This window comes from Nerophis ophidion, linkage group LG04 (assembly GCF_033978795.1).
Source record: "Nerophis ophidion isolate RoL-2023_Sa linkage group LG04, RoL_Noph_v1.0, whole genome shotgun sequence".
In the NCBI taxonomy this organism is placed as follows: Eukaryota; Metazoa; Chordata; class Actinopteri; order Syngnathiformes; family Syngnathidae; genus Nerophis; species Nerophis ophidion.
This window is the reverse complement of record NC_084614.1, coordinates 885365-957453: the sequence shown is the minus strand read 5'-3', so window position 1 is coordinate 957453 and position 72089 is coordinate 885365. Positions and strand designations below refer to the sequence as shown.

The following is a 72089-nucleotide window of genomic DNA, read 5'->3' as shown; positions in this document are numbered from 1 at the left end:
GATGTTGTGACAGTGTGAATGCATGATGTTGTGACAGTGTGAATGCATGATGTTGACAGTGTGAATGCATGATGTGACAGTGTGAATGCATGATGTTGTGACAGTGTGAATGCATGATGTTGACAGTGTGAATGCATGATGTTGACAGTGTGAATGCATGATGTTGTGACAGTGTGAATGCATGATGTGACAGTGTGAATGCATGATGTGACAGTGTGAATGCATGATGTTGACAGTGTGAATGCATGATGTTGTGACAGTGCGAATGCATGATGTTGTGACAGTGCGAATGCATGATGTTGTGACAGTGCGAATGCATGATGTTGTTACAGTGTGAATGCATGATGTTGACAGTGTGAATGCATGATGTTGTGACAGTGTGAATGCATGATGTTGTGACAGTGTGAATGCATGATGTTGTTACAGTGTGAATGCATGTTGACAGTGTGAATGCATGATGTTGTGACAGTGTGAATGCATGATGTTGACAGTGTGAATGCATGATGTTGTGACAGTGTGGATGCATGATGTTGTGACAGTGTGGATGCATGATGTTGTGACAGTGTGAATGCATGATGTTGACAGTGTGAATGCATGATGTTGTGACAGTGTGAATGCATGATGTTGTGACAGTGTGAATGCATGATGTTGTGACAGTGTGAATGCATGATGTTGACAGTGTGAATGCATGATGTTGTGACAGTGTGAATGCATGATGTGACAGTGTGAATGCATGATGTTGACAGTGTGAATGCATGATGTTGTGACAGTGTGAATGCATGATGTTGTGACAGTGTGAATGCATGATGTTGTGACAGTGTGAATGCATGATGTTGTGACAGTGTGAATGCATGATGTGACAGTGTGAATGCATGATGTTGTGACAGTGTGGATGCATGATGTTGTGACAGTGTGAATGCATGATGTTGTGACAGTGTGAATGCATGATGTTGTGACAGTGTGAATGCATGATGTTGACAGTGTGAATGCATGATGTTGACAGTGTGAATGCATGATGTTGTGACAGTGTGAATGCATGATGTTGTGACAGTGTGAATGCATGATGTTGACAGTGTGAATGCATGATGTTGTGACAGTGTGAATGCATGATGTGACAGTGTGAATGCATGATGTTGACAGTGTGAATGCATGAAGTTGACAGTGTGAATGCATGATGTTGTGACAGTGTGAATGCATGATGTGACAGTGTGAATGCATGATGTTGACAGTGTGAATGCATGATGTTGTGACAGTGTGAATGCATGATGTTGTGACAGTGCGAATGCATGATGTTGTGACAGTGCGAATGCATGATGTTGTTACAGTGTGAATGCATGATGTTGACAGTGTGAATGCATGATGTTGTGACAGTGTGAATGCATGATGTTGTGACAGTGTGAATGCATGATGTTGTTACAGTGTGAATGCATGTTGACAGTGTGAATGCATGATGTTGTGACAGTGTGAATGCATGATGTTGACAGTGTGAATGCATGATGTTGTGACAGTGTGGATGCATGATGTTGTGACAGTGTGAATGCATGATGTTGTGACAGTGTGAATGCATGATGTTGTGACAGTGTGAATGCATGATGTTGACAGTGTGAATGCATGATGTGACAGTGTGAATGCATGATGTTGTGACAGTGTGAATGCATGATGTTGTGACAGTGTGAATGCATGATGTTGACAGTGTGAATGCATGATGTTGACAGTGTGAATGCATGATGTTGACAGTGTGAATGCATGATGTTGTGACAGTGTGAATGCATGATGTTACAGTGTGAATGCATGATGTTGTGACAGTGTGAATGCATGATGTTGTGACAGTGTGAATGCATGATGTTGTGACAGTGTGAATGCATGATGTTGTGACAGTGTGGATGCATGATGTTGTGACAGTGTGAATGCATGATGTTGTGACAGTGTGAATGCATGATGTTGTGACAGTGTGAATGCATGATGTTGACAGTGTGAATGCATGATGTTGACAGTGTGAATGCATGATGTTGACAGTGTGAATGCATGATGTTGTGACAGTGTGAATGCATGATGTGACAGTGTGAATGCATGATGTTGACAGTGTGAATGCATGCTGTTGTGACAGTGTGAATGCATGATGTGACAGTGTGAATGCATGATGTTGTGACAGTGTGAATGCATGATGTTGTGACAGTGTGAATGCATGATGTTGACAGTGTGAATGCATGATATTGTGACAGTGTGAATGCATGATGTTGACAGTGTGAATGCATGATGTTGTGACAGTGTGAATGCATGATGTTGTGACAGTGTGAATGCATGATGTTGACAGTGTGAATGCATGATGTGACAGTGTGAATGCATGATGTTGACAGTGTGAATGCATGATGTTGTGACAGTGTGAATGCATGATGTTGTGACAGTGTGAATGCATGATGTTGTGACAGTGTGGATGCATGATGTTGTGACAGTGTGGATGCATGATGTGACAGTGTGGATGCATGATGTTGTGACAGTGTGAATGCATGATGTTGTGACAGTGTGGATGCATGATGTTGTGACAGTGTGGATGCATGATGTTGTGACAGTGTGAATGCATGATGTTGTGACAGTGTGGATGCATGATGTTGTGACAGTGTGGATGCATGATGTTGTGACAGTGTGAATGCATGATGTTGACAGTGTGAATGCATGATGTTGTGACAGTGTGGATGCATGATGTTGTGACAGTGTGAATGCATGATGTTGTGACAGTGTGAATGCATGATGTTGTGACAGTGTGGATGCATGATGTTGTGACAGTGTGAATGCATGATGTTGTGACAGTGTGAATGCATGATGTTGTGACAGTGTGGATGCATGATGTTGTGACAGTGTGAATGCATGATGTTGTGACAGTGTGAATGCATGATGTTGTGACAGTGTGGATGCATGATGTTGTGACAGTGTGGATGCATGATGTTGTGACAGTGTGGATGCATGATGTTGTGACAGTGTGGATGCATGATGTTGTGACAGTGTGGATGCATGATGTGACAGTGTGGATGCATGATGTTGTGACAGTGTGAATGCATGATGTTGTGACAGTGTGAATGCATGATGTTGTGACAGTGTGAATGCATGATGTTGTGACAGTGTGGATGCATGATGTTGTGACAGTGTGAATGCATGATGTTGTGACAGTGTGGATGCATGATGTTGTGACAGTGTGGATGCATGATGTTGTGACAGTGTGGATGCATGATGTTGTGACAGTGTGGATGCATGATGTTGTGACAGTGTGGATGCATGATGTGACAGTGTGGATGCATGATGTTGTGACAGTGTGAATGCATGATGTGACAGTGTGAATGCATGATGTGACAGTGTGGATGCATGATGTTGTGACAGTGTGAATGCATGATGTTGTGACAGTGTGAATGCATGATGTTGTGACAGTGTGGATGCATGATGTTGTGACAGTGTGAATGCATGATGTTGTGACAGTGTAGATGCATGATGTTGTGACAGTGTGGATGCATGATGTTGTGACAGTGTGGATGCATGATGTTGTGACAGTGTGATGGCATGATGTTGTGACAGTGTGGATGCATGATGTGACAGTGTGGATGCATGATGTTGTGACAGTGTGGATGCATGATGTTGTGACAGTGTGAATGCATGATGTTGTGACAGTGTGGATGCATGATGTTGTGACAGTGTGAATGCATGATGTTGACAGTGTGAATGCATGCTGTTGTGACAGTGTGAATGCATGATGTGACAGTGTGAATGCATGATGTGACAGTGTGAATGCATGATGTTGTGACAGTGTGAATGCATGATGTTGACAGTGTGAATGCATGATATTGTGACAGTGTGAATGCATGATGTTGACAGTGTGAATGCATGATGTTGTGACAGTGTGAATGCATGATGTTGTGACAGTGTGAATGCATGATGTTGACAGTGTGAATGCATGATGTGACAGTGTGAATGCATGATGTTGACAGTGTGAATGCATGATGTTGTGACAGTGTGAATGCATGATGTTGTGACAGTGTGAATGCATGATGTTGTGACAGTGTGGATGCATGATGTTGTGACAGTGTGGATGCATGATGTTGTGACAGTGTGAATGCATGATGTTGTGACAGTGTGGATGCATGATGTTGTGACAGTGTGAATGCATGATGTTGTGACAGTGTGGATGCATGATGTTGTGACAGTGTGGATGCATGATGTTGTGACAGTGTGAATGCATGATGTTGTGACAGTGTGGATGCATGATGTTGTGACAGTGTGGATGCATGATGTTGTGACAGTGTGAATGCATGATGTTGACAGTGTGAATGCATGATGTTGTGACAGTGTGGATGCATGATGTTGTGACAGTGTGAATGCATGATGTTGTGACAGTGTGAATGCATGATGTTGTGACAGTGTGGATGCATGATGTTGTGACAGTGTGAATGCATGATGTTGTGACAGTGTGAATGCATGATGTTGTGACAGTGTGGATGCATGATGTTGTGACAGTGTGAATGCATGATGTTGTGACAGTGTGAATGCATGATGTTGTGACAGTGTGGATGCATGATGTTGTGACAGTGTGGATGCATGATGTTGTGACAGTGTGGATGCATGATGTTGTGACAGTGTGGATGCATGATGTGACAGTGTGGATGCATGATGTTGTGACAGTGTGAATGCATGATGTTGTGACAGTGTGAATGCATGATGTTGTGACAGTGTGAATGCATGATGTTGTGACAGTGTGGATGCATGATGTTGTGACAGTGTGAATGCATGATGTTGTGACAGTGTGGATGCATGATGTTGTGACAGTGTGGATGCATGATGTTGTGACAGTGTGGATGCATGATGTTGTGACAGTGTGGATGCATGATGTTGTGACAGTGTGAATGCATGATGTTGTGACAGTGTGAATGCATGATGTTGTGACAGTGTGGATGCATGATGTTGTGACAGTGTGAATGCATGATGTTGTGACAGTGTGAATGCATGATGTTGTGACAGTGTGGATGCATGATGTTGTGACAGTGTGGATGCATGATGTTGTGACAGTGTGGATGCATGATGTTGTGACAGTGTGGATGCATGATGTGACAGTGTGGATGCATGATGTTGTGACAGTGTGAATGCATGATGTTGTGACAGTGTGAATGCATGATGTTGTGACAGTGTGAATGCATGATGTTGTGACAGTGTGGATGCATGATGTTCTGACAGTGTGAATGCATGATGTTGTGACAGTGTGGATGCATGATGTTGTGACAGTGTGGATGCATGATGTTGTGACAGTGTGGATGCATGATGTGACAGTGTGGATGCATGATGTTGTGACAGTGTGGATGCATGATGTTGTGACAGTGTGGATGCATGATGTGACAGTGTGGATGCATGATGTTGTGACAGTGTGAATGCATGATGTGACAGTGTGAATGCATGATGTGACAGTGTGGATGCATGATGTTGTGACAGTGTGAATGCATGATGTTGTGACAGTGTGAATGCATGATGTTGTGACAGTGTGAATGCATGATGTTGTGACAGTGTGGATGCATGATGTTGTGACAGTGTGAATGCATGATGTTGTGACAGTGTAGATGCATGATGTTGTGACAGTGTGGATGCATGATGTTGTGACAGTGTGAATGCATGATGTTGTGACAGTGTGGATGCATGATGTGACAGTGTGGATGCATGATGTTGTGACAGTGTGAATGCATGATGTTGACAGTGTGAATGCATGATGTTGTGACAGTGTGGATGCATGATGTTGTGACAGTGTGGATGCATGATGTTGTGACAGTGTGAATGCATGATGTTGACAGTGTGAATGCATGATGTTGTGACAGTGTGGATGCATGATGTTGTGACAGTGTGGATGCATGATGTTGTGACAGTGTGAATGCATGATGTTGACAGTGTGAATGCATGATGTTGTGACAGTGTGGATGCATGATGTTGTGACAGTGTGGATGCATGATGTTGTGACAGTGTGGATGCATGATGTTGTGACAGTGTGGATGCATGATGTTGTGACAGTGTGAATGCATGATGTTGTGACAGTGTGAATGCATGAAGTTGTGCACCCTTTAAGGCTCCTGGCGTGAAATGAAGAATGAAATCATTGCAGAAAGTCCTCGGTGCTAAAGGAAGTAGTTTAGTACTTTCACTTCTCCAGCAGTCAACTTATTCCAACTCTTCTGTCACGTTGATGAGGTGACATGAAGTCCGAGTAAGAAGTAAACTGACCTTTAAGTTGATGTTTGTTGAGAAGAGCGTCCAGTAGTTGATGTTTGTTGAGAAGAGCGTCCAGTAGTTGATGTTTGTTGAGAAGAGCGTCCAGTAGTTGATGTTTCTCCTGTCTGCTTCGAGAAAGTTCCGCCTCGTATTCTGCGATAGTTCTTTGGAACACTACAAATATTTCTTCAATAGCAGCATTTAGTCGCTGTTTGACCAACACTCTCAACATTTGTAGTTGACACATGTTGAAGACTTGAAAAAAGTCACACTTAATCTCACTTTAGCGATGACTTTGGTAGCAGCTAACACGCTAAGCTAACTAGCGAGCTAAGCTAAGCTAAACTAGCCTCCAGAGTTGACAGAGACGAGTCCAGTTTGTCCTCCCAGCAAACAACAACAACAAGTATACAAGTGTGTTAGAGCACTTGGCACAAAGGTGCAAATAACAGACTTAAAGAGCAAGTGTGTACTTAAAGAGGACTTCTGCGGCCGATCAAAGGATCTTCTCATGCGTCCAAGGATCTTCTTCTTCTTCTTTAGTTTTTTTAATGCTGTTGTCAAGCAACCTTGTGTTGTGCATTAGCGCCACCTGCTGTAATGGAGTGTGGGCCGAATATATTCTTTTATTTAAGCCAGTGTTTTTTAAATATGTGTTTATTGCTTTATATCCTATGTTTTCTGAATGCATTCCTAATATATCTTCCACTCTTAAACTAATATTTTCTTTTGCTAACTTACTTTCCAGTATTTTGTCTTTCTTTTTTGTATTTCCTACATTGTATTAAAACATGGTCAACATTTTCCATCTGATGGCAAGAACCACACAGTCTTGTAGTATGTTTGCCTATCAATTTTAGTGAACTATTTAGACATGTATGTCCTGATGTCATTCTCTTCTTCCTTCCTATTTCTATTCCTCCTCTCATGACACCTCCTCTCCTCTGGACTTTGTAAAACTCTCTACCTTTTCTTTCCTTATTCCAATGATCCTGCCACTTGTTATTGTGTTCTATCTTAATGATGCTCTTCACTTCTTCTTCACTGTGCTTCATAAATGGGTTATAATAAATGGGTTGTACTTGTATAGCGCTTTTCTACCTTCAAGGTACTCAAAGCGCTTTGACACTACTTCCACATTCACACACACATTCACACACTGATGGAGGGAGCTGCCATGCAAGGCGCCAACCAGCACCCATCAGGAGCAAGGGTGAAGTGTCTTGCTCAGGACACAACGGACGTGACGAGGTTGGTACTAGGTGGGATTTGAACCAGGGCTCCTCGGGTTGCGCACGGCCACTCTCCCACTGCGCCACGCCATGTTTACTTCTGTTTTAGTGCTTGCTTGTTTTGCGTATCTATCAGCTAACTCATTTCCCACAACTCCTACATGAGCAGGAACCCAGACAAATGTTAGCACACCTCCTGCTTTATTTATCCTGCAGATTGCCTGAACTATTTCATAAACTATATCTTGTTTTGTTTCTGATGCTATGTTTTTTATGCTCATCAAAGCACTGCTGGAGTCCGAGCACACGACTACTTTCCTTGCTTTGTTTTCCTCTATCCAGTTAACTGCCATATAAATTGCTACCAATTCCCCCGTAAAAACAGATAGTTTATCACTGATTCTTTTATTCAACACTATATTTCCTTGTGGGATAACTGCAGCAGCTCCTACTTTACTATTTATAGTTTTTGATGCATCTGTGAATATCATGATGTTATCAAAAAATATTTCCTCAATCCAATGTTCTATCTGGTAACTATTTAAATGTCTATTCTTCAGTAACTGCATGTTTACCTTTGGGTTGTCATACATCCACGGTGGTATTGCAGGAATTGGTACTGTAGGGCTCACTTTAATATTGTCAATTTGTGCTTTGTTACATATATCTCCTATTATCCACCCAAAACTATTCTTTTTTTCTTCTCTTTTTCTTGGCAGTTTATTAGCACTTGACGGGTTGGATGTCCTTGCTTGGATCCTTTGAAGTTTGCCCAATAAACTGCTGAGAGTTGATCTCTCCTCATGTCCACCTAGAACCAACCTCGTCACGTCCGTTGTGTCCTGAGCAAGACACTTCACCCTTGCTCCTGATGGGTGCCTCCATCAGTGTGTGAATGTGTGTGTGAATGGATAAATGTGGAAGTAGTGTCAAAGCGCTTTGAGTACCTTGAAGGTAGAAAAGCGCTATACAAGTACAACCCATTTATCATTTATGTTCAAAGGTTTTTCATTCATTTCTACTTGTAATGCTGCCACTGGAGTAGATTTAGTAGCTCCACAACATAACCTTAAAGCCTGCGACTGGATCCGGTCTATTTTCCCAAGTAGTGTTTTTGAAGCAGATTGATAAATAATGCATCCGTAGTCGATAACAGATGGAATTAAAGTGATATATATTGTTTTCAATGTCAACCTATCAGCCCCCCAATCTTTACCCCTCAAAGCCCTCATTATATTTAACACCTTTTTACTTTTCTCCACTATCTTGCTGATGTGGGTTGACCAGTTCATATTTTTATCAAACCACATTCCTAAATATTTAAATACTTGTACCTCTTCTATGTTTTCTCCATAGAGTTTTATTTGGAGCTAGTTTTGTACTTTCCTTTTTGTAAAATGTATGACTTTTGTCTTTCCAACAGAGAATCTTAAACCCCAAGCCGTCCCCCAGTCTTGAACATTATTTACCGCTTTTTGAATCTTCTTTTCCATATGATGTGTATTTCTACCTCTCTTCCACATCACTCCATCATCAGCAAACAATGCCACCTCCACTAACCCTTCCACTTCACTAAAAACTTCATTTATCATGATGGAAAATAGTACTGGACTTATTATACTCCCTTGTGGGGTCCCATTTTCCACTTTGTATTCTCTGCTATATTCATTCTCTATTTTTACTAATAATGTTCTACTTGTTAAAAAGTCTTTTATCCATCTGTACATTCTTCTTCTAATCCCAATCTTATTTAGTTTCATCAGCAACCCCTGTTTCCACAACATATCATACGCTTTCTCTATGTCAAAAAATACCGCAATTATACTTTCTTTATTTATTTGTCCCTTTCTAATTTCCTCTTCCAGCTGCACTGCTGGGTCATTTGTGCTTCTTGCTTTGCGAAAACCACTTTGGTAGTTTTTTATCATTTCTTTTGACTCTAAATAATATATTAATCTTTCATTAATCATTTTTTCCATGACTTTGCCCAAATTTGAGGTCAATGCTATCGGCCTAAAATTTCCTGCCTCTTCCGGATCTTTCCCTGGCTTGCATATTGGAATTATTACAGCTGTTTTCCACTCAGCTGCTCATTTTCCTTCTTCATATATCCTATTCGGGCGGCATAGCTCGGTTGATAAGTGGCCGTGCCAGCAACTCGAAGGTTGCAGGTTCGATTCCCGCTTCTGCCATCCTAGTCACTGCCATTGTGTCCTTGGGCAAGACACTTGACCCACCTGCTCCCAGTGCCACCCACACTGGTTTAGATGTAACTTAGATATTGGGTTTCACTATGTAAAGCGCTTTGAGTCACTCGAGAAAAGCGCTATATAAATATAATTCACTGTTATATCATTTCAAGACCACTTCTTTGCCGATGCTACCTAAGTTTTTGATCATTTAATAACTCACCAGCTCTTTCCCTGGCGTCGTATTTTTAACCTTTTTTAAAATTGGAAGCATTTCATCCAAAGAAAATGTCATATCCATAGTGTTGGTAAAACTATTATCGTTGTCTTCCTTCATTTCCTCAATATTTAAACTAATTGTTTCTTCTCTCTTTTGTTTTTCTACATTTCTCAAATGATCATTACTGTGCACTTTAACAAAGGTTTTTGCTAAAAGTTCTGCTTTTTCTTCATTTTCTACCACAAACTGTGTTCCATCTTTCATCACAAGATATTTATGTTGACTTCTGAGCCCTGACATTCTCTTGATCATTCCCCACACTTGGCTTAAAGGAGTAGTTCTATTTAGTGTTTCACAAAAAGTTCTCCAATGGTGTTTTCTTGTTTTTTTAATAACATACCTTACTCTAGCTTGATGCCTTTTATATTGGATCATGTCTTGGAAATGATGTGTTCTTCTCAATATTCTAAATGCTCTATTCCGTTCTTGTATTGCATCTGTGCACTCTTGTGTCCACCACGGCACTATCTTCCTTCTTCTCCCTATACTATTCCTTGGTATGCTCTGTTCGGCTGCTTCTATTATGCACCCCGTAATATCTGTATTTAATTGTTCAATATCTTGATTTATATCTACTTCCTTTAAAGTTATGTCGGTAATTTCCCCAAATTTCCCCCAGTCACCACGATTATACTTCCATCTTCCTTCTATCCTAGTGCTTTCTGTCCTATGATTTATGTTTATGTGAATGAAGATTGGATAGTGATCACTTCCCATTGTGCTGTATTTATTTACTTCCCACTCCACCTTTCCTGCTAACCCTTGTGACACTAGTGTTAAATCTATTGCTGTTTCTTTACCCGTGACGACATCTAACCTTGTTCCCCACCCATCATTCACACACACCACTTCTTTTTCCTCCAAAAGTGCTTCCAATGTATCCCCATTCCAGTCATCCCTTTCACCCCACATTGTGCTATGTGCATTAAAGTCACCACACCAAATAATATTGCCACTCCAGTGCTCCATTATTGTTTCTAGTTGGTGAATTTCTCATTTCTTGCATGGATTATAGAAGTTTAGTACTTTGTATCTTTCTTTATTATTCCATACTTCTACTCCTACTATCTCTAGTTCTTGTTTTACTTTTAATATTGAATAATGCATATCTTCCTTAATAAATATGGCACATCCTCCTCCTTGCCCATCATTCCTATCTTTACGTATCGTTATATATCCTTTTATTATAAAGTTTAATCTTGTCTTCAGCCATGTTTCTTGAATACATATTATATGTGGTTTATTTTTCATAATATATCCCTTTAATTCCTGTCCATTGGCTATCAAACTTCTGGCATTCCACTGAACAATGAACATGGCGTTGGATTGTGGTCACATGACTCGGTCTGGTCTACTCTCTGTAGCTCACCTTGCACCTGTTCCCAGGATACTTCTTTTAAATGTAAAAACTTTGCTGCTGCTTTGACAATTATTTTGATCTTCTCAGTCTTGTTTCTAGCCTGTTCTGTACAGTTTATCACGTAAGCTAGGAATACAACTAGTTTGTCCATGGAAATTCCTGGATTTGCTGCCTCTTGTTTTTTATTTCTTGAACTATTTTCACTTCTGTCCTGTCCTTCACTTTCTTGATTTCTTATTTTAACTGCCTCTGCGCATGTAATATTTCTTTCAACTCTGATTTGCTGCACTTGTGTTGCCTGTTTTCTTCTGATGCAGCCCCCATACACTGCTGTGTGATTCCCGCCACAATTACAACACTTGACCTGTTCATTTTCTCCACATCGTCCATATTCATGCTCTCCTCCACACCTTCCACATCTCATCTTAGCATGACACACACTACTATGTGCCCATAGCGTTGGCACTTGAAACAACGTACTGGAGGTGGCACGTAAGCTCTAACATGGAAGCTTAAATACCCAATCATGATTCTTTCTGGGAGGACTTCCTCTGCAAACTGCACTAGCAAAGATTCGCTCTCAGTCTTTTCACCGTTCATTAATACACATATTTAAAACACACTGGCTTAAATAAAAGTATTTAAATCAGAACACACAGGTTATAAAGCATTAGTACACATATTTAAAACACACTGGGCTAAATAAAAGTATATAAATCAGAACACACAGATTATAATGTATTGATTGTTTGATTGATACTTTTATTAGTAGATTGCACAGTACAGTACATATTCCCTACAATTGACCACTAAATGGTAACACCCCAATAAGTTTTTTCAACTTGTTTAAGTCGGGGTCCACCTTCATCAATTCATGGTAAATCATTACACATTTTAAACACACTGGGCTAAATAAAAGTATTTAAATCAGAACACACAGGTTATAAAGCATTATTACACATATTTCAAACACACTGGGCTAAATAAAAGTATTTAAATCAGAACACACAGGTTATAAAGCATTAATACACATATTTAAAACACACTGGGCTAAATAAAAGTATTTAAATCAGAACACACAGGTTATAAAGCATTAATACACATATTTAAAACACACTGGACTAAATAAAAGTATTTAAATCAGAACACACAGGTTATAATGTATTGATTGATTGATTGATTGATACTTTTATTAGTAGATTGCACAGTACAGTACATATTCCGTACAATTGACCACTAAATGGTAACACCCCAATAAGTTTTTCAACTTGATTAAGTCGGGGTCCACCTTCATCAATTCATGGTAAATTATTACACATTTTAAACACACTGGGCTAAATAAAAGTATTTTAATTAGAACACACAGGTTATAAAGCATTAATACACATTTTAAACACACTGGGCTAAATAAAAGTATTTAAATCAAATAACACAGGTTATAAAGCATTATTACACATATTTCAAACACACTGGGCTAAATAAAAGAATATAGAGTAGAGTACGGCTCCACCACGTCCACCCTCCATGTCAGAGGGTGGCGCTAATGCTGGTCTATCGCCATTAAACCAAAGAAGAAGAAAAGAAGAAGAAGAAGAAAAAAAGCAACATGGCGTTTGACGGAACATTCCTAGACGTCTGCCTTCTAGTTGGTGCTTTTTAATGATTGCACACACACACACACACACACACACATATGTATATATATATATACATACTGGATATTCAGTCTTTAGTAGATTAATAAGTGTTTGTATTCCTGCTACATTAGTCTGAGCGCGCTGCGACGCGCTAGCTTAGCTTGTTGGTTAGCTTAGCTTGTTAGCTGCTAACAAAGACGCGGAAGTGATCAACACATCATTAAAAGCGCAGATGGAGACCAAGTAGACATCAAATGTGAGTGTCAACTCTTGTCTTGTCATTGTGTGAGTGTCAACTCTTGTCTTGTCATTGTGTGAGTGTCAACTCTTGTCTTGTCATTGTGTGAGTGTCAACTCTTGTCTTGTCATTGTTGTCATTGTGTGAGTGTCAACTCTTGTCTTGTCATTGTGTGAGTGTCAACTCTTGTCTTGTCATTGTGTGAGTGTCAACTCTTGTCTTGTCATTGTGTGAGTGTCAACTCTTGTCTTGTCATTGTGTGAGTGTCAACTCTTGTCTTGTCATTGTGTGAGTGTCAACTCTTGTCTTGTCATTGTCTACTGTTGTGTTGTCATTGTTGTCATTGTGTGAGTGTCAACTCTTGTCTTGTCATTGTCTACTGTTGTGTTGTCATTGTTGTCATTGTGTGAGTGTCAACTCTTGTCTTGTCATTGTCTACTGTTGTGTTGTCATTGTTTTCATTGTGTGAGTGTCAACTCTTGTCTTGTCATTGTGTGAGTGTCAACTCTTGTCTTGTCATTGTGTGAGTGTCAACTCTTGTCTTGTCATTGTGTGAGTGTCAACTCTTGTCTTGTCATTGTCTACTGTTGTGTTGTCATTGTTGTCATTGTGTGAGTGTCAACTCTTGTCTTGTCATTGTCTACTGTTGTGTTGTCATTGTTGTCATTGTGTGAGTGTCAACTCTTGTCTTGTCATTGTCTACTGTTGTGTTGTCATTGTTGTCATTGTGTGAGTGTCAACTGTTGTCTTGTCATTGTCTACTCTTGTGTTGTCATTGTTGTCATTGTGTGAGTGTCAACTGTTGTGTTGTCATTGTTGTCATTGTGTGAGTGTCAACTGTTGTGTTGTCATTGTCTACTGTTGTGTTGTCATTGTCAACTGTTGTGTTGTCATTGTTGTCATTGTGTGAGTGTCAACTCTTGTCTTGTCATTGTCTACTGTTGTGTTGTCATTGTTGTCATTGTGTGAGTGTCAACTGTTGTGTTGTCATTGTGTGAGTGTCAACTGTTGTGTTGTCATTGTCTACTGTTGTCATTGTCTACTGTTGTGTTGTCATTGTCTACTGTTGTGTTGTCATTGTTTTCATTGTGTGAGTGTCAACTCTTGTCTTGTCATTGTGTGAGTGTCAACTCTTGTCTTGTCATTGTGTGAGTGTCAACTCTTGTCTTGTCATTGTGTGAGTGTCAACTCTTGTCTTGTCATTGTCTACTGTTGTGTTGTCATTGTTGTCATTGTGTGAGTGTCAACTGTTGTCTTGTCATTGTCTACTCTTGTGTTGTCATTGTTGTCATTGTGTGAGTGTCAACTGTTGTGTTGTCACTGTGTGAGTGTCAACTCTTGTCTTGTCATTGTGTGAGTGTCAACTCTTGTCTTGTCATTGTGTGAGTGTCAACTCTTGTCTTGTCATTGTCTACTGTTGTGTTGTCATTGTTGTCATTGTGTGAGTGTCAACTCTTGTCTTGTCATTGTCTACTGTTGTGTTGTCATTGTTGTCATTGTGTGAGTGTCAACTCTTGTCTTGTCATTGTCTACTGTTGTGTTGTCATTGTTGTCATTGTGTGAGTGTCAACTGTTGTCTTGTCATTGTCTACTCTTGTGTTGTCATTGTTGTCATTGTGTGAGTGTCAACTGTTGTGTTGTCATTGTTGTCATTGTGTGAGTGTCAACTGTTGTGTTGTCATTGTCTACTGTTGTGTTGTCATTGTCAACTGTTGTGTTGTCATTGTTGTCATTGTGTGAGTGTCAACTCTTGTCTTGTCATTGTCTACTGTTGTGTTGTCATTGTTGTCATTGTGTGAGTGTCAACTGTTGTGTTGTCATTGTGTGAGTGTCAACTGTTGTGTTGTCATTGTCTACTGTTGTCATTGTCTACTGTTGTGTTGTCATTGTCTACTGTTGTGTTGTCATTGTTTTCATTGTGTGAGTGTCAACTCTTGTCTTGTCATTGTGTGAGTGTCAACTCTTGTCTTGTCATTGTGTGAGTGTCAACTCTTGTCTTGTCATTGTGTGAGTGTCAACTCTTGTCTTGTCATTGTGTGAGTGTCAACTCTTGTCTTGTCATTGTGTGAGTGTCAACTCTTGTCTTGTCATTGTCTACTGTTGTGTTGTCATTGTTGTCATTGTGTGAGTGTCAACTGTTGTCTTGTCATTGTCTACTCTTGTGTTGTCATTGTTGTCATTGTGTGAGTGTCAACTGTTGTGTTGTCACTGTGTGAGTGTCAACTCTTGTCTTGTCATTGTGTGAGTGTCAACTCTTGTCTTGTCATTGTGTGAGTGTCAACTCTTGTCTTGTCATTGTCTACTGTTGTGTTGTCATTGTTGTCATTGTGTGAGTGTCAACTGTTGTCTTGTCATTGTCTACTCTTGTGTTGTCATTGTGTGAGTGTCAACTGTTGTGTTGTCATTGTTGTCATTGTGTGAGTGTCAACTGTTGTGTTGTCATTGTCTACTGTTGTGTTGTCATTGTCTACTGTTGTGTTGTCATTGTTGTCATTGTGTGAGTGTCAACTCTTGTCTTGTCATTGTCTACTGTTGTGTTGTCATTGTTGTCATTGTGTGAGTGTCAACTGTTGTGTTGTCATTGTGTGAGTGTCAACTGTTGTGTTGTCATTGTCTACTGTTGTCATTGTCTACTGTTGTGTTGTCATTGTCTACTGTTGTGTTGTCATTGTTTTCATTGTGTGAGTGTCAACTCTTGTCTTGTCATTGTGTGAGTGTCAACTCTTGTCTTGTCATTGTGTGAGTGTCAACTCTTGTCTTGTCATTGTGTGAGTGTCAACTCTTGTCTTGTCATTGTCTACTGTTGTGTTGTCATTGTTGTCATTGTGTGAGTGTCAACTGTTGTCTTGTCATTGTCTACTCTTGTGTTGTCATTGTTGTCATTGTGTGAGTGTCAACTGTTGTGTTGTCATTGTGTGAGTGTCAACTCTTGTCTTGTCATTGTGTGAGTGTCAACTCTTGTCTTGTCATTGTCTACTGTTGTGTTGTCATTGTTGTCATTGTGTGAGTGTCAACTGTTGTCTTGTCATTGTCTACTCTTGTGTTGTCATTGTTGTCATTGTGTGAGTGTCAACTGTTGTGTTGTCATTGTTGTCATTGTGTGAGTGTCAACTGTTGTGTTGTCATTGTCTACTGTTGTGTTGTCATTGTCAACTGTTGTGTTGTCATTGTTGTCATTGTGTGAGTGTCAACTCTTGTCTTGTCATTGTCTACTGTTGTGTTGTCATTGTTGTCATTGTGTGAGTGTCAACTGTTGTCTTGTCATTGTCTACTCTTGTGTTGTCATTGTTGTCATTGTGTGAGTGTCAACTGTTGTGTTGTCATTGTTGTCATTGTGTGAGTGTCAACTGTTGTGTTGTCATTGTCAACTGTTGTGTTGTCATTGTTGTCATTGTGTGAGTGTCAACTCTTGTCTTGTCATTGTCTACTGTTGTGTTGTCATTGTTGTCATTGTGTGAGTGTCAACTGTTGTGTTGTCATTGTGTGAGTGTCAACTGTTGTGTTGTCATTGTCTACTGTTGTCATTGTCTACTGTTGTGTTGTCATTGTCTACTGTTGTGTTGTCATTGTTTTCATTGTGTGAGTGTCAACTCTTGTCTTGTCATTGTGTGAGTGTCAACTCTTGTCTTGTCATTGTGTGAGTGTCAACTCTTGTCTTGTCATTGTGTGAGTGTCAACTCTTGTCTTGTCATTGTCTACTGTTGTGTTGTCATTGTTGTCATTGTGTGAGTGTCAACTGTTGTCTTGTCATTGTCTACTCTTGTGTTGTCATTGTTGTCATTGTGTGAGTGTCAACTGTTGTGTTGTCACTGTGTGAGTGTCAACTCTTGTCTTGTCATTGTGTGAGTGTCAACTCTTGTCTTGTCATTGTGTGAGTGTCAACTCTTGTCTTGTCATTGTCTACTGTTGTGTTGTCATTGTTGTCATTGTGTGAGTGTCAACTGTTGTCTTGTCATTGTCTACTCTTGTGTTGTCATTGTGTGAGTGTCAACTGTTGTGTTGTCATTGTTGTCATTGTGTGAGTGTCAACTGTTGTGTTGTCATTGTCTACTGTTGTGTTGTCATTGTCTACTGTTGTGTTGTCATTGTTGTCATTGTGTGAGTGTCAACTCTTGTCTTGTCATTGTCTACTGTTGTGTTGTCATTGTTGTCATTGTGTGGGTGTCAACTGTTGTGTTGTCATTGTGTGAGTGTCAACTGTTGTGTTGTCATTGTCTACTGTTGTCATTGTCTACTGTTGTGTTGTCATTGTCTACTGTTGTGTTGTCATTGTTTTCATTGTGTGAGTGTCAACTCTTGTCTTGTCATTGTGTGAGTGTCAACTCTTGTCTTGTCATTGTCTACTGTTGTGTTGTCATTGTTGTCATTGTGTGAGTGTCAACTGTTGTCTTGTCATTGTCTACTCTTGTGTTGTCATTGTTGTCATTGTGTGAGTGTCAACTGTTGTGTTGTCATTGTGTGAGTGTCAACTCTTGTCTTGTCATTGTGTGAGTGTCAACTCTTGTCTTGTCATTGTCTACTGTTGTGTTGTCATTGTTGTCATTGTGTGAGTGTCAACTGTTGTCTTGTCATTGTCTACTCTTGTGTTGTCATTGTTGTCATTGTGTGAGTGTCAACTGTTGTGTTGTCATTGTTGTCATTGTGTGAGTGTCAACTGTTGTGTTGTCATTGTCTACTGTTGTGTTGTCATTGTCAACTGTTGTGTTGTCATTGTTGTCATTGTGTGAGTGTCAACTCTTGTCTTGTCATTGTCTACTGTTGTGTTGTCATTGTTGTCATTGTGTGAGTGTCAACTGTTGTGTTGTCATTGTGTGAGTGTCAACTGTTGTGTTGTCATTGTCTACTGTTGTCATTGTCTACTGTTGTGTTGTCATTGTCTACTGTTGTGTTGTCATTGTTTTCATTGTGTGAGTGTCAACTCTTGTCTTGTCATTGTGTGAGTGTCAACTCTTGTCTTGTCATTGTGTGAGTGTCAACTCTTGTCTTGTCATTGTCTACTGTTGTGTTGTCATTGTTGTCATTGTGTGAGTGTCAACTCTTGTCTTGTCATTGTGTGAGTGTCAACTCTTGTCTTGTCATTGTCTACTGTTGTGTTGTCATTGTTGTCATTGTGTGAGTGTCAACTGTTGTCTTGTCATTGTCTACTCTTGTGTTGTCATTGTTGTCATTGTGTGAGTGTCAACTGTTGTGTTGTCACTGTGTGAGTGTCAACTCTTGTCTTGTCATTGTGTGAGTGTCAACTCTTGTCTTGTCATTGTGTGAGTGTCAACTCTTGTCTTGTCATTGTGTGAGTGTCAACTCTTGTCTTGTCATTGTGTGAGTGTCAACTCTTGTCTTGTCATTGTGTGAGTGTCAACTCTTGTCTTGTCATTGTGTGAGTGTCAACTCTTGTCTTGTCATTGTCTACTGTTGTGTTGTCATTGTTGTCATTGTGTGAGTGTCAACTGTTGTCTTGTCATTGTCTACTCTTGTGTTGTCATTGTGTGAGTGTCAACTGTTGTGTTGTCATTGTTGTCATTGTGTGAGTGTCAACTGTTGTGTTGTCATTGTCTACTGTTGTGTTGTCATTGTCTACTGTTGTGTTGTCATTGTTGTCATTGTGTGAGTGTCAACTCTTGTCTTGTCATTGTCTACTGTTGTGTTGTCATTGTTGTCATTGTGTGAGTGTCAACTGTTGTGTTGTCATTGTGTGAGTGTCAACTGTTGTGTTGTCATTGTCTACTGTTGTCATTGTCTACTGTTGTGTTGTCATTGTCTACTGTTGTGTTGTCATTGTTTTCATTGTGTGAGTGTCAACTCTTGTCTTGTCATTGTCTACTGTTGTGTTGTCATTGTTGTCATTGTGTGAGTGTCAACTGTTGTGTTGTCATTGTCAACTCTTGTCTTGTCATTGTCTACTGTTGTCTTGTCATTGTTGTCATTGTGTGAGTGTCAACTCTTGTCTTGTCATTGTTGTCATTGTGTGAGTGTCAACTCGTGTCTTGTCATTGTCAACTGTTGTCTTGTCATTGTCAACTGTTGTGTTGTCATTGTGTGAGTGTCAACTCTTGTCTTGTCATTGTGTGAGTGTCAACTCTTGTCTTGTCATTGTGTGAGTGTCAACTCTTGTCTTGTCATTGTGTGAGTGTCAACTCTTGTCTTGTCATTGTTGTCATTGTGTGAGTGTCAACTCTTGTCTTGTCATTGTGTGAGTGTCAACTCTTGTCTTGTCATTGTGTGAGTGTCAACTCTTGTCTTGTCATTGTGTGAGTGTCAACTCTTGTCTTGTCATTGTGTGAGTGTCAACTCTTGTCTTGTCATTGTGTGAGTGTCAACTCTTGTCTTGTCATTGTCTACTGTTGTGTTGTCATTGTTGTCATTGTGTGAGTGTCAACTCTTGTCTTGTCATTGTCTACTGTTGTGTTGTCATTGTTGTCATTGTGTGAGTGTCAACTCTTGTCTTGTCATTGTCTACTGTTGTGTTGTCATTGTTGTCATTGTGTGAGTGTCAACTGTTGTCTTGTCATTGTCTACTCTTGTGTTGTCATTGTTGTCATTGTGTGAGTGTCAACTGTTGTGTTGTCATTGTTGTCATTGTGTGAGTGTCAACTGTTGTGTTGTCATTGTCTACTGTTGTGTTGTCATTGTCAACTGTTGTGTTGTCATTGTTGTCATTGTGTGAGTGTCAACTCTTGTCTTGTCATTGTCTACTGTTGTGTTGTCATTGTTGTCATTGTGTGAGTGTCAACTGTTGTGTTGTCATTGTGTGAGTGTCAACTGTTGTGTTGTCATTGTCTACTGTTGTCATTGTCTACTGTTGTGTTGTCATTGTCTACTGTTGTGTTGTCATTGTTTTCATTGTGTGAGTGTCAACTCTTGTCTTGTCATTGTGTGAGTGTCAACTCTTGTCTTGTCATTGTGTGAGTGTCAACTCTTGTCTTGTCATTGTGTGAGTGTCAACTCTTGTCTTGTCATTGTCTACTGTTGTGTTGTCATTGTTGTCATTGTGTGAGTGTCAACTGTTGTCTTGTCATTGTCTACTCTTGTGTTGTCATTGTTGTCATTGTGTGAGTGTCAACTGTTGTGTTGTCACTGTGTGAGTGTCAACTCTTGTCTTGTCATTGTGTGAGTGTCAACTCTTGTCTTGTCATTGTGTGAGTGTCAACTCTTGTCTTGTCATTGTCTACTGTTGTGTTGTCATTGTTGTCATTGTGTGAGTGTCAACTCTTGTCTTGTCATTGTCTACTGTTGTGTTGTCATTGTTGTCATTGTGTGAGTGTCAACTCTTGTCTTGTCATTGTCTACTGTTGTGTTGTCATTGTTGTCATTGTGTGAGTGTCAACTGTTGTCTTGTCATTGTCTACTCTTGTGTTGTCATTGTTGTCATTGTGTGAGTGTCAACTGTTGTGTTGTCATTGTTGTCATTGTGTGAGTGTCAACTGTTGTGTTGTCATTGTCTACTGTTGTGTTGTCATTGTCAACTGTTGTGTTGTCATTGTTGTCATTGTGTGAGTGTCAACTCTTGTCTTGTCATTGTCTACTGTTGTGTTGTCATTGTTGTCATTGTGTGAGTGTCAACTGTTGTGTTGTCATTGTGTGAGTGTCAACTGTTGTGTTGTCATTGTCTACTGTTGTCATTGTCTACTGTTGTGTTGTCATTGTCTACTGTTGTGTTGTCATTGTTTTCATTGTGTGAGTGTCAACTCTTGTCTTGTCATTGTGTGAGTGTCAACTCTTGTCTTGTCATTGTGTGAGTGTCAACTCTTGTCTTGTCATTGTGTGAGTGTCAACTCTTGTCTTGTCATTGTGTGAGTGTCAACTCTTGTCTTGTCATTGTGTGAGTGTCAACTCTTGTCTTGTCATTGTCTACTGTTGTGTTGTCATTGTTGTCATTGTGTGAGTGTCAACTGTTGTCTTGTCATTGTCTACTCTTGTGTTGTCATTGTTGTCATTGTGTGAGTGTCAACTGTTGTGTTGTCACTGTGTGAGTGTCAACTCTTGTCTTGTCATTGTGTGAGTGTCAACTCTTGTCTTGTCATTGTGTGAGTGTCAACTCTTGTCTTGTCATTGTCTACTGTTGTGTTGTCATTGTTGTCATTGTGTGAGTGTCAACTGTTGTCTTGTCATTGTCTACTCTTGTGTTGTCATTGTGTGAGTGTCAACTGTTGTGTTGTCATTGTTGTCATTGTGTGAGTGTCAACTGTTGTGTTGTCATTGTCTACTGTTGTGTTGTCATTGTCTACTGTTGTGTTGTCATTGTTGTCATTGTGTGAGTGTCAACTCTTGTCTTGTCATTGTCTACTGTTGTGTTGTCATTGTTGTCATTGTGTGAGTGTCAACTGTTGTGTTGTCATTGTGTGAGTGTCAACTGTTGTGTTGTCATTGTCTACTGTTGTCATTGTCTACTGTTGTGTTGTCATTGTCTACTGTTGTGTTGTCATTGTTTTCATTGTGTGAGTGTCAACTCTTGTCTTGTCATTGTGTGAGTGTCAACTCTTGTCTTGTCATTGTGTGAGTGTCAACTCTTGTCTTGTCATTGTGTGAGTGTCAACTCTTGTCTTGTCATTGTCTACTGTTGTGTTGTCATTGTTGTCATTGTGTGAGTGTCAACTGTTGTCTTGTCATTGTCTACTCTTGTGTTGTCATTGTTGTCATTGTGTGAGTGTCAACTGTTGTGTTGTCATTGTGTGAGTGTCAACTCTTGTCTTGTCATTGTGTGAGTGTCAACTCTTGTCTTGTCATTGTCTACTGTTGTGTTGTCATTGTTGTCATTGTGTGAGTGTCAACTGTTGTCTTGTCATTGTCTACTCTTGTGTTGTCATTGTTGTCATTGTGTGAGTGTCAACTGTTGTGTTGTCATTGTTGTCATTGTGTGAGTGTCAACTGTTGTGTTGTCATTGTCTACTGTTGTGTTGTCATTGTCAACTGTTGTGTTGTCATTGTTGTCATTGTGTGAGTGTCAACTCTTGTCTTGTCATTGTCTACTGTTGTGTTGTCATTGTTGTCATTGTGTGAGTGTCAACTGTTGTCTTGTCATTGTCTACTCTTGTGTTGTCATTGTTGTCATTGTGTGAGTGTCAACTGTTGTGTTGTCATTGTTGTCATTGTGTGAGTGTCAACTGTTGTGTTGTCATTGTCAACTGTTGTGTTGTCATTGTTGTCATTGTGTGAGTGTCAACTCTTGTCTTGTCATTGTCTACTGTTGTGTTGTCATTGTTGTCATTGTGTGAGTGTCAACTGTTGTGTTGTCATTGTGTGAGTGTCAACTGTTGTGTTGTCATTGTCTACTGTTGTCATTGTCTACTGTTGTGTTGTCATTGTCTACTGTTGTGTTGTCATTGTTTTCATTGTGTGAGTGTCAACTCTTGTCTTGTCATTGTGTGAGTGTCAACTCTTGTCTTGTCATTGTGTGAGTGTCAACTCTTGTCTTGTCATTGTGTGAGTGTCAACTCTTGTCTTGTCATTGTCTACTGTTGTGTTGTCATTGTTGTCATTGTGTGAGTGTCAACTGTTGTCTTGTCATTGTCTACTCTTGTGTTGTCATTGTTGTCATTGTGTGAGTGTCAACTGTTGTGTTGTCACTGTGTGAGTGTCAACTCTTGTCTTGTCATTGTGTGAGTGTCAACTCTTGTCTTGTCATTGTGTGAGTGTCAACTCTTGTCTTGTCATTGTCTACTGTTGTGTTGTCATTGTTGTCATTGTGTGAGTGTCAACTGTTGTCTTGTCATTGTCTACTCTTGTGTTGTCATTGTGTGAGTGTCAACTGTTGTGTTGTCATTGTTGTCATTGTGTGAGTGTCAACTGTTGTGTTGTCATTGTCTACTGTTGTGTTGTCATTGTCTACTGTTGTGTTGTCATTGTTGTCATTGTGTGAGTGTCAACTCTTGTCTTGTCATTGTCTACTGTTGTGTTGTCATTGTTGTCATTGTGTGGGTGTCAACTGTTGTGTTGTCATTGTGTGAGTGTCAACTGTTGTGTTGTCATTGTCTACTGTTGTCATTGTCTACTGTTGTGTTGTCATTGTCTACTGTTGTGTTGTCATTGTTTTCATTGTGTGAGTGTCAACTCTTGTCTTGTCATTGTGTGAGTGTCAACTCTTGTCTTGTCATTGTCTACTGTTGTGTTGTCATTGTTGTCATTGTGTGAGTGTCAACTGTTGTCTTGTCATTGTCTACTCTTGTGTTGTCATTGTTGTCATTGTGTGAGTGTCAACTGTTGTGTTGTCATTGTGTGAGTGTCAACTCTTGTCTTGTCATTGTGTGAGTGTCAACTCTTGTCTTGTCATTGTGTGAGTGTCAACTCTTGTCTTGTCATTGTCTACTGTTGTGTTGTCATTGTTGTCATTGTGTGAGTGTCAACTGTTGTCTTGTCATTGTCTACTCTTGTGTTGTCATTGTTGTCATTGTGTGAGTGTCAACTGTTGTGTTGTCATTGTTGTCATTGTGTGAGTGTCAACTGTTGTGTTGTCATTGTCTACTGTTGTGTTGTCATTGTCAACTGTTGTGTTGTCATTGTTGTCATTGTGTGAGTGTCAACTCTTGTCTTGTCATTGTCTACTGTTGTGTTGTCATTGTTGTCATTGTGTGAGTGTCAACTGTTGTGTTGTCATTGTGTGAGTGTCAACTGTTGTGTTGTCATTGTCTACTGTTGTCATTGTCTACTGTTGTGTTGTCATTGTCTACTGTTGTGTTGTCATTGTTTTCATTGTGTGAGTGTCAACTCTTGTCTTGTCATTGTGTGAGTGTCAACTCTTGTCTTGTCATTGTGTGAGTGTCAACTCTTGTCTTGTCATTGTCTACTGTTGTGTTGTCATTGTTGTCATTGTGTGAGTGTCAACTCTTGTCTTGTCATTGTGTGAGTGTCAACTCTTGTCTTGTCATTGTCTACTGTTGTGTTGTCATTGTTGTCATTGTGTGAGTGTCAACTGTTGTCTTGTCATTGTCTACTCTTGTGTTGTCATTGTTGTCATTGTGTGAGTGTCAACTGTTGTGTTGTCACTGTGTGAGTGTCAACTCTTGTCTTGTCATTGTGTGAGTGTCAACTCTTGTCTTGTCATTGTGTGAGTGTCAACTCTTGTCTTGTCATTGTGTGAGTGTCAACTCTTGTCTTGTCATTGTGTGAGTGTCAACTCTTGTCTTGTCATTGTGTGAGTGTCAACTCTTGTCTTGTCATTGTGTGAGTGTCAACTCTTGTCTTGTCATTGTCTACTGTTGTGTTGTCATTGTTGTCATTGTGTGAGTGTCAACTGTTGTCTTGTCATTGTCTACTCTTGTGTTGTCATTGTGTGAGTGTCAACTGTTGTGTTGTCATTGTTGTCATTGTGTGAGTGTCAACTGTTGTGTTGTCATTGTCTACTGTTGTGTTGTCATTGTCTACTGTTGTGTTGTCATTGTTGTCATTGTGTGAGTGTCAACTCTTGTCTTGTCATTGTCTACTGTTGTGTTGTCATTGTTGTCATTGTGTGAGTGTCAACTGTTGTGTTGTCATTGTGTGAGTGTCAACTGTTGTGTTGTCATTGTCTACTGTTGTCATTGTCTACTGTTGTGTTGTCATTGTCTACTGTTGTGTTGTCATTGTTTTCATTGTGTGAGTGTCAACTCTTGTCTTGTCATTGTCTACTGTTGTGTTGTCATTGTTGTCATTGTGTGAGTGTCAACTGTTGTGTTGTCATTGTCAACTCTTGTCTTGTCATTGTCTACTGTTGTCTTGTCATTGTTGTCATTGTGTGAGTGTCAACTCTTGTCTTGTCATTGTTGTCATTGTGTGAGTGTCAACTCGTGTCTTGTCATTGTCAACTGTTGTCTTGTCATTGTCAACTGTTGTGTTGTCATTGTGTGAGTGTCAACTGTTGTCTTGTCATTGTCAACTGTTGTCTTATCATTGTCTACTGTTGTGTTGTCATTGTTGTCATTGTGTGAGTGTCAACTGTTGTCTTGTCATTGTCTACTGTTGTGTTGTCATTGTCAACTGTTGTGTTGTCATTGTGTGAGTGTTAACTGTTGTGTTGTCATTGTCAACTCTTGTGGTGTCATTGTCTACTGTTGTGTTGTCATTGTCAACTGTTGTGTTGTCATTGTCAACTGTTGTGTTGTCATTGTGTGAGTGTCAACTGTTGTGTTGTCATTGTCAACTGTTGTGTTGTCATTGTCAACTGTTGTGTTGTCATTGTCAACTGTTGTGTTGTCATTGTCAACTGTTTTGTTGTCATTGTTGTCATTGTGTGAGTGTCAACTGTTGTGTTGTCATTGTCTACTGTTGTGTTGTCGTTGTCAACTGTTGTCTTGTCATTGTCTACTGTTGTGTTGTCATTGTCGACTGTTGTGTTGTCATTGTGTGAGTGTCAACTGTTGTGTTGTCATTGTGTGGGTGTCAACTGTTGTGTTGTCAAAGTGTTGTGTTGTCATTGTGTGAGTGTCAACTGTTGTGTTGTCATTGTCAACTCTTGTGGTGTCATTGTCTACTGTTGTGTTGTCATTGTCAACTGTTGTGTTGTTATTGTCAACTGTTGTGTTGTCATTGTGTGAGTGTCAACTGTTGTGTTGTCATTGTCAACTGTTGTGTTGTCATTGTCAACTGTTATGTTGTCATTGTCAACTGTTATGTTGTCATTGTCAACTGTTATGTTGTCATTGTCAACTGTTTTGTTGTCATTGTTGTCATTGTGTGAGTGTCAACTGTTGTGTTGTCATTGTCTACTGTTGTGTTGTCATTGTCAACTGTTGTCTTGTCATTGTCTACTGTTGTGTTGTCATTGTCAACTGTTGTGTTGTCATTGTCAACTGTTGTGTTGTCATTGTCAACTGTTGTGTTGTCATTGTCAACTGTTGTGTTGTCATTGTCAACTGTTGTCTTGTCATTGTCAACTGTTGTCTTGTCATTGTCAACTGTTGTCTTGTCATTGTCTACTGTTGTCTTGTCATTGTCTACTGTCGTGTTGTCATTGTCTACTGTTGTGTTGTCCTTGTTGTCATTGTGTGAGTGTCAACTGTTGTGTTGTCATTGTCAACTGTTGTGTTGTCATTGTCAACTGTTGTGTTGTCATTGTCAACTGTTGTGTTGTCATTGTCAACTGTTGTCTTGTCATTGTCTACTGTTGTGTTGTCATTGTCAACTGTTGTGTTGTCATTGTCTACTGTTGTGTTGTCATTGTCAACTGTTGTGTTGTCATTGTCAACTGTTGTCTTGTCATTGTCTACTGTTGTGTTGTCATTGTCAACTGTTGTCTTGTCATTGTCTACTGTTGTCTTGTCATTGTCTACTGTTGTGTTGTCATTGTTGTCAATGTATGAGTGTCAACTGTTGTGTTGTCATTGTCAACTGTTGTGTTGTCATTGTCAACTGTTGTGTTGTCATTGTCAACTGTTGTCTTGTCATTGTTAACTGTTGTCTTGTCATTGTCTACTGTTGTCTTGTCATTGTCTACTGTTGTGTTGTCATTGTCTACTGTTGTCTTGTCATTGTCTACTGTTGTCTTGTCATTGTCTACTGTCGTGTTGTCATTGTCTACTGTCGTGTTGTCATTGTCGACTGTCGTGTTGTCATTGTCGACTGTCGTGTTGTCATTGTCGACTGTTGTGTTGTCATTGTGTGAGTGTCAACTGTTGTGTTGTCATTGTGTGAGTGTCAAATGTTGTGTTGTCAAAGTGTTGTGTTGTCATTGTGTGATTGTAAACTGTTGTGCTGTCATTGTGTGAGTGTCAAGGCTTGTGTTGTTATTGTGTGATTGTAAACTGTTGTGTTGTCATTGTGTTATTGTAAACTGTTGTGTTGTCATTGTGTGAGTGTCAAGGGTTGTTTTGTCATTGTGTGATTGTAAAGTGTTGTCATTGTGTGAGTGTCAGGTGTTGTGTTGTCATTGTGTGAGTGTAAAGTGTTGTGTTGTGTTGTTGTTGTGTTGTCGTTGTGTGAGTGTAAAGTGTTGTCATTGTGTGATTATATAGTGTTGTGCTGTCGTTGTAAACTGTTGTGTTGTCATTGTGTGAGTGTCAACTCTTGTCTTGTCATTGTGTGAGTGTCAACTCTTGTCTTGTCATTGTCTACTGTTGTGTTGTCATTGTGTGAGTGTCAACTGTTGTCTTGTCATTGTCTACTCTTGTGTTGTCATTGTTGTCATTGTGTGAGTGTCAACTGTTGTGTTGTCATTGTTGTCATTGTGTGAGTGTCAACTGTTGTGTTGTCATTGTCTACTGTTGTGTTGTCATTGTCAACTGTTGTGTTGTCATTGTTGTCATTGTGTGAGTGTCAACTCTTGTCTTGTCATTGTCTACTGTTGTGTTGTCATTGTTGTCATTGTGTGAGTGTCAACTGTTGTGTTGTCATTGTGTGAGTGTCAACTGTTGTGTTTTCATTGTCTACTGTTGTCATTGTCTACTGTTGTGTTGTCATTGTCTACTGTTGTGTTGTCATTGTTTTCATTGTGTGAGTGTCAACTCTTGTCTTGTCATTGTGTGAGTGTCAACTCTTGTCTTGTCATTGTGTGAGTGTCAACTCTTGTCTTGTCATTGTCTACTGTTGTGTTGTCATTGTTGTCATTGTGTGAGTGTCAACTGTTGTCTTGTCATTGTCTACTCTTGTGTTGTCATTGTTGTCATTGTGTGAGTGTCAACTGTTGTGTTGTCACTGTGTGAGTGTCAACTCTTGTCTTGTCATTGTGTGAGTGTCAACTCTTGTCTTGTCATTGTGTGAGTGTCAACTCTTGTCTTGTCATTGTCTACTGTTGTGTTGTCATTGTTGTCATTGTGTGAGTGTCAACTGTTGTCTTGTCATTGTCTACTCTTGTGTTGTCATTGTGTGAGTGTCAACTGTTGTGTTGTCATTGTTGTCATTGTGTGAGTGTCAACTGTTGTGTTGTCATTGTCTACTGTTGTGTTGTCATTGTTGTCATTGTGTGAGTGTCAACTCTTGTCTTGTCATTGTCTACTGTTGTGTTGTCATTGTTGTCATTGTGTGAGTGTCAACTGTTGTGTTGTCATTGTGTGAGTGTCAACTGTTGTGTTGTCATTGTCTACTGTTGTCATTGTCTACTGTTGTGTTGTCATTGTCTACTGTTGTGTTGTCATTGCTTTCATTGTGTGAGTGTCAACTCTTGTCTTGTCATTGTCTACTGTTGTGTTGTCATTGTTGTCATTGTGTGAGTGTCAACTGTTGTGTTGTCATTGTCAACTCTTGTCTTGTCATTGTCTACTGTTGTCTTGTCATTGTTGTCATTGTGTGAGTGTCAACTCTTGTCTTGTCATTGTTGTCATTGTGTGAGTGTCAACTCGTGTCTTGTCATTGTCAACTGTTGTCTTGTCATTGTCAACTGTTGTGTTGTCATTGTGTGAGTGTCAACTGTTGTCTTGTCATTGTCAACTGTTGTCTTATCATTGTCTACTGTTGTGTTGTCATTGTTGTCATTGTGTGAGTGTCAACTGTTGTCTTGTCATTGTCTACTGTTGTGTTGTCATTGTCAACTGTTGTGTTGTCATTGTGTGAGTGTTAACTGTTGTGTTGTCATTGTCAACTCTTGTGGTGTCATTGTCTACTGTTGTGTTGTCATTGTCAACTGTTGTGTTGTCATTGTCAACTGTTGTGTTGTCATTGTGTGAGTGTCAACTGTTGTGTTGTCATTGTCAACTGTTGTGTTGTCATTGTCAACTGTTGTGTTGTCATTGTCAACTGTTGTGTTGTCATTGTCAACTGTTTTGTTGTCATTGTTGTCATTGTGTGAGTGTCAACTGTTGTGTTGTCATTGTCTACTGTTGTGTTGTCGTTGTCAACTGTTGTCTTGTCATTGTCGACTGTTGTGTTGTCATTGTGTGATTGTCAACTGTTGTGTTGTCATTGTGTGGGTGTCAACTGTTGTGTTGTCAAAGTGTTGTGTTGTCATTGTGTGAGTGTCAACTGTTGTGTTGTCATTGTCAACTCTTGTGGTGTCATTGTCTACTGTTGTGTTGTCATTGTCAACTGTTGTGTTGTTATTGTCAACTGTTGTGTTGTCATTGTGTGAGTGTCAACTGTTGTGTTGTCATTGTGTGAGTGTCAACTGTTGTGTTGTCATTGTCAACTGTTGTGTTGTCATTGTCAACTGTTGTGTTGTCATTGTCAACTGTTATGTTGTCATTGTCAACTGTTATGTTGTCATTGTCAACTGTTTTGTTGTCATTGTTGTCATTGTGTGAGTGTCAACTGTTGTGTTGTCATTGTCTACTGTTGTGTTGTCATTGTCAACTGTTGTCTTGTCATTGTCTACTGTTGTGTTGTCATTGTCAACTGTTGTGTTGTCATTGTCAACTGTTGTGTTGTCATTGTCAACTGTTGTGTTGTCATTGTCAACTGTTGTCTTGTCATTGTCAACTGTTGTCTTGTCATTGTCAACTGTTGTCTTGTCATTGTCTACTGTTGTCTTGTCATTGTCTACTGTCGTGTTGTCATTGTCTACTGTTGTGTTGTCCTTGTTGTCATTGTGTGAGTGTCAACTGTTGTGTTGTCATTGTCAACTGTTGTGTTGTCATTGTCAACTGTTGTGTTGTCATTGTCAACTGTTGTGTTGTCATTGTCAACTGTTGTCTTGTCATTGTCTACTGTTGTGTTGTCATTGTCAACTGTTGTGTTGTCATTGTCTACTGTTGTGTTGTCATTGTCTACTGTTGTGTTGTCATTGTCTACTGTTGTGTTGTCAGTGTCAACTGTTGTGTTGTCATTGTCAACTGTTGTCTTGTCATTGTCTACTGTTGTGTTGTCATTGTCAACTGTTGTCTTGTCATTGTCTACTGTTGTCTTGTCATTGTCTACTGTTGTGTTGTCATTGTTGTCAATGTATGAGTGTCAACTGTTGTGTTGTCATTGTCAACTGTTGTGTTGTCATTGTCAACTGTTGTGTTGTCATTGTCAACTGTTGTCTTGTCATTGTTAACTGTTGTCTTGTCATTGTCTACTGTTGTCTTGTCATTGTCTACTGTTGTGTTGTCATTGTCTACTGTTGTCTTGTCATTGTCTACTGTTGTGTTGTCATTGTCTACTGTCGTGTTGTCATTGTCAACTGTCGTGTTGTCATTGTCGACTGTCGTGTTGTCATTGTCGACTGTCGTGTTGTCATTGTCGACTGTTGTGTTGTCATTGTGTGAGTGTCAACTGTTGTGTTGTCATTGTGTGAGTGTCAAATGTTGTGTTGTCAAAGTGTTGTGTTGTCATTGTGTGATTGTAAACTGTTGTGCTGTCATTGTGTGAGTGTCAAGGCTTGTGTTGTTATTGTGTGATTGTAAACTGTTGTGTTGTCATTGTGTTATTGTAAACTGTTGTGTTGTCATTGTGTGAGTGTCAAGGGTTGTTTTGTCATTGTGTGATTGTAAAGTGTTGTCATTGTGTGAGTGTCAGGTGTTGTGTTGTCATTGTGTGAGTGTAAAGTGTTGTGTTGTGTTGTTGTTGTGTTGTCGTTGTGTGAGTGTAAAGTGTTGTCATTGTGTGATTATATAGTGTTGTGCTGTCGTTGTAAACTGTTGTGTTGTCATTGTGTGATTATAAAGTTTTTTGTTGTGATTGTAAAGTGTTGTGTTGTCATTGTGTGATTGTAAAGTGTTGTGTTGTCATTGTGTGATTGTAAAGTGTTGTGTTGTCATTGTGTGATTGTGAAGTGTTGTGTTGCCATTGTGTGATTGTAAAGTGTTGTCATTGTGTGAGTGTCAAGTGTTGTGTTGTCATTGTGTGATTGTAAAGTGTTGTGTTGTTATTGTGTGATTGTAAAGTGTTGTCGTTGTGTGAGTGTCAAGTGTTGTGTTGTCATTGTTTGATTGTAAAGTGTTGTCATTGTGTGATTGTAAAGTGTTGTGTTGTCATTGTGTGATTGTAAAGTGTTGTCATTGTGTGAGTGTCAGGTGTTGTGTTGTCGTTGTGTTGTCATTGTGTGATTGTAAAGTGTTGTGTTGTCATTGTTTGATTGTAAAGTGTTGTCATTGTGTGATTGTAAAGTGTTGTGTTGTCATTGTGTGATTGTAAAGTGTTGTCATTGTGTGAGTGTCAGGTGTTGTGTTGTCATTGTGTGATTGTAAAGTGTTGTGTTGTCATTGTGTGATTGTAAAGTGTTGTGTTGTCATTGTGTGATTATAAAGTGTTGTCATTGTGTGAGTGTCAGGTGTTGTGTTGTCATTGTGTGATTGTAAACTTTTGTCATTGTGTGATTGTAAAGTGTTGTGTTGTCATTGTGTGATTATAAAGTGTTGTCATTTTGTGAGTGTCAGGTGTTGTGTTGTCATTGTGTGATTGTAAACTGTTGTCATCGTGTGATTGTAAAGTGTTGTGTTGTCATTGTGTGATTGTAAAGTGTTGTGTTGTTATTGTGTGATTGTAAAGTGTTGTCATTATGTGAGTGTCAAGTGTTGTGTTGTCATTGTGTGAGTGTCAAGTGTTGTGTTGCCATTGTGTGATTGTGAAGTGTTGTGTTGTCATTGTAAGATTGTAAAGTGTTGTGTTGTCATTGTGTGATTGTAAAGTGTTGCGTTGTCATTGTGTGATTATAAAGTGTTGTCATTGTGTGAGTGTAATGTGTTGTGTTGTCATTGTGTGATTGTGAAGTGTTGTGTTGTCATTGTGTGAGTGTCAACTGTTGTGTTGTCATTGTGTGATTATAAAGTGTTGTCATTGTGTGAGTGTCAGGTGTTGTGTTGTCATTGTGTGATTGTAAACTGTTGTCATTGTGTGATTGTAAAGTGTTGTGTTGTCATTGTGTGATTGTAAAGTGTTGTAATTGTGTGAGTGTCAGGTATTGTGTTGTCATTGTGTGATTGTAAAGTGTTATGTTGTCATTGTATGATTGTAAAGTGTTGTCATTGTGTGATTGTAAAGTGTTGTCATTGTGTGAGTGTCAGCTGTTGTGTTGTCATTGTGTGATTGTAAAGTGTTGTCATTGTGTGAGTGTCAGGTGTTGTGTTGTCATTGTGTGATTGTAAAGTGTTGTGAGTGTAAAGTGTCGAGATTGTCAAGTGTTGTGATTGTCAAAGTTCCCATGTAACACAAAGTAGTGCTAGTGAAATAACTGAATTGTGTGTTTTATTGTTAACAATGTGTCTTTTACCTGCTGTGTACTTTTAGACTTTGTATTGTTTTAGTCATGATTGGATTCATTGTTTATTCTGTGATCCTAGCATAAGGCAGACTAGATATCAGATGATCCTAGCATAGGGCAGACTAGATATCAGATGATCCTAGCATAGGGCAGACTAGTTATCAGATGATCCTAGCATAAGGCAGACTAGATATCAGATGATCCTAGCATAGGGCAGACTAGATATCAGATGATCCTAGCATAGGGCAGACTAGTTATCAGATGATCCTAGCATAGGGCAGACTATATATCAGATGATCCTAGCATAGTGCAGACTAGATATCAGATGATCCTAGCATAGGGCAGACTAGATATCAGATGATCCTAGCATGGGCAGACTAGATATCAGATGATCCTAGCATAGGGCAGACTAGATATCAGATGATCCTAGCATAGGGCAGACTAGATATCAGATGATCCTAGCATAGGGCAGACTAGATATCAGATGATCCTACCATAGGGCAGACTAGATATCAGATGATCCTAGCATAGGGCAGACTAGATATCAGATGATCCTAGCATAGGGCAGACTATATATCAGATGATCCTAGCATAGGGCAGACTATATATCAGATGATCCTAGCATAGGGCAGACTAGATATCAGATGATCCTAGCATAGGGCAGACTAGTTATCAGATGATCCTAGCATAGGGCAGACTATATATCAGATGATCCTAGCATAGTGCAGACTAGATATCAGATGATCCTAGCATAGGGCAGACTAGATATCAGATGATCCTAGCATAGGGCAGACTAGATATCAGATGATCCTAGCATAGGGCAGACTAGATATCAGATGATCCTAGCATAGGGCAGACTAGATATCAGATGATCCTAGCATAGGGCAGACTAGATATCAGATGATCCTACCATAGGGCAGACTAGATATCAGATGATCCTAGCATAGGGCAGACTAGATATCAGATGATCCTAGCATAGGGCAGACTATATATCAGATGATCTTAGCATAGGGCAGACTAGATATCAGATGATCCTAGCATAGAGCAGACTAGATATCAGATGATCCTAGCATAGGGCAGACTAGATATCAGATGATCCTAGCATAGGGCAGACTATATATCAGATGATCCTAGCATAGGGCAGACTATATATCAGATGATCCTCGCATAGGGCAGACTAGATATCAGATGATCCTAGCATAGGGCAGACTAGATATCAGATGATCCTAGCATAGGGCAGACTAGATATCAGATGATCCTAGCATAGGGCAGACTAGATATCAGATGATCCTAGCATAGGGCAAACTAGATATCAGATGATCCTAGCATAGGGCAGACTAGATATCAGATGATCCTAGCATACGGCAGACTAGATATCAGATGATCCTAGCATAGGGCAGACTAGATATCAGATGATCCTAGCATAGGGCAGACTAGATATCAGATGATCCTAGCATAGGGCAGACTAGATATCAGATGATCCTAGCATAGGGCAGACTAGATATCAGATGATCCTAGCATAGGGCAGACTAGATATCAGAGGATCCTAGCATAGGGCAGACTAGATATCAGATGATCCTAGCATAGGGCAGACTAGATATCAGATGATCCTAGCATAGGGCAAACTAGATATCAGATGATCCTACCATAGGGCAGACTAGATATCAGATGATCCTAGCATAGGGCAGACTAGATATCAGATGATCCTAGCATAGGGCAGACTAGATATCAGATGATCCTAGCATAGGGCAGACTAGATATCAGATGATCCTAGCATAGGGCAGACTATGTATCAGATGATCCTAGCATAGGGCAGACTAGATATCAGATGATCCTAGCATAGGGCAGACTAGATATCAGATGATCCTAGCATAGGGCAGACTAGATATCAGATGATCCTAGCATAGGGCAGACTAGATATCAGATGATCCTAGCATAGGGCAGACTAGGTATCAGATGATTATAGCATAGGGCAGATTAGATATCAGATGATCCTAGCATAGTGTAGACTATATATCAGATGATCCTAGCATAGGGCAGACTAGATATCAGATGATCCTAGCATAGGGCAGACTAGATATCAGATGATCCTAGCATAGGGCAGACTATATATCAGATGATCCTAGCATAGTGCAGACTATATATCAGATGATCCTAGCATAGGGCAGACTAGATATCAGGTGATCCTAGCATAGGGCAGACTAGATATCAGATGATCCTAGCATAGGGCAGACTAGATATCAGATGATCCTAGCATAGGGCAGACTAGGTATCAGATGATCCTAGCATAGGGCAGACTAGATATCAGATGATCCTAGCATAGGGCAGACTAGATATCAGATGATCCTAGCATAGGGCAGACTAGATATCAGATGATCCTAGCATAGGGCAGACTAGATATCAGATGATCCTATCATAGGGCAGACTATATATCAGATGATCCTAGCATAGTGCAGACTATATATCAGATGATCCTAGCATAGGGCAGACTAGATATCAGATTATCCTAGCATAGGGCAGACTAGATATCAGATGATCCTAGCATAGGGCAGACTAGATATCAGATGATCCTAGCATAGGGCAGACTATATATCAGATGATCCTAGCATAGGGCAGACTAGATATCAGATGATCCTAGCATAGGGCAGACTAGATATCAGATGATCCTAGCATAGGGCAGACTATATATCAGATGATCCTAGCATAGTGCAGACTATATATCAGATTATACTAGCATAGGGCAGACTAGATATCAGATGATCCTAGCATAGGGCAGACTAGATATCAGATGATCCTAGCATAGGGCAGACTAGATATCAGATGATCCTAGCATAGGGCAGACTAGATATCAGATGATCCTAGCATAGGGCAGACTAGATATCAGATGATCTTAGCATAGGGCAGACTAGATATCAGATGATCCTAGCATAGGGCAGACTAGATATCAGATGATCCTAGCATAGGGCAGACTATATATCAGATGATCCTAGCATAGTGCAGACTATATATCAGATGATCCTAGCATAGTGCAGACTAGATATCAGATGATCCTAGCATAGGGCAGACTATATATCAGATGATCCTAGCATAGGGCAGACTAGATATCAGATGATCCTAGCATAGGGCAGACTAGATATCAGATGATCCTAGCATAGGGCAGACTAGATATCAGATGATCCTAGCATAGGGCAGACTAGATATCAGATGATCCTAGCATAGGGCAGACTATATATCAGATGATCCTAGCATAGTGCAGACTATATATCAGATGATCCTAGCATAGTGCAGACTAGATATCAGATGATCCTAGCATAGGGCAGACTAGATATCAGATGATCCTAGCATAGGGCAGACTAGATATCAGATGATCTTAGCATAGAGCAGACTAGATATCAGATGATCCTAGCATAGGGCAGACTAGATATCAGATGATCCTAGCATAGTGTAGACTATATATCAGATGATCCTAGCATAGGGCAGACTAGATATCAGATGATCCTAGCATAGGACAGACTAGATATCAGATGATCCTAGCATAGGGCAGACTATATATCAGATGATCCTAGCATAGTGCAGACTAGATATCAGATGATCTTAGCATAGGGCAGACTAGATATCAGATGATCCTAGCATAGGGCAGACTAGATATCAGATGATCCTAGCATAGGGCAGACTAGATATCAGATGATCCTAGCATAGGGCAGACTAGATATCAGATGATCCTAGCATAGGGCAGACTATATATCAGATGATCCTAGCATAGTGCAGACTATATATCAGATGATCCTAGCATAGTGCAGACTAGATATCAGATGATCCTAGCATAGGGCAGACTATATATCAGATGATCCTAGCATAGGGCAGACTAGATATCAGATGATCCTAGCATAGGGCAGACTAGATATCAGATGATCCTAGCATAGGGCAGACTAGATATCAGATGATCCTAGCATAGGGCAGACTAGATATCAGATGATCCTAGCATAGGGCAGACTATATATCAGATGATCCTAGCATAGTGCAGACTATATATCAGATGATCCTAGCATAGTGCAGACTAGATATCAGATGATCCTAGCATAGGGCAGACTAGATATCAGATGATCCTAGCATAGGGCAGACTAGATATCAGATGATCCTAGCATAGGGCAGACTAGATATCAGATGATCTTAGCATAGAGCAGACTAGATATCAGATGATCCTAGCATAGGGCAGACTAGATATCAGATGATCCTAGCATAGTGTAGACTATATATCAGATGATCCTAGCATAGGGCAGACTAGATATCAGATGATCCTAGCATAGGGCAGACTAGATATCAGATGATCCTAGCATAGGGCAGACTATATATCAGATGATCCTAGCATAGTGCAGACTAGATATCAGATGATCTTAGCATAGGGCAGACTAGATATCAGATGATCCTAGCATAGGGCAGACTAGATATCAGATGATCCTAGCATAGGGCAGACTAGATATCAGATGATCCTAGCATAGGGCAGACTAGATATCAGTTGATCCTAGCATAGGGCAGACTAGATATCAGATGATCCTAGCATAGGGCAGACTAGATATCAGATGATCCTAGCATAGGGCAGACTATATATCAGATGATCCTAGCATAGTGCAGACTATATATCAGATGATCCTAGCATAGTGCAGACTAGATATCAGATGATCTAGCATAGGGCAGACTAGATATCAGATGATCCTAGCATAGGGCAGACTAGATATCAGATGATCCTAGCATAGGGCAGACTAGATATCAGATGATCTTAGCATAGAGCAGACTAGATATCAGATGATCCTAGCATAGGGCAGACTAGATATCAGATGATCTTAGCATAGAGCAGACTAGATATCAGATGATCCTAGCATAGGGCAGACTAGATATCAGATGATCCTAGCATAGGGCAGACTAGATATCAGATGATCCTAGCATAGGGCAGACTAGATATCAGATGATCTTAGCATAGAGCAGACTAGATATCAGATGATCCTAGCATAGGGCAGACTAGATATCAGATGATCCTAGCATAGTGTAGACTATATATCAGATGATCCTAGCATAGGGCAGACTAGATATCAGATGATCCTAGCATAGGGCAGACTAGATATCAGATGATCCTAGCATAGTGTAGACTATATATCAGATGATCCTAGCATAGGGCAGACTAGATATCAGATGATCCTAGCATAGGGCAGACTAGATATCAGATGATCCTAGCATAGGGCAGACTATATATCAGATGATCCTAGCATAGTGCAGACTAGATATCAGATGATCTTAGCATAGGGCAGACTAGATATCAGATGATCCTAGCATAGGGCAGACTAGATATCAGATGATCCTAGCATAGGGCAGACTAGATATCAGATGATCCTAGCATAGGGCAGACTAGATATCAGATGATCCTAGCATAGGGCAGACTAGATATCAGATGATCCTAGCATAGGGCAGACTAGATATCAGATGATCCTAGCATAGGGCAGACTAGATATCAGATGATCCTAGCATAGGGCAGACTAGATATCAGATGATCCTAGCATAGGGCAGACTAGATATCCTAAAGTCTTCTTTGAGTTGAATGCCTTTTCATGTATATTTGAATGTGAGTCAACAAGAAGCAGATGTTTCCAACTTCCTGTCAGGGACTTAAAGAAGTATTTCTCATTCTGATGTTTCTTGTTCTAATTAATTAAAGCATTATTATATATTTGTTTTCCCAAGTATTGAAAAAGGTGATCCAAGTTTAGTATCCTAGAGCACTCTAGTCTATTCCAAGTTTAGTATCCTAGAGCACTCTAGTCTATTTGCTGCTAAATAAATGTTTGTCCTTCAACTTGTGAAGCGAACACTGGAGCAAGTGTGGTGTCATTGCAGGGTCCAATGTGGCCCCGGGGCCTCGAGTTATGTGGCTCTGCTGTTAACAGTAGGCTTGTGGGATACACACCATGTAGGATATCAATCCAAGCTACAACAAAGCTTGTATCGCTGTGGTGAAAATAAATGTTTGCTGGCACTTTCTGTTTGTGGTGAAAATAAATGTTTGCTGGCACATTCTGTTTGTGGTGAAAATAAATGTTTGCTGGCACTTTCTGTTTGTGGTGAAAATAAATGTTTGCTGGCACTTTCTGTTTGTGGTGAAAATAAATGTTTGCTGGCACTTTCTGTTTGTGGTGAAAATAAATGTTTGCTGGCACATTCTGTTTGTGGTGAAAAGAAATGTTTGTGGTAAAAATAAATGTTTGCTGGCACATTCTGTTTGTGGTGAAAATAAATGTTTGCTGGCACTTTCTGTTTGTGGTGAAAATAAATGTTTGTGGTGAAAATGTTTGCTGGCACTTTCTGTTTGTGGTGAAAATAAATGTTTGTGGTGAAAAGAAATGTTTGCTGGCACATTCTGTTTGTGGTGAAAATAGAAGTTTGTGGTGAAAAGAAATGTTTGCTGGCACATTCTGTTTGTGGTGACAATAAATGTTTGCTGGCACATTCTGTTTGTGGTGAAAATAAATGTTTGCTGGCACTTTCTATTTGTGGTGAAAATAAATGTTTGTGGTGAAAAGAAATGTTTGCTGGCACATTCTGTTTGTGGTGAAAATAAATGTTTGCTGGCACATTCTGTTTGTGGTGAAAATAAATGTTTGCTGGCACTTTCTGTTTGTGGTGACAATAAATGTTTGCTGGCACATTCTGTTTGTGGTGAAAATAGATATTTGTGGTGAAAATAAATGTTTGCTGGGACATTCTGTTTGTGGTGAAAATAAATGTCTGCTGGCACATTCTGTTTGTGGTGAAAATAAATGTTTGCTGGCACATTCTGTTTGTGGTGAAAATAAATGTTTGCTGGCACATTCTGTTTGTGGTGAAAATAAATGTTTGCTGGCACATTCTGTTTGTGGTGAAAATAAATGTTTGCTGGCACTTTCTGTTTGTGGTGACAATAAATGTTTGCTGGCACATTCTGTTTGTGGTGAAAATAAATGTTTGCTGGCACTTTCTGTTTGTGGTGAAAATAAATGTTTGTGGTGAAAAGAAATGTTTGCTGGCACATTCTGTTTTTGGTGAAAATAAATGTTTGTGGTGAAAATAAATGTTTGTGGTGAAAATAAATGTTTGCTGGCACATTCTGTTTGTGGTGAAAATAGATGTTTGTGGTGAAAATAAATGTTTGCTGGCACATTCTGTTTGTGGTGAAAATAAATGTTTGCTGGCACATTCTGTTTGTGGTGAAAATAAATGTTTGTGGTGAAAATAAATGTTTGCTGGCACATTCTGTTTGTGGTGAAAATAAATGTTTGCTGGCACATTCTGTTTGTGGTGAAAATAAATGTTTGCTAGCACATTCTGTTTGTGGTGAAAATAAATGTTTGCTGGCACATTCTGTTTGTGGTGAAAATAAATGTCTGCTAGCACATTCTGTTTGTGGTGAAAATAAATGTTTGCTGGCACTTTCTGTTTGTGGTGAAAATAAATGTTTGCTGGCACTTTCTGTTTGTGGTGAAAATAAATGTTTGTGGTGAAAATAAATGTTTGCTGGCACATTCTGTTTGTGGTGAAAATAGATGTTTGTGGTGAAAATAAATGTTTGCTGGCACATTCTGTTTGTGGTGAAAATAAATGTTTGCTGGCACATTCTGTTTGTGGTGAAAATAAATGTTTGCTGGCACATTCTGTTTGTGGTGAAAATAAATGTTTGCTGGCACTTTCTGTTTGTGGTGACAATAAATGTTTGCTGGCACATTCTGTTTGTGGTGAAAATAAATGTTTGCTGGCACTTTCTGTTTGTGGTGACAATAAATGTTTGCTGGCACATTCTGTTTGTGGTGAAAATAAATGTTTGTGGTGAAAAGAAATGTTTGCTGGCACATTCTGTTTGTGGTGAAAATAAATGTTTGTGGTGAAAAGAAATGTTTGCTGGCACATTCTGTTTGTGGTGAAAATAAATGTTTGTGGTGAAAAGAAATGTTTGCTGGCACATTCTGTTTGTGGTGAAAATAAATGTTTGTGGTGAAAATAAATGTTTGCTGGCACATTCTGTTTGTGGTGAAAATAAATGTTTGCTGGCACATTCTGTTTGTGGTGAAAATAAATGTTTGCTAGCACATTCTGTTTGTGGTGAAAATAAATGTTTGCTGGCACATTCTGTTTGTGGTGAAAATAAATGTTTGCTAGCACATTCTGTTTGTGGTGAAAATAAATGTTTGCTGGCACTTTCTGTTTGTGGTGAAAATAAATGTTTGCTGGCACTTTCTGTTTGTGGTGAAAATAAATGTTTGTGGTGAAAAGAAATGTTTGCTGGCACATTCTGTTTGTGGTGAAAATAGATATTTGTGGTGAAAATAAATGTTTGCTGCGACATTCTGTTTGTGGTGAAAATAAATGTCTGCTGGCACATTCTGTTTGTGGTGAAAATAAATGTTTGCTGGCACATTCTGTTTGTGGTGAAAATAAATGTTTGCTGGCACATTCTGTTTGTGGTGAAAATAAATGTTTGCTGGCACATTCTGTTTGTGGTGAAAATAAATGTTTGCTGGCACTTTCTGTTTGTGGTGACAATAAATGTTTGCTGGCACATTCTGTTTGTGGTGAAAATAAATGTTTGCTGGCACTTTCTGTTTGTGGTGAAAATAAATGTTTGTGGTGAAAATAAATGTTTGCTGGCACATTCTGTTTGTGGTGAAAATAAATGTTTGTGGTGAAAATTAATGTTTGTGGTGAAAATAAATGTTTGCTGGCACATTCTGTTTGTGGTGAAAATAGATGTTTGTGGTGAAAATAAATGTTTGCTGGCACATTCTGTTTGTGGTGAAAATAAATGTTTGCTGGCACATTCTGTTTGTGGTGAAAATAAATGTTTGTGGTGAAAATAAATGTTTGCTGGCACTTTCTGTTTGTGGTGACAATAAATGTTTGCTGGCACATTCTGTTTGTGGTGAAAATAAATGTTTGCTGGCACTTTCTGTTTGTGGTGAAAATAAATGTTTGTGGTGAAAAGAAATGTTTGCTGGCACATTCTGTTTGTGGTGAAAATAAATGTTTGTGGTGAAAATAAATGTTTGCTGGCACATTCTTTTTGTGGTGAAAATAAATGTTTGCTGGCACATTCTGTTTGTGGTGAAAAGAAATGTTTGCTAGCACATTCTGTTTGTGGTGAAAATAAATGTTTGCTGGCACTTTCTGTTTGTGGTGAAAATAAATGTTTGCTGGCACTTTCTGTTTGTGGTGAAAATAAATGTTTGCTGGCACATTCTGTTTGTGGTGAAAATAAATGTTTGCTGGCACATTCTGTTTGTGGTGAAAATAAATGTTTGCTGGCACATTCTGTTTGTGGTGAAAATAAATGTTTGCTGGCACATTCTGTTTGTGGTGAAAATAAATGTTTGCTGGCACTTTCTGTTGGTGGTGAAAATAAATGTTTGCTGGCACTTTCTGTTTGTGGTGAAAATAAATGTTTGTGGTGAAAAGAAATATTTGCTGGCACATTCTGTTTGTGGTGAAAATAAATATTTGTGGTGAAAAGAAATGTTTGTGGTGAAAAGAAATGTTTGCTGGCATATTCTGTTTGTGGTGAAAATAGATGTTTGTGGTGAAAATAAATGTTTGCTGGCACATTCTGTTTGTGGTGAAAATAAATGTTTGCTGGCACATTCTGTTTGTGGTGAAAATAAATGTTTGTGGTGAAAATAAATGTTTGCTGGCACATTCTGTTTGTGGTGAAAATAAATGTTTGTGGTGAAAATAAATGTTTGCTGGCACATTCTGTTCGTGGTGAAAATAGATGTTTGTGGTGAAAATAAATGTTTGCTGGCACATTCTGTTTGTGATGAAAATAAATGTTTGCTGGCACATTCTGTTTGTGGTGAAAATAAATTTTTGCTGGCACATTCTGTTTGTGGTGAAAATAAATGTTTGCTGGCACTTTCTGTTTGTGGTGAAACTAAATGTTTGTGGTGAAAAGAAATGTTTGCTGGCACATTCTGTTTGTGGTGAAAATAAATGTTTGTGGTGAAAATAAATGTTTGCTGGCACATTCTGTTTGTGGTGAAAATAAATGTTTGCTGGCACTTTCTGTTTGTGGTGAAAATAAATGTTTGTGGTGAAAAGAAATGTTTGCTGGCACATTCTGTTTGTGGTGAAAATAAATGTTTGTGGTGAAAATAAATGTTTGCTGGCACTTTCTGTTTGTGGTGAAAATAAATGTTTGTGGTGAAAATAAATGTTTGCTGGCACATTCTGTTTGTGGTGAAAATAAATGTTTGCTGGCACTTTCTGTTTGTGGTGAAAATAATTGTTTGTGTTGAAAATAAATGTTTGCTGGCACATTCTGTTTGTGGTGAAAAGAAATGTTTGTGGTGAAAATAAATGTTTGCTGGCACTTTCTGTTTGTGGTGAAAATAAATGTTTGTGGTGAAAAGAAATGTTTGCTGGCACATTCTGTTTGTGGTGAAAATAAATGTTTGTGGTGAAAAGAAATGTTTGCTGGCACATTCTGTTTGTGGTGAAAATAAATGTTTGCTGGCACATTCTGTTTGTGGTGAAAATAAATGTTTGTGGTGAAAATAAATGTTTGCTGGCACATTCTGTTTGTGGTGAAAATAAATGTTTGCTGGCACTTTCTGTTTGTGGTGAAAATAAATGTTTGTGGTGAAAATAAATGTTTGCTGGCACATTCTGTTTGTGGTGAAAATAAATGTTTGTGGTGAAAATAAATGTTTGCTGGCACTTTCTGTTTGTGGTGAAAATAAATGTTTGTGGTGAAAATAAATGTTTGCTGGCACATTCTGTTTGTGGTGAAAATAAATGTTTGTGGTGAAAATAAATGTTTGCTGGCACTTTCTGTTTGTGGTGAAAATAAATGTTTGTGGTGAAAATAAATGTTTGCTGGCACATTCTGTTTGTGGTGAAAATAGATGTTTGCTGGCACTTTCTGTTTGTGGTGAAAATAAATGTTTGTGTTGAAAATAAATGTTTGCTGGCACATTCTGTTTGTGGTGAAAAGAAATGTTTGTGGTGAAAATAAATGTTTGCTGGCACTTTCTGTTTGTGGTGAAAATAAATGTTTGTGGTGAAAAGAAACGTTTGCTGGCACATTCTGTTTGTGGTGAAAATAAATGTTTGTGGTGAAAAGAAATGTTTGCTGGCACATTCTGTTTGTGGTGAAAATAAATGTTTGCTGGCACATTCTGTTTGTGGTGAAAATAAATGTTTGTGGTGAAAATAAATGTTTGCTGGCACATTCTGTTTGTGGTGAAAAGAAATGTTTGCTGGCCCTTTCTGTTTGTGGTGAAAATAAATGTTTGTGGTGAAAATAAATGTTTGATGGCACATTCTGTTTGTGGTGAAAAGAAATGTTTGTGGTGAAAATAAATGTTTGCTGGCACTTTCTGTTTGTGGTGAAAATAAATGTTTGTGGTGAAAAGAAATGTTTGCTGGCACATTCTGTTTGTGGTGGAAATAAATGTTTGCTGGCACTTTCTGTTTGTGGTGAAAATGTTTGCTGGCACATTCTGTTTGTGGTGAAAATAAATGTTTGTGGTGAAAATAAATGTTTGTGGTGAAAATAAATGTTTGCTGGCACATTCTGTTTGTGGTGAAAATAAATGTTTGCTGGCACTTTCTGTTTGTGGTGAAAATAAATGTTTGTGGTGAAAAGAAATGTTTGCTGGCACATTCTGTTTGTGGTGAAAATAAATGTTTGTGGTGAAAAGAAATGTTTGCTGGCACATTCTGATTGTGGTGAAAATAAATGTTTGTGGTGAAAATAAATGTTTGCTGGCACATTCTGTTTGTGGTGAAAATAAATGTTTGTGGTGAAAATAAATGTTTGCTGGCACTTTCTGTTTGTAGTGAAAATAAATGTTTGTGGTGAAAAGAAATGTTTGCTGGCACATTCTGTTTGTGGTGAAAATAAATGTTTGCTGGCACATTCTGTTTATGGTGAAAATAAATGTTTGTGGTGAAAATAAATGTTTGCTGGCACATTCTGTTTGTGGTGAAAATAAATGTTTGCTGGCACTTTCTGTTTGTGGTGAAAATAAATGTTTGTGGTGAAAATAAATGTTTGCTGGCACATTCTGTTTGTGGTGAAAAGAAATGTTTGTGGTGAAAATAAATGTTTGCTGGCACTTTCTGTTTGTGGTGAAAATAAATGTTTGTGGTGAAAAGAAATGTTTGCTGGCACATTCTGTTTGTGGTGGAAATAAATGTTTGCTGGCACTTTCTGTTTGTGGTGAAAATGTTTGCTGGCACATTCTGTTTGTGGTGAAAATAAATGTTTGCTGGCACATTCTGTTTGTGGTGAAAATAAATGTTTGTGGTGAAAATAAATGTTTGTGGTGAAAATAAATGTTTGCTGGCACATTCTGTTTGTGGTGAAAATAAATGTTTGCTGGCACTTTCTGTTTGTGGTGAAAATAAATGTTTGTGGTGAAAATAAATGTTTGCTGGCACATTCTGTTTGTGGTGAAAATAAATGTTTGTGGTGAAAAGAAATGTTTGCTGGCACATTCTGATTGTGGTGAAAATAAATGTTTGTGGTGAAAATAAATGTTTGCTGGCACATTCTGTTTGTGGTGAAAATAAATGTTTGTGGTGAAAATAAATGTTTGCTGGCACTTTCTGTTTGTAGTGAAAATAAATGTTTGTGGTGAAAAGAAATGTTTGCTGGCACATTCTGTTTGTGGTCAAAAGAAATGTTTGCTGGCACATTCTGTTTGTGGTGAAAATAAATGTTTGTGGTGAAAATAAATGTTTGCTGGCACATACTGTTTGTGGTGAAAATAAATGTTTGCTGGCACATTCTGTTTGTGGTGAAAATAAATGTTTGCTGCCACTTTCTGTTTGTGGTGAAATGAAATGTTTGTGGTGAAAAGAAATGTTTGCTGGCACATTCTGTTTGTGGTGAAAATAGATGTTTGTGGTGAAAATAAATGTTTGCTGGCACATTCTGTTTGTGGTGAAAATAAATGTTTGCTGGCACATTCTGTTTGTGGTGAAAATAAATGTTTGCTGGCACATTCTGTTTGTGGTGAAAATAAATGTTTGCTGGCACTTTCTGTTTGTGGTGACAATAAATGTTTGCTGGCACATTCTGTTTGTGGTGAAAATAAATGTTTGCTGGCACTTTCTGTTTGTGGTGAAAATAAATGTTTGCTGGCACTTTGTTTGTGGTGAAAATAAATGTTTGTGGTGAAAAGAAATGTTTGCTGGCACATTCTGTTTGTGGTGAAAATAAATGTTTGTGGTGAAAATAAATGTTTGTGGTGAAAATAAATGTTTGCTGGCACATTCTGTTTGTGGTGAAAATAGATGTTTGTGGTGAAAATAAATGTTTGCTGGCACATTCTGTTTGTGGTGAAAATAAATGTTTGCTGGCACATTCTGTTTGTGGTGAAAATAAATGTTTGTGGTGAAAATAAATGTTTGCTGGCACATTCTGTTTGTGGTGAAAATAAATGTTTGCTGGCACACTCTGTTTGTGGTGAAAATAAATGTTTGCTGGCACATTCTGTTTGTGGTGAAAATAATTGTTTGCTGGCACTTTCTGTTTGTGGTGAAAATAAATGTTTGCTGGCACATTCTGTTTGTGGTGAAAATAAATGTTTGCTGGCACTTTCTGTTTGTGGTGAAAATAAATGTTTGCTGGCACTTTCTGTTTGTGGTGAAAATAAATGTTTGTTGTGAAAATAAATGTTTGCTGGCACATTCTGTTTGTGGTGAAAATAAATGTTTGTGGTGAAAATAAATGTTTGTGGTGAAAATAAATGTTTGCTGGCATATTCTGTTTGTGGTGAAAATAGATGTTTGTGGTGAAAATAAATGTTTGCTGGCACATTCTGTTTGTGGTGAAAATAAATGTTTGCTGGCACATTCTGTTTGTGGTGAAAATAAATGTTTGTGGTGAAAATAAATGTTTGCTGGCACATTCTGTTTGTGGTGAAAATAAATGTTTGTGGTGAAAATAAATGTTTGCTGGCACATTCTGTTCGTGGTGAAAATAGATGTTTGTGGTGAAAATAAATGTTTGCTGGCACATTCTGTTTGTGATGAAAATAAATGTTTGCTGGCACATTCTGTTTGTGGTGAAAATAAATGTTTGTGGTGAAAATAAATTTTTGCTGGCACATTCTGTTTGTGGTGAAAATAAATGTTTGCTGGCACTTTCTGTTTGTGGTGAAACTAAATGTTTGTGGTGAAAAGAAATGTTTGCTGGCACATTCTGTTTGTGGTGAAAATAAATGTTTGTGGTGAAAATAAATGTTTGCTGGCACATTCTGTTTGTGGTGAAAATAAATGTTTGTGGTGAAAATAAATGTTTGCTGGCACATTCTGTTTGTGGTGAAAATAAATGTTTGCTGGCACTTTCTGTTTGTGGTGAAAATAAATGTTTGTGGTGAAAAGAAATGTTTGCTGGCACATTCTGTTTGTGGTGAAAATAAATGTTTGTGGTGAAAATAAATGTTTGCTGGCACTTTCTGTTTGTGGTGAAAATAAATGTTTGTGGTGAAAATAAATGTTTGCTGGCACATTCTGTTTGTGGTGAAAATAAATGTTTGCTGGCACTTTCTGTTTGTGGTGAAAATAAATGTTTGTGTTGAAAATAAATGTTTGCTGGCACATTCTGTTTGTGGTGAAAAGAAATGTTTGTGGTGAAAATAAATGTTTGCTGGCACTTTCTGTTTGTGGTGAAAAGAAATGTTTGTGGTGAAAAGAAATGTTTGCTGGCACATTCTGTTTGTGGTGAAAATAAATGTTTGTGGTGAAAATAAATGTTTGCTGGCACATTCTGTTTGTGGTGAAAATAAATGTTTGCTGGCACATTCTGTTTGTGGTGAAAATAAATGTTTGTGGTGAAAATAAATGTTTGCTGGCACATTCTGTTTGTGGTGAAAATAAATGTTTGCTGGCACTTTCTGTTTGTGGTGAAAATAAATGTTTGTGGTGAAAATAAATGTTTGCTGGCACATTCTGTTTGTGGTGAAAAGAAATGTTTGTGGTGAAAATAGATGTTTGCTGGCACTTTCTGTTTGTGGTGAAAATAAATGTTTGTGGTGAAAAGAAATGTTTGCTGGCACATTCTGTTTGTGGTGGAAATAAATGTTTGCTGGCACTTTCTGTTTGTGGTGAAAATGTTTGCTGGCACATTCTGTTTGTGGTGAAAATAAATGTTTGCTGGCACATTCTGTTTGTGGTGAAAATAAATGTTTGTGGTGAAAATAAATGTTTGCTGGCACATTCTGTTTGTGGTGAAAATAAATGTTTGCTGGCACTTTCTGTTTGTGGTGAAAATAAATGTTTGTGGTGAAAAGAAATGTTTGCTGGCACATTCTGATTGTGGTGAAAATAAATGTTTGTGGTGAAAATAAATGTTTGCTGGCACATTCTGTTTGTGGTGAAAATAAATGTTTGTGGTGAAAATAAATGTTTGCTGGCACTTTCTGTTTGTAGTGAAAATAAATGTTTGTGGTGAAAAGAAATGTTTGCTGGCACATTCTGTTTGTGGTGAAAATAAATGTTTGCCGGCACTTTCTGTTTGTGGTGAAAATAAATGTTTGTGGTGAAAATAAATGTTTGCTGGCACATTCTGTTTGTGGTGAAAAGAAATGTTTGTGGTGAAAATAAATGTTTGCTGGCACTTTCTGTTTGTGGTGAAAATAAATGTTTGTGGTGAAAAGAAATGTTTGCTGGCACATTCTGTTTGTGGTGGAAATAAATGTTTGCTGGCACTTTCTGTTTGTGGTGAAAATGTTTGCTGGCACATTCTGTTTGTGGTGAAAATAAATGTTTGCTGGCACATTCTGTTTGTGGTGAAAATAAATGTTTGTGGTGAAAATAAATGTTTGTGGTGAAAATAAATGTTTGCTGGCACATTCTGTTTGTGGTGAAAATAAATGTTTGTGGTGAAAATAAATGTTTGTGGTTAAAATAAATGTTTGCTGGCACATTCTGTTTGTGGTGAAAATAAATGTTTGCTGGCACTTTCTGTTTGTGGTGAAAATAAATGTTCGTGGTGAAAATAAATGTTTGCTGGCACATTCTGTTTGTGGTGAAATAAATGTTTGTTGGCACATTCTGTTTGTGGTGAAAATAAATGTTTGCTGGCACATTCTGTTTGTGGTGAAAATAAATGTTTGCTGGCACATTCTGTTTGTGGTGAAAATAAATGTTTGCTGGCACTTTCTGTTTGTGGTGACAATAAATGTTTGCTGGCACATTCTGTTTGTGGTGAAAATAAATGTTTGCTGGCACTTTCTGTTTGTGGTGAAAATAAATGTTTGTGGTGAAAATAAATGTTTGCTGGCACATTCTGTTTGTGGTGAAAATAGATGTTTGTGGTGAAAATAAATGTTTGCTGGCACATTCTGTTCGTGGTGAAAATAAATGTTTGCTGGCACATTCTGTTTGTGGTGAAAATAAATGTTTGTGGTGAAAATAAATGTTTGCTGGCACATTCTGTTTGTGGTGAAAATAAATGTTTGCTGGCACATTCTGTTTGTGGTGAAAATAAATGTTTGCTGGCACTTTCTGTTTGTGGTGAAAAGAAATGTTTGTGGTGAAAAGAAATGTTTGCTGGCACATTCTGTTTGTGGTGAAAATAGATGTTTGTGGTGAAAATAAATGTTTGCTGGCACATTCTGTTTGTGGTGAAAATAAATGTTTGCTGGCACATTCTGTTTGTGGTGAAAATAAATGTTTGCTGGCACATTCTGTTTGTGGTGAAAATAAATGTTTGCTGGCACTTTCTGTTTGTGGTGACAATAAATGTTTGCTGGCACATTCTGTTTGTGGTGAAAATAAATGTTTGCTGGCACTTTCTGTTTATGGTGAAAATAAATGTTTGCTGGCACTTTGTTTGTGGTGAAAATAAATGTTTGTGGTGAAAAGAAATGTTTGCTGGCACATTCTGTTTGTGGTGAAAATAAATGTTTGTGGTGAAAATAAATGTTTGTGGTGAAAATAAATGTTTGCTGGCACATTCTGTTTGTGGTGAAAATAGATGTTTGTGGTGAAAATAAATGTTTGCTGGCACATTCTGTTTGTGGTGAAAATAAATGTTTGCTGGCACATTCTGTTTGTGGTGAAAATAAATGTTTGCTGGCACATTCTGTTTGTGGTGAAAATAAATGTTTGCTGGCACATTCTGTTTGTGGTGAAAATAAATGTTTGCTGGCACATTCTGTTTGTGGTGAAAATAAATGTTTGCTGGCACATTCTGTTTGTGGTGAAAATAAATGTTTGCTGGCACATTCTGTTTGTGGTGAAAATAAATGTTTGCTGGCACTTTCTGTTTGTGGTGAAAATAAATGTTTGCTGGCACTTTCTGTTTGTGGTGAAAATAAATGTTTGTGGTGAAAAGAAATATTTGCTGGCACATTCTGTTTGTGGTGAAAATAAATATTTGTGGTGAAAAGAAATGTTTGTGGTGAAAAGAAATGTTTGCTGGCATATTCTGTTTGTGGTGAAAATAGATGTTTGTGGTGAAAATAAATGTTTGCTGGCACATTCTGTTTGTGGTGAAAATAAATGTTTGCTGGCACATTCTGTTTGTGGTGAAAATAAATGTTTGTGGTGAAAATAAATGTTTGCTGGCACATTCTGTTTGTGGTGAAAATAAATGTTTGTGGTGAAAATAAATGTTTGCTGGCACATTCTGTTCGTGGTGAAAATAGATGTTTGTGGTGAAAATAAATGTTTGCTGGCACATTCTGTTTGTGATGAAAATAAATGTTTGCTGGCACATTCTGTTTGTGGTGAAAATAAATTTTTGCTGGCACATTCTGTTTGTGGTGAAAATAAATGTTTGCTGGCACTTTCTGTTTGTGGTGAAACTAAATGTTTGTGGTGAAAAGAAATGTTTGCTGGCACATTCTGTTTGTGGTGAAAATAAATGTTTGTGGTGAAAATAAATGTTTGCTGGCACATTCTGTTTGTGGTGAAAATAAATGTTTGCTGGCACTTTCTGTTTGTGGTGAAAATAAATGTTTGTGGTGAAAAGAAATGTTTGCTGGCACATTCTGTTTGTGGTGAAAATAAATGTTTGTGGTGAAAATAAATGTTTGCTGGCACTTTCTGTTTGTGGTGAAAATAAATGTTTGTGGTGAAAATAAATGTTTGCTGGCACATTCTGTTTGTGGTGAAAATAAATGTTTGCTGGCACTTTCTGTTTGTGGTGAAAATAATTGTTTGTGTTGAAAATAAATGTTTGCTGGCACATTCAGTTTGTGGTGAAAAGAAATGTTTGTGGTGAAAATAAATGTTTGCTGGCACTTTCTGTTTGTGGTGAAAATAAATGTTTGTGGTGAAAAGAAATGTTTGCTGGCACATTCTGTTTGTGGTGAAAATAAATGTTTGTGGTGAAAAGAAATGTTTGCTGGCACATTCTGTTTGTGGTGAAAATAAATGTTTGCTGGCACATTCTGTTTGTGGTGAAAATAAATGTTTGTGGTGAAAATAAATGTTTGCTGGCACATTCTGTTTGTGGTGAAAATAAATGTTTGCTGGCACTTTCTGTTTGTGGTGAAAATAAATGTTTGTGGTGAAAATAAATGTTTGCTGGCACATTCTGTTTGTGGTGAAAATAAATGTTTGTGGTGAAAATAAATGTTTGCTGGCACTTTCTGTTTGTGGTGAAAATAAATGTTTGTGGTGAAAATAAATGTTTGCTGGCACATTCTGTTTGTGGTGAAAATAAATGTTTGTGGTGAAAATAAATGTTTGTGGTGAAAATAAATGTTTGCTGGCACATTCTGTTTGTGGTGAAAATAGATGTTTGCTGGCACTTTCTGTTTGTGGTGAAAATAAATGTTTGTGTTGAAAATAAATGTTTGCTGGCACATTCTGTTTGTGGTGAAAAGAAATGTTTGTGGTGAAAATAAATGTTTGCTGGCACTTTCTGTTTGTGGTGAAAATAAATGTTTGTGGTGAAAAGAAATGTTTGCTGGCACATTCTGTTTGTGGTGAAAATAAATGTTTGTGGTGAAAAGAAATGTTTGCTGGCACATTCTGTTTGTGGTGAAAATAAATGTTTGCTGGCACATTCTGTTTGTGGTGAAAATAAATGTTTGTGGTGAAAATAAATGTTTGCTGGCACATTCTGTTTGTGGTGAAAAGAAATGTTTGCTGGCCCTTTCTGTTTGTGGTGAAAATAAATGTTTGTGGTGAAAATAAATGTTTGCTGGCACATTCTGTTTGTGGTGAAAAGAAATGTTTGTGGTGAAAATAAATGTTTGCTGGCACTTTCTGTTTGTGGTGAAAATAAATGTTTGTGGTGAAAAGAAATGTTTGCTGGCACATTCTGTTTGTGGTGGAAATAAATGTTTGCTGGCACTTTCTGTTTGTGGTGAAAATGTTTGCTGGCACATTCTGTTTGTGGTGAAAATAAATGTTTGTGGTGAAAATAAATGTTTGTGGTGAAAATAAATGTTTGCTGGCACATTCTGTTTGTGGTGAAAATAAATGTTTGCTGGCACTTTCTGTTTGTGGTGAAAATAAATGTTTGTGGTGAAAAGAAATGTTTGCTGGCACATTCTGTTTGTGGTGAAAATAAATGTTTGTGGTGAAAAGAAATGTTTGCTGGCACATTCTGATTGTGGTGAAAATAAATGTTTGTGGTGAAAATAAATGTTTGCTGGCACATTCTGTTTGTGGTGAAAATAAATGTTTGTGGTGAAAATAAATGTTTGCTGGCACTTTCTGTTTGTAGTGAAAATAAATGTTTGTGGTGAAAAGAAATGTTTGCTGGCACATTCTGTTTGTGGTGAAAATAAATGTTTGCTGGCACATTCTGTTTATGGTGAAAATAAATGTTTGTGGTGAAAATAAATGTTTGCTGGCACATTCTGTTTGTGGTGAAAATAAATGTTTGCTGGCACTTTCTGTTTGTGGTGAAAATAAATGTTTGTGGTGAAAATAAATGTTTGCTGGCACATTCTGTTTGTGGTGAAAAGAAATGTTTGTGGTGAAAATAAATGTTTGCTGGCACTTTCTGTTTGTGGTGAAAATAAATGTTTGTGGTGAAAAGAAATGTTTGCTGGCACATTCTGTTTGTGGTGGAAATAAATGTTTGCTGGCACTTTCTGTTTGTGGTGAAAATGTTTGCTGGCACATTCTGTTTGTGGTGAAAATAAATGTTTGCTGGCACATTCTGTTTGTGGTGAAAATAAATGTTTGTGGTGAAAATAAATGTTTGTGGTGAAAATAAATGTTTGCTGGCACATTCTGTTTGTGGTGAAAATAAATGTTTGCTGGCACTTTCTGTTTGTGGTGAAAATAAATGTTTGTGGTGAAAATAAATGTTTGCTGGCACATTCTGTTTGTGGTGAAAATAAATGTTTGTGGTGAAAAGAAATGTTTGCTGGCACATTCTGATTGTGGTGAAAATAAATGTTTGTGGTGAAAATAAATGTTTGCTGGCACATTCTGTTTGTGGTGAAAATAAATGTTTGTGGTGAAAATAAATGTTTGCTGGCACTTTCTGTTTGTAGTGAAAATAAATGTTTGTGGTGAAAAGAAATGTTTGCTGGCACATTCTGTTTGTGGTCAAAAGAAATGTTTGCTGGCACATTCTGTTTGTGGTGAAAATAAATGTTTGTGGTGAAAATAAATGTTTGCTGGCACATTCTGTTTGTGGTGAAAATAGATGTTTGTGGTGAAAATAAATGTTTGCTGGCACATTCTGTTTGTGGTGAAAATAAATGTTTGCTGCCACTTTCTGTTTGTGGTGAAATGAAATGTTTGTGGTGAAAAGAAATGTTTGCTGGCACATTCTGTTTGTGGTGAAAATAGATGTTTGTGGTGAAAATAAATGTTTGCTGGCACATTCTGTTTGTGGTGAAAATAAATGTTTGCTGGCACATTCTGTTTGTGGTGAAAATAAATGTTTGCTGGCACATTCTGTTTGTGGTGAAAATAAATGTTTGCTGGCACTTTCTGTTTGTGGTGACAATAAATGTTTGCTGGCACATTCTGTTTGTGGTGAAAATAAATGTTTGCTGGCACTTTCTGTTTGTGGTGAAAATAAATGTTTGCTGGCACTTTGTTTGTGGTGAAAATAAATGTTTGTGGTGAAAAGAAATGTTTGCTGGCACATTCTGTTTGTGGTGAAAATAAATGTTTGTGGTGAAAATAAATGTTTGTGGTGAAAATAAATGTTTGCTGGCACATTCTGTTTGTGGTGAAAATAGATGTTTGTGGTGAAAATAAATGTTTGCTGGCACATTCTGTTTGTGGTGAAAATAAATGTTTGCTGGCACATTCTGTTTGTGGTGAAAATAAATGTTTGTGGTGAAAATAAATGTTTGCTGGCACATTCTGTTTGTGGTGAAAATAAATGTTTGCTGGCACACTCTGTTTGTGGTGAAAATAAATGTTTGCTGGCACATTCTGTTTGTGGTGAAAATAATTGTTTGCTGGCACTTTCTGTTTGTGGTGAAAATAAATGTTTGCTGGCACATTCTGTTTGTGGTGAAAATAAATGTTTGCTGGCACTTTCTGTTTGTGGTGAAAATAAATGTTTGCTGGCACTTTCTGTTTGTGGTGAAAATAAATGTTTGTGGTGAAAATAAATGTTTGCTGGCACATTCTGTTTGTGGTGAAAATAAATGTTTGTGGTGAAAATAAATGTTTGTGGTGAAAATAAATGTTTGCTGGCATATTCTGTTTGTGGTGAAAATAGATGTTTGTGGTGAAAATAAATGTTTGCTGGCACATTCTGTTTGTGGTGAAAATAAATGTTTGCTGGCACATTCTGTTTGTGGTGAAAATAAATGTTTGTGGTGAAAATAAATGTTTGCTGGCACATTCTGTTTGTGGTGAAAATAAATGTTTGTGGTGAAAATAAATGTTTGCTGGCACATTCTGTTCGTGGTGAAAATAGATGTTTGTGGTGAAAATAAATGTTTGCTGGCACATTCTGTTTGTGATGAAAATAAATGTTTGCTGGCACATTCTGTTTGTGGTGAAAATAAATGTTTGTGGTGAAAATAAATTTTTGCTGGCACATTCTGTTTGTGGTGAAAATAAATGTTTGCTGGCACTTTCTGTTTGTGGTGAAACTAAATGTTTGTGGTGAAAAGAAATGTTTGCTGGCACATTCTGTTTGTGGTGAAAATAAATGTTTGTGGTGAAAATAAATGTTTGCTGGCACATTCTGTTTGTGGTGAAAATAAATGTTTGTGGTGAAAATAAATGTTTGCTGGCACATTCTGTTTGTGGTGAAAATAAATGTTTGCTGGCACTTTCTGTTTGTGGTGAAAATAAATGTTTGTGGTGAAAAGAAATGTTTGCTGGCACATTCTGTTTGTGGTGAAAATAAATGTTTGTGGTGAAAATAAATGTTTGCTGGCACTTTCTGTTTGTGGTGAAAATAAATGTTTGTGGTGAAAATAAATGTTTGCTGGCACATTCTGTTTGTGGTGAAAATAAATGTTTGCTGGCACTTTCTGTTTGTGGTGAAAATAAATGTTTGTGTTGAAAATAAATGTTTGCTGGCACATTCTGTTTGTGGTGAAAAGAAATGTTTGTGGTGAAAATAAATGTTTGCTGGCACTTTCTGTTTGTGGTGAAAAGAAATGTTTGTGGTGAAAAGAAATGTTTGCTGGCACATTCTGTTTGTGGTGAAAATAAATGTTTGTGGTGAAAATAAATGTTTGCTGGCACATTCTGTTTGTGGTGAAAATAAATGTTTGCTGGCACATTCTGTTTGTGGTGAAAATAAATGTTTGTGGTGAAAATAAATGTTTGCTGGCACATTCTGTTTGTGGTGAAAATAAATGTTTGCTGGCACTTTCTGTTTGTGGTGAAAATAAATGTTTGTGGTGAAAATAAATGTTTGCTGGCACATTCTGTTTGTGGTGAAAAGAAATGTTTGTGGTGAAAATAGATGTTTGCTGGCACTTTCTGTTTGTGGTGAAAATAAATGTTTGTGGTGAAAAGAAATGTTTGCTGGCACATTCTGTTTGTGGTGGAAATAAATGTTTGCTGGCACTTTCTGTTTGTGGTGAAAATGTTTGCTGGCACATTCTGTTTGTGGTGAAAATAAATGTTTGCTGGCACATTCTGTTTGTGGTGAAAATAAATGTTTGTGGTGAAAATAAATGTTTGCTGGCACATTCTGTTTGTGGTGAAAATAAATGTTTGCTGGCACTTTCTGTTTGTGGTGAAAATAAATGTTTGTGGTGAAAAGAAATGTTTGCTGGCACATTCTGATTGTGGTGAAAATAAATGTTTGTGGTGAAAATAAATGTTTGCTGGCACATTCTGTTTGTGGTGAAAATAAATGTTTGTGGTGAAAATAAATGTTTGCTGGCACTTTCTGTTTGTAGTGAAAATAAATGTTTGTGGTGAAAAGAAATGTTTGCTGGCACATTCTGTTTGTGGTGAAAATAAATGTTTGCCGGCACTTTCTGTTTGTGGTGAAAATAAATGTTTGTGGTGAAAATAAATGTTTGCTGGCACATTCTGTTTGTGGTGAAAAGAAATGTTTGTGGTGAAAATAAATGTTTGCTGGCACTTTCTGTTTGTGGTGAAAATAAATGTTTGTGGTGAAAAGAAATGTTTGCTGGCACATTCTGTTTGTGGTGAAAATAAATGTTTGCTGGCACTTTCTGTTTGTGGTGAAAATAAATGTTTGTGGTGAAAATAAATGTTTGCTGGCACATTCTGTTTGTGGTGAAAAGAAATGTTTGTGGTGAAAATAGATGTTTGCTGGCACTTTCTGTTTGTGGTGAAAATAAATGTTTGTGGTGAAAAGAAATGTTTGCTGGCACATTCTGTTTGTGGTGGAAATAAATGTTTGCTGGCACTTTCTGTTTGTGGTGAAAATGTTTGCTGGCACATTCTGTTTGTGGTGAAAATAAATGTTTGCTGGCACATTCTGTTTGTGGTGAAAATAAATGTTTGTGGTGAAAATAAATGTTTGCTGGCACATTCTGTTTGTGGTGAAAATAAATGTTTGCTGGCACTTTCTGTTTGTGGTGAAAATAAATGTTTGTGGTGAAAAGAAATGTTTGCTGGCACATTCTGATTGTGGTGAAAATAAATGTTTGTGGTGAAAATAAATGTTTGCTGGCACATTCTGTTTGTGGTGAAAATAAATGTTTGTGGTGAAAATAAATGTTTGCTGGCACTTTCTGTTTGTAGTGAAAATAAATGTTTGTGGTGAAAAGAAATGTTTGCTGGCACATTCTGTTTGTGGTGAAAATAAATGTTTGCCGGCACTTTCTGTTTGTGGTGAAAATAAATGTTTGTGGTGAAAATAAATGTTTGCTGGCACATTCTGTTTGTGGTGAAAAGAAATGTTTGTGGTGAAAATAAATGTTTGCTGGCACTTTCTGTTTGTGGTGAAAATAAATGTTTGTGGTGAAAAGAAATGTTTGCTGGCACATTCTGTTTGTGGTGGAAATAAATGTTTGCTGGCACTTTCTGTTTGTGGTGAAAATGTTTGCTGGCACATTCTGTTTGTGGTGAAAATAAATGTTTGCTGGCACATTCTGTTTGTGGTGAAAATAAATGTTTGTGGTGAAAATAAATGTTTGTGGTGAAAATAAATGTTTGCTGGCACATTCTGTTTGTGGTGAAAATAAATGTTTGTGGTGAAAATAAATGTTTGTGGTTAAAATAAATGTTTGCTGGCACATTCTGTTTGTGGTGAAAATAAATGATTGCTGGCACTTTCTGTTTGTGGTGAAAATAAATGTTCGTGGTGAAAATAAATGTTTGCTGGCACATTCTGTTTGTGGTGAAATAAATGTTTGTTGGCACATTCTGTTTGTGGTGAAAATAAATGTTTGCTGGCACATTCTGTTTGTGGTGAAAATAAATGTTTGCTGGCACATTCTGTTTGTGGTGAAAATAAATGTTTGCTGGCACTTTCTGTTTGTGGTGACAATAAATGTTTGCTGGCACATTCTGTTTGTGGTGAAAATAAATGTTTGCTGGCACTTTCTGTTTGTGGTGAAAATAAATGTTTGTGGTGAAAATAAATGTTTGCTGGCACATTCTGTTTGTGGTGAAAATAGATGTTTGTGGTGAAAATAAATGTTTGCTGGCACATTCTGTTCGTGGTGAAAATAAATGTTTGCTGGCACATTCTGTTTGTGGTGAAAATAAATGTTTGTGGTGAAAATAAATGTTTGCTGGCACATTCTGTTTGTGGTGAAAATAAATGTTTGCTGGCACATTCTGTTTGTGGTGAAAATAAATGTTTGCTGGCACTTTCTGTTTGTGGTGAAAAGAAATGTTTGTGGTGAAAAGAAATGTTTGCTGGCACATTCTGTTTGTGGTGAAAATAGATGTTTGTGGTGAAAATAAATGTTTGCTGGCACATTCTGTTTGTGGTGAAAATAAATGTTTGCTGGCACATTCTGTTTGTGGTGAAAATAAATGTTTGCTGGCACATTCTGTTTGTGGTGAAAATAAATGTTTGCTGGCACTTTCTGTTTGTGGTGACAATAAATGTTTGCTGGCACATTCTGTTTGTGGTGAAAATAAATGTTTGCTGGCACTTTCTGTTTATGGTGAAAATAAATGTTTGCTGGCACTTTGTTTGTGGTGAAAATAAATGTTTGTGGTGAAAAGAAATGTTTGCTGGCACATTCTGTTTGTGGTGAAAATAAATGTTTGTGGTGAAAATAAATGTTTGTGGTGAAAATAAATGTTTGCTGGCACATTCTGTTTGTGGTGAAAATAGATGTTTGTGGTGAAAATAAATGTTTGCTGGCACATTCTGTTTGTGGTGAAAATAAATGTTTGCTGGCACATTCTGTTTGTGGTGAAAATAAATGTTTGCTGGCACATTCTGTTTGTGGTGAAAATAAATGTTTGCTGGCACATTCTGTTTGTGGTGAAAATAAATGTTTGCTGGCACATTCTGTTTGTGGTGAAAATAAATGTTTGCTGGCACATTCTGTTTGTGGTGAAAATAAATGTTTGCTGGCACATTCTGTTTGTGGTGAAAATAAATGTTTGCTGGCACTTTCTGTTTGTGGTGAAAATAAATGTTTGCTGGCACTTTCTGTTTGTGGTGAAAATAAATGTTTGTGGTGAAAAGAAATATTTGCTGGCACATTCTGTTTGTGGTGAAAATAAATATTTGTGGTGAAAAGAAATGTTTGTGGTGAAAAGAAATGTTTGCTGGCATATTCTGTTTGTGGTGAAAATAGATGTTTGTGGTGAAAATAAATGTTTGCTGGCACATTCTGTTTGTGGTGAAAATAAATGTTTGCTGGCACATTCTGTTTGTGGTGAAAATAAATGTTTGTGGTGAAAATAAATGTTTGCTGGCACATTCTGTTTGTGGTGAAAATAAATGTTTGTGGTGAAAATAAATGTTTGCTGGCACATTCTGTTCGTGGTGAAAATAGATGTTTGTGGTGAAAATAAATGTTTGCTGGCACATTCTGTTTGTGATGAAAATAAATGTTTGCTGGCACATTCTGTTTGTGGTGAAAATAAATTTTTGCTGGCACATTCTGTTTGTGGTGAAAATAAATGTTTGCTGGCACTTTCTGTTTGTGGTGAAACTAAATGTTTGTGGTGAAAAGAAATGTTTGCTGGCACATTCTGTTTGTGGTGAAAATAAATGTTTGTGGTGAAAATAAATGTTTGCTGGCACATTCTGTTTGTGGTGAAAATAAATGTTTGCTGGCACTTTCTGTTTGTGGTGAAAATAAATGTTTGTGGTGAAAAGAAATGTTTGCTGGCACATTCTGTTTGTGGTGAAAATAAATGTTTGTGGTGAAAATAAATGTTTGCTGGCACTTTCTGTTTGTGGTGAAAATAAATGTTTGTGGTGAAAATAAATGTTTGCTGGCACATTCTGTTTGTGGTGAAAATAAATGTTTGCTGGCACTTTCTGTTTGTGGTGAAAATAATTGTTTGTGTTGAAAATAAATGTTTGCTGGCACATTCAGTTTGTGGTGAAAAGAAATGTTTGTGGTGAAAATAAATGTTTGCTGGCACTTTCTGTTTGTGGTGAAAATAAATGTTTGTGGTGAAAAGAAATGTTTGCTGGCACATTCTGTTTGTGGTGAAAATAAATGTTTGTGGTGAAAAGAAATGTTTGCTGGCACATTCTGTTTGTGGTGAAAATAAATGTTTGCTGGCACATTCTGTTTGTGGTGAAAATAAATGTTTGTGGTGAAAATAAATGTTTGCTGGCACATTCTGTTTGTGGTGAAAATAAATGTTTGCTGGCACTTTCTGTTTGTGGTGAAAATAAATGTTTGTGGTGAAAATAAATGTTTGCTGGCACATTCTGTTTGTGGTGAAAATAAATGTTTGTGGTGAAAATAAATGTTTGCTGGCACTTTCTGTTTGTGGTGAAAATAAATGTTTGTGGTGAAAATAAATGTTTGCTGGCACATTCTGTTTGTGGTGAAAATAAATGTTTGTGGTGAAAATAAATGTTTGCTGGCACTTTCTGTTTGTGGTGAAAATAAATGTTTGTGGTGAAAATAAATGTTTGCTGGCACATTCTGTTTGTGGTGAAAATAGATGTTTGCTGGCACTTTCTGTTTGTGGTGAAAATAAATGTTTGTGTTGAAAATAAATGTTTGCTGGCACATTCTGTTTGTGGTGAAAAGAAATGTTTGTGGTGAAAATAAATGTTTGCTGGCACTTTCTGTTTGTGGTGAAAATAAATGTTTGTGGTGAAAAGAAATGTTTGCTGGCACATTCTGTTTGTGGTGAAAATAAATGTTTGTGGTGAAAAGAAATGTTTGCTGGCACATTCTGTTTGTGGTGAAAATAAATGTTTGCTGGCACATTCTGTTTGTGGTGAAAATAAATGTTTGTGGTGAAAATAAATGTTTGCTGGCACATTCTGTTTGTGGTGAAAAGAAATGTTTGCTGGCCCTTTCTGTTTGTGGTGAAAATAAATGTTTGTGGTGAAAATAAATGTTTGCTGGCACATTCTGTTTGTGGTGAAAAGAAATGTTTGTGGTGAAAATAAATGTTTGCTGGCACTTTCTGTTTGTGGTGAAAATAAATGTTTGTGGTGAAAAGAAATGTTTGCTGGCACATTCTGTTTGTGGTGGAAATAAATGTTTGCTGGCACTTTCTGTTTGTGGTGAAAATGTTTGCTGGCACATTCTGTTTGTGGTGAAAATAAATGTTTGTGGTGAAAATAAATGTTTGTGGTGAAAATAAATGTTTGCTGGCACATTCTGTTTGTGGTGAAAATAAATGTTTGCTGGCACTTTCTGTTTGTGGTGAAAATAAATGTTTGTGGTGAAAAGAAATGTTTGCTGGCACATTCTGTTTGTGGTGAAAATAAATGTTTGTGGTGAAAAGAAATGTTTGCTGGCACATTCTGATTGTGGTGAAAATAAATGTTTGTGGTGAAAATAAATGTTTGCTGGCACATTCTGTTTGTGGTGAAAATAAATGTTTGTGGTGAAAATAAATGTTTGCTGGCACTTTCTGTTTGTAGTGAAAATAAATGTTTGTGGTGAAAAGAAATGTTTGCTGGCACATTCTGTTTGTGGTGAAAATAAATGTTTGCTGGCACATTCTGTTTATGGTGAAAATAAATGTTTGTGGTGAAAATAAATGTTTGCTGGCACATTCTGTTTGTGGTGAAAATAAATGTTTGCTGGCACTTTCTGTTTGTGGTGAAAATAAATGTTTGTGGTGAAAATAAATGTTTGCTGGCACATTCTGTTTGTGGTGAAAAGAAATGTTTGTGGTGAAAATAAATGTTTGCTGGCACTTTCTGTTTGTGGTGAAAATAAATGTTTGTGGTGAAAAGAAATGTTTGCTGGCACAATCTGTTTGTGGTGGAAATAAATGTTTGCTGGCACTTTCTGTTTGTGGTGAAAATGTTTGCTGGCACATTCTGTTTGTGGTGAAAATAAATGTTTGCTGGCACATTCTGTTTGTGGTGAAAATAAATGTTTGTGGTGAAAATAAATGTTTGTGGTGAAAATAAATGTTTGCTGGCACATTCTGTTTGTGGTGAAAATAAATGTTTGCTGGCACTTTCTGTTTGTGGTGAAAATAAATGTTTGTGGTGAAAATAAATGTTTGCTGGCACATTCTGTTTGTGGTGAAAATAAATGTTTGTGGTGAAAAGAAATGTTTGCTGGCACATTCTGATTGTGGTGAAAATAAATGTTTGTGGTGAAAATAAATGTTTGCTGGCACATTCTGTTTGTGGTGAAAATAAATGTTTGTGGTGAAAATAAATGTTTGCTGGCACTTTCTGTTTGTAGTGAAAATAAATGTTTGTGGTGAAAAGAAATGTTTGCTGGCACATTCTGTTTGTGGTCAAAAGAAATGTTTGCTGGCACATTCTGTTTGTGGTGAAAATAAATGTTTGTGGTGAAAATAAATGTTTGCTGGCACATTCTGTTTGTGGTGAAAATAGATGTTTGTGGTGAAAATAAATGTTTGCTGGCACATTCTGTTTGTGGTGAAAATAAATGTTTGCTGCCACTTTCTGTTTGTGGTGAAATGAAATGTTTGTGGTGAAAAGAAATGTTTGCTGGCACATTCTGTTTGTGGTGAAAATAGATGTTTGTGGTGAAAATAAATGTTTGCTGGCACATTCTGTTTGTGGTGAAAATAAATGTTTGCTGGCACATTCTGTTTGTGGTGAAAATAAATGTTTGCTGGCACATTCTGTTTGTGGTGAAAATAAATGTTTGCTGGCACTTTCTGTTTGTGGTGACAATAAATGTTTGCTGGCACATTCTGTTTGTGGTGAAAATAAATGTTTGCTGGCACTTTCTGTTTGTGGTGAAAATAAATGTTTGCTGGCACTTTGTTTGTGGTGAAAATAAATGTTTGTGGTGAAAAGAAATGTTTGCTGGCACATTCTGTTTGTGGTGAAAATAAATGTTTGTGGTGAAAATAAATGTTTGTGGTGAAAATAAATGTTTGCTGGCACATTCTGTTTGTGGTGAAAATAGATGTTTGTGGTGAAAATAAATGTTTGCTGGCACATTCTGTTTGTGGTGAAAATAAATGTTTGCTGGCACATTCTGTTTGTGGTGAAAATAAATGTTTGTGGTGAAAATAAATGTTTGCTGGCACATTCTGTTTGTGGTGAAAATAAATGTTTGCTGGCACACTCTGTTTGTGGTGAAAATAAATGTTTGCTGGCACATTCTGTTTGTGGTGAAAATAATTGTTTGCTGGCACTTTCTGTTTGTGGTGAAAATAAATGTTTGCTGGCACATTCTGTTTGTGGTGAAAATAAATGTTTGCTGGCACTTTCTGTTTGTGGTGAAAATAAATGTTTGCTGGCACTTTCTGTTTGTGGTGAAAATAAATGTTTGTGGTGAAAATAAATGTTTGCTGGCACATTCTGTTTGTGGTGAAAATAAATGTTTGTGGTGAAAATAAATGTTTGTGGTGAAAATAAATGTTTGCTGGCATATTCTGTTTGTGGTGAAAATAGATGTTTGTGGTGAAAATAAATGTTTGCTGGCACATTCTGTTTGTGGTGAAAATAAATGTTTGCTGGCACATTCTGTTTGTGGTGAAAATAAATGTTTGTGGTGAAAATAAATGTTTGCTGGCACATTCTGTTTGTGGTGAAAATAAATGTTTGTGGTGAAAATAAATGTTTGCTGGCACATTCTGTTCGTGGTGAAAATAGATGTTTGTGGTGAAAATAAATGTTTGCTGGCACATTCTGTTTGTGATGAAAATAAATGTTTGCTGGCACATTCTGTTTGTGGTGAAAATAAATGTTTGTGGTGAAAATAAATTTTTGCTGGCACATTCTGTTTGTGGTGAAAATAAATGTTTGCTGGCACTTTCTGTTTGTGGTGAAACTAAATGTTTGTGGTGAAAAGAAATGTTTGCTGGCACATTCTGTTTGTGGTGAAAATAAATGTTTGTGGTGAAAATAAATGTTTGCTGGCACATTCTGTTTGTGGTGAAAATAAATGTTTGTGGTGAAAATAAATGTTTGCTGGCACATTCTGTTTGTGGTGAAAATAAATGTTTGCTGGCACTTTCTGTTTGTGGTGAAAATAAATGTTTGTGGTGAAAAGAAATGTTTGCTGGCACATTCTGTTTGTGGTGAAAATAAATGTTTGTGGTGAAAATAAATGTTTGCTGGCACTTTCTGTTTGTGGTGAAAATAAATGTTTGTGGTGAAAATAAATGTTTGCTGGCACATTCTGTTTGTGGTGAAAATAAATGTTTGCTGGCACTTTCTGTTTGTGGTGAAAATAAATGTTTGTGTTGAAAATAAATGTTTGCTGGCACATTCTGTTTGTGGTGAAAAGAAATGTTTGTGGTGAAAATAAATGTTTGCTGGCACTTTCTGTTTGTGGTGAAAAGAAATGTTTGTGGTGAAAAGAAATGTTTGCTGGCACATTCTGTTTGTGGTGAAAATAAATGTTTGTGGTGAAAATAAATGTTTGCTGGCACATTCTGTTTGTGGTGAAAATAAATGTTTGCTGGCACATTCTGTTTGTGGTGAAAATAAATGTTTGTGGTGAAAATAAATGTTTGCTGGCACATTCTGTTTGTGGTGAAAATAAATGTTTGCTGGCACTTTCTGTTTGTGGTGAAAATAAATGTTTGTGGTGAAAATAAATGTTTGCTGGCACATTCTGTTTGTGGTGAAAAGAAATGTTTGTGGTGAAAATAGATGTTTGCTGGCACTTTCTGTTTGTGGTGAAAATAAATGTTTGTGGTGAAAAGAAATGTTTGCTGGCACATTCTGTTTGTGGTGGAAATAAATGTTTGCTGGCACTTTCTGTTTGTGGTGAAAATGTTTGCTGGCACATTCTGTTTGTGGTGAAAATAAATGTTTGCTGGCACATTCTGTTTGTGGTGAAAATAAATGTTTGTGGTGAAAATAAATGTTTGCTGGCACATTCTGTTTGTGGTGAAAATAAATGTTTGCTGGCACTTTCTGTTTGTGGTGAAAATAAATGTTTGTGGTGAAAAGAAATGTTTGCTGGCACATTCTGATTGTGGTGAAAATAAATGTTTGTGGTGAAAATAAATGTTTGCTGGCACATTCTGTTTGTGGTGAAAATAAATGTTTGTGGTGAAAATAAATGTTTGCTGGCACTTTCTGTTTGTAGTGAAAATAAATGTTTGTGGTGAAAAGAAATGTTTGCTGGCACATTCTGTTTGTGGTGAAAATAAATGTTTGCCGGCACTTTCTGTTTGTGGTGAAAATAAATGTTTGTGGTGAAAATAAATGTTTGCTGGCACATTCTGTTTGTGGTGAAAAGAAATGTTTGTGGTGAAAATAAATGTTTGCTGGCACTTTCTGTTTGTGGTGAAAATAAATGTTTGTGGTGAAAAGAAATGTTTGCTGGCACATTCTGTTTGTGGTGGAAATAAATGTTTGCTGGCACTTTCTGTTTGTGGTGAAAATGTTTGCTGGCACATTCTGTTTGTGGTGAAAATAAATGTTTGCTGGCACATTCTGTTTGTGGTGAAAATAAATGTTTGTGGTGAAAATAAATGTTTGTGGTGAAAATAAATGTTTGCTGGCACATTCTGTTTGTGGTGAAAATAAATGTTTGTGGTGAAAATAAATGTTTGTGGTGAAAATAAATGTTTGCTGGCACATTCTGTTTGTGGTGAAAATAAATGTTTGCTGGCACTTTCTGTTTGTGGTGAAAATAAATGTTCGTGGTGAAAATAAATGTTTGCTGGCACATTCTGTTTGTGGTGAAAATAAATGTTTGTGGTGAAAAGAAATGTTTGCTGGCACATTCTGATTGTGGTGAAAATAAATGTTTGCTGGCACATTCTGTTTGTGGTGAAAATAAATGTTTGTGGTGAAAATAAATGTTTGCTGGCACTTTCTGTTTGTAGTGAAAATAAATGTTTGTGGTGAAAATCAATGTTTGCTGGCACATTCTGTTTGTGGTGAAAATAAATGTTTGTGGTGAAAATCAATGTTTGCTGGCACATTCTGTTTGTGGTGAAAATAAATGTTTGTGGTGAAAATAAATGTTTGTGGTGAAAATACATGTTTGCTAGCACATTCTGTTTGTGTCCACAAACGTGTCCTCAATGCACTGTAGCATTCTAGCTAGCAAGCTAAGGTCTCTCATCAGTGCTAAGCCACGTCTACGTCAGCAATCCTCGTTTCCATGGCGACACGTGATCCATGTTTCTACAAGGAGGATATGCTAACCGCTAACTGGAAGCTAGAGCTTTTGAATGTAAAGAAAGGAAAGGCAATAATGTAAATGTTTATTTAATATTGTCACGCCACCATCCTGGGATTTGGAGATTAAGAGCGGCCAATATGGAACAAAACTGATATCTTTGCATGTTTAGGCCGCATCGCAACATACCACACATATTGTTATTTTGAAAGTGTTTAGTTAAAACTCAACACCACAATTTTGTTTCAAGCCGTGCTCTCAAATCTACTTTTAAAATGTAATTAATTATAATTACTACCAAAAGTTTCAGGACTAATAATATAATAATGCAATTCATTACTCGGGAAAGTTATTCATGTGTCACTTAAATCTTTTCTTGAATTATGTGGCATATGCAACTGAGAGCAGTGTGTGTGTGTGTGTGTGTGTGTGTGTGTGTGTGTGTGTGCCTTTAAAAGGCGGTGCTTAGTGACATCAGCAAGGCTTTTAGCTGAGTGCAACTGCATTTCTTAGGGCTAGCATTGACAGGCTTTTTAGTCTTTTTACTGGCTTGTGTGATGAATAAAGAGGAGGGTTAGCGACGGGGGTTGGTGTTGGCAGGGTGGCAACAAGAATACCAGTATGGCAGTATTGTGTATTAACTGTAATAGCGCACAGCCATAATTGAGATGGACAAGTCAGTGTTGCTATGATCAATACTACACGGTACTGCTTTCAACACAAATATTTAGCATCAGCCAAAAATGATGTTAAGTGTCCAAACAACCAAAGAATAAATGCTTATTTGTATTTTGACAGAAGTGTTGATAAAGACAAGTCCCAACAGAAAGTAAACAGATGAACAGTAAATTAGCAAGTACATGAATCATAGTTTGGAGAAAATACAACCTGAATATTTGATGCATATGTCAGCAACTAAATTCCAAGCCTTTGTCAAATGCTTTTATTATCAATACTATAATCAATCCCAGTATAGATGTTGGGCCATATTGCCCATCCCCAGTAAAAAGTCCTCCTGTCTTTTTTTCCAATGAATAGTGGCCTGTGGGTCTTCTTGAGGAGGTTTCTTTAGTACATGTAAACATAGTGAGGGCCTCATGTGGCTGAGCAAAGATAGATGTTTGTAAAGTGCTCCTCTTGTGTTTTGTAGGGGTCTGGGAAGAACATCTTCTCCCTGAACAACACCAGTGGAGCTTCAGGATGGTGCAGGAGGAGCCACAGCCCTCCTACATTAAGGAGGAAGATGAGGCCCCTCACATTAAAGAGGAAGAGGAGGAACACAGCATCAGTCAGGAGTTCCCAGTGACTGGTGTCTCTGTGAAGAGTGAAGATGAGGAGGTCAAAGGTGAACGTGAGGAGGAGCCTCCAAGTCAACACATGACAAGAGAAGATGATGGAGACCACTGTGGAGGACCACCAGCAGACATCTTCTTAGCTCCACTACCAAGCTCACACTCTGATGATGGAGACCACTGTGGAGGACCACCAGCAGACATCTTAGCTCCACCATCCAGCTCACACTCTGATGATGGAGACCACTGTGGAGGACCACCAGCAGACATCTTAGTTCCACCATCCAGCTCACGCTCTGATGATGGAGACCACTGTGGAGGACCACCAGCAGACATCTTAGTTCCACCATCCAGCTCACACTCTGATGATGGAGACCACTGTGGAGGACCACCAGCAGACATCTTCTTAGCTCCACCATCCAGCTCACACTCTGATGATGGAGACCACTGTGGAGGACCACCAGCAGACAAGTTGTTAGCTCCACCATCCAGCTCACACTCTGATGATGGAGACCGCTGTGGAGGACCACCAGCAGACAAGTTGTTAGCTCCACTATCAGACAGTGAGGACACAAGGTCCCACTCTGATGATGACGACTGTAAAGATGACCAGACACACTTTAAATGTCGTCAGTGTGACAAAAGGTTCAAATACCGCCGTAGTCTGAAAAGACACATGAAAATACACACTGGAGAGAAAAGATTTTCCTGTTCAATCTGTGGCAAAGATTTTAGTCAAAGGAAACATTTGAAAACACACAAGAGCATACACGCTGGAGAGAAACCTTTTTTGTGTTCAGAATGTGGTAAAGGTTTTGCAGGAAAAAGTAGGTTGAAAGAACACATGAGAACACACACTGGAGAAAAGAAATGTTCTTGTTCAGTGTGTGGTAAAGATTTCCTCCAAGGCCGGTATTTAAAAGTACACATGAAGACGCACGCTGAAGAAAAACCTTTCAGGTGTTCAATCTGCGGGAGAGGTTGTACACATAGCCACAACCTGAAAGTGCACATGCGAACACACACCGGGGAAACCCCTTTCACCTGTTCGGTCTGTGGGAAAAGTTGTGCGCATAGTCACAATTTGAAACTGCACATGAGAACGCACACTGGGGAAAAACCCTATTCCTGCTCAAGCTGCAACAAACGCTTTTGTGTACAAAGGAACCTTGTAGTCCACATGAGGACACACACAGGCGAGCAAGTGTTCAGTTGCAGTGCGTGTGAGGAAAGGTTCTCCTACAAGTACCAGCTCAGCAAACACCAGTGTCCTGGTCAGAACAGCAGCAGGGTGGAGTGGCTCAAATGGTAGAGCAGCCATGCAAACAACCCCAGGGTCCGTTCGTATCCGGTTTCCCAAATCCCAGTCGCGTCCTTTGTGTCCTTGTTCCCAGCACATTGACCTTAAAAATGTGTGACTTTAGCAGTCATTTGTTGGGTCTTGATAATCCATCCTCTCTTGGTTGTTTTATATGTATGTCCTCTGACCTTCATGCATTATATAGATAAAGGAAGACGGCGGAATTCTTTGGGAGGTTATGAATACTTGACAGTTATTGTGTTTTTTCTTTCTTGAAGTCCCCAAAACAATGTTAGTTTCAGAAAAGATGGGCAGGTCTGGAATGTTGGGGCACAGCCAATAATGTACATCATCCCACAGACAAATAAATGTCCTTTTGATTTCATCCATCCTTTTTTTACCGCTTATTCCCTTTGGAGTCGCGGGGGGCGCTGGTGCCTATCTCAGCTGCACCCTGGAAAAGTCACCACCTCATCACAGGGCCAACACAGATAGACAACCTTCACACACTAGTGTTGCCAATCAACCTATCCCCAGGTGCATGTCCTTGGAGGTGGGAGGGGCCTATCCCCAGGTGCATGTCTTTGGAAGTGGGAGGGGCCAAAGAAAAGCCCAAAAAGTTCAATAGTCAACCTTCTAAAAAAAGGAGGGGAATATTTTTAAGGCTTGGCTTTAAAATGTTTTGAAAGTCTTTTTAGTCAAGCTTGGCTGCAAAGTGGCAGTGTGGAATATAATCTGGCAGCCAGAATGCCACATTTAGCCCAAAGAGTAACGCAACATAATGAAAAAGAAAGGGGTGTAAATAGAATCTGTTAATAAAAACAAAGATGAGTAGGTATAGATCATAATAAAAAAGAAGGTAGTTTGTTTGAAGTGTTTGCCAAATACAGTGTAGTCTGAATATTGTATTTCTGTTAATGAGTCCAAAAAGAACAATGAATCAGCGTTGTATTGTGGGAAAGGTGATGATAGGTGTAAGGGAGCACAAGCTCCTAGGGGCCTCAATGACGGAATGTATTTAGCTTGATCTCCAATCAATAGAATGACATCTGCTATTTTAACATGAAGAAAGTGGTGCATGTCCTCTTCCTTCTCATTTCTTTATGTCGTCCACAACTGAAATGTTCTTTTTTTTGTGTGCAGGCCACAATTGACTTACAAATTCATTGTGAGGGTTTCTCAAGATTTCATGAAGAAAAAACCCTTGGAACTCTGATTGAATCGGAATAAAAATTCAACATTTTCAGTTAGTTTTGTTTAAATTAACATTCATATTTTTGTATTTCTCTTTACTGTGGTTTTCTTGCTCAGCTTGTTCTTCCTCATTCATTTGACATGATAGTTCCAAGATTTGATACAAGTTTTAGCCTAAACTTGTTGTGACAACATGGACTTGTATGATTCATCGCTGATTCATAAAACTACGACTAGCAGTGATGATTTGATTACAGTCACGATTGATATTAAGGATGAATAATATGTCACTAATGAACTATTATCAAAACATTCTATTAAACTTCATTTATTTCACAGCGTTGCCAACATGACAAGAAAACAACTACTCCGTGGACCTTTTAGTAAGTGGTCAAGACCACAGGCAGATTTCATGGACCGCACACACCAGACCAGCACCATGAATTGATGAAGTTGAAAAACTTGTTGGAGTGTTACCATTTAGTGGTCAATTGTAGGCAATATGTACTCAACTGTGTAAACTCTACTCCTTCATTTCATGTATTCTCTTCCTTTGCAATAAAAGTTTCAATCAATCAATCAGGACCAGTCTCACTAGCACCCCAAATGGTAGGGACCACTGGTCCTGTCCACCCCCTCAGTAAGCTGTGGAGTCCCCCAAGGCAGTATACTAGGACCTTTACTATTGCTATCAGCATGCCACTGGGAATTGTTCCTGTTTGCAGATGACTCGGCCCTGCTGGTATCCGGCAAGGACAAGTCACAGGTGGAACAAATCCTCAGTGCCGAACTCTGTGACTTCACTATAAAAGTGGGTGACATTGTTATCAGCAGGAAAGATGAGATCACCTACCTAGCTTCCATTCTAGAGGCTAATCTTTCCTGTGATAAAATGGCAACCAAGGTCATCAAAAAAGTCAACCAACCAACCAGATTTTTTCTACAGAATCTCCTCTCTGGTCAACAAAAGCACTTTGAAGATTCTAGCGGGAACTCTCATTCAACCCTTCTTCCATTACGCTTGCACCTCCTGGTACCCCAGCACTTCCAAAACCCTCAAATCTAGACTCCAAACATCCCAGAACAAGCTAGTCCGGTTACTTTTAGACCTCCACCCCAGATCACACCTCACTCCTACCCACTTCTCCAAAGTGGGCTGGCTCAGGGTGGAGGACAGAGTCAAACAACTTGCACTGAGCCTAGTCTATAAAATCCGCTACACCTCCCTAATACCAAAGTACAAGTCCAACTACTTCCTTAACGTAAATAACCGCCATAACCACAACACCAGGGGGAGCTCCACAAACCACGTTAAATCCAGATTCCAATCTAACAAAGGTCTTAACTCATTCTCCTTCTATGCCACATCAATGTGGAATGCACTCCCAACAGGTGTAAAAGTAAGTGCATCTCTATATTCCTTCAAAACTGCTCTAAAACAACACCTCGAGGCAACTTCAACCCTTTACTAATACCCTCCTCCATTCACATCCCATCTGCCTGGATTGTAAATAATCAAATGTACTTCTAATGTATATACTTGTTCTTATGCTATGTGAACTCACTATGTTCTCTGCTGGCTGTACATATCCTACTAAATAAGACCTACACTGTTTCAATGTCCACATTTCTCTGTTGATGCAATTGTTGATGACTGAAGTACTGATATCAACCAAAGCTCCTCATCCCACCCCCCGGATTTTAAATAATGTCAATAATTCAATGTATATACTATGATGATTAATTTGTGGGATGACTGTATTATGTTGATAGTATATATTTGTACCATGAATTGATTAACGTGGAGCCCGACTTAAACAAGTTGAAAAACTTATTGGGGTGTTACCATTTAGTGGTCAATTGTACGGAATATGTACTGAATTGTGCAATCTACTAATAAAAGTCTCAATCAATTAATAAAAAAAAACATCATTTCGGTTCTGATAATTGAGGTTGATACCGGATAACTGTGCAATAGTAGATTGCACAGTTCAGTACATATTCCCTACAATTGACCACTAAATGGTAACACCCGAATAAGTTTTTCAACTTGTTTAAGTCGGGGTCCACCTTCATCAATTCATATTTGCTGTAAAACAAAACATTAATACTGGAATACGGGAGGGCAGAACCAAAGCGTTAGCGCCCGCTGCGCGCGCCGGACTTTTGTGAGGAAGGGTACTTCCGCCGGACTTTTGTGAGAAAGGGAACTTCCGCCTCCTCGGCCCGGACGGATGTCGGCACAGATGAAAGAAGATCTGCGTGTCATTATTCATCAGCAACAGCACTCGCAGCTTTATTTTCAACCATTGGAGCCTTTTATGACACTTCAGACGAGGTTTGTGTCGGACTGGAGATGTCAAATGTCGACTTCTAATCATTCTTTGACAAGACCTTTGTTGGAGATGTCGCCCTCATTCAAAATGGCGGCGGACCTGCGATAAACACATTATTGAGCAAAACATACATATATACACACCATATATATATATTAACCATATATACACCTGACATATGTGTATGAAACTGCTATTTATGTGACTTAAAGGTGGACCAAGTTCCCCTAAACACTGTAATCAAAGTGCTAATATTATGTTTGATGTGATAAATTCCCTAGGTTCAATGTGGTAAGTGAGAGAAACCGTCTTTAAATGTGGAGTAATATTGAGTTAAAAGGCAAATAAGTTTGGAGCTATGTGTGCTATGTGAGGCTTGAAGTGGTGGGCTTCTATTGCAGCATTTGAACTTACTCCATGAAAACTGCCCCCTGCCAGCGTTGTTTTAGGCAGTTGGAACTGTTCAAATTGCTAAAGAATGAACATTTCTTCAGATTTCCTCGAGAGGTGATCAAGAACAGTGTATGAAGACGAGGAAAGTAACACACACTACAGTCCAGGGGAGCAAAACGGAAGAACGCACAAGTTTGCAGTGATCACTTCATTAAAGGTTTGTTTGATATACTTTTATCGTTTTACTAATTTCCATTCAAGTGTTATCTTGATATTATTTGTATTTCTTGA

General features: G+C 38.1%; 1 protein-coding gene across 3 annotated transcripts; it reads left to right on the top strand.

Moving 5' to 3' along the window:
* The first annotated feature begins 12806 nt into the window (after positions 1-12806).
* Positions 12807-69648, top strand: LOC133550670 (oocyte zinc finger protein XlCOF8.4-like). Of its 3 annotated transcripts, XR_009806360.1 has the most exons (3): positions 12869-13185; positions 66434-69121; positions 69409-69648. XR_009806360.1 is itself a non-coding variant. In XM_061896618.1 (2 exons), exon 2 carries the CDS (start codon positions 66484-66486, stop codon positions 67885-67887), a length of 1404 nt encoding a protein of 467 aa, XP_061752602.1. In that variant the 5' UTR covers positions 12807-12937; positions 66434-66483; the 3' UTR covers positions 67888-69648. The 3 variants fall into 3 exon arrangements, 2 of the variants coding, with proteins under 2 accessions (XP_061752602.1, XP_061752601.1); XM_061896618.1 differs by having other exon boundaries at positions 12807-12937; positions 66434-69648; XM_061896617.1 differs by having other exon boundaries at positions 66434-69648.
* Positions 69649-72089: the final 2441 nt, after the last annotated feature.

What these genes read in the sequence shown, in the direction of transcription:
- LOC133550670 (XM_061896618.1), top strand. Translation starts at nt 66,484, where the DNA reads ATGGTGCAGGAGGAGCCACAGCCCTCCTACATTAAGGAGGAAGATGAG.